Source organism: Apium graveolens, chromosome 6, assembly GCF_009905375.1.
Source record: "Apium graveolens cultivar Ventura chromosome 6, ASM990537v1, whole genome shotgun sequence".
Lineage (NCBI taxonomy): Eukaryota > Viridiplantae > Streptophyta > Magnoliopsida > Apiales > Apiaceae > Apium > Apium graveolens.
This window is the reverse complement of record NC_133652.1, coordinates 45,447,312-45,519,400: the sequence shown is the minus strand read 5'-3', so window position 1 is coordinate 45,519,400 and position 72,089 is coordinate 45,447,312. Positions and strand designations below refer to the sequence as shown.

General features: G+C 36.1%; 3 protein-coding genes and 1 long non-coding RNA gene across 6 annotated transcripts; 3 read left to right on the top strand and 1 right to left on the bottom strand.

Annotated features, from left to right (window-relative positions):
* The first annotated feature begins 24,104 nt into the window (after positions 1-24,104).
* LOC141664054 (uncharacterized) lies at positions 24,105-27,422 on the top strand. The gene is made up of 3 exons (XM_074469914.1): positions 24,105-24,348; positions 24,510-24,776; positions 26,608-27,422. Exons 1-3 carry the CDS (start codon positions 24,210-24,212, stop codon positions 27,159-27,161), a joined length of 960 nt encoding a protein of 319 aa, XP_074326015.1. The 5' UTR covers positions 24,105-24,209; the 3' UTR covers positions 27,162-27,422.
* Positions 27,423-28,620: 1,198 nt separating this feature from the next.
* LOC141668162 (uncharacterized) lies at positions 28,621-30,890 on the bottom strand. Its single transcript, XM_074474878.1, has 2 exons — positions 29,918-30,890; positions 28,621-29,788 (listed from the first exon to the last, which is right to left on the bottom strand). Exons 1-2 carry the CDS (start codon positions 30,723-30,725, stop codon positions 29,664-29,666), a joined length of 933 nt encoding a protein of 310 aa, XP_074330979.1. The 5' UTR covers positions 30,726-30,890; the 3' UTR covers positions 28,621-29,663.
* A 4,025-nt stretch (positions 30,891-34,915) lies between these two features.
* LOC141664974 (secreted RxLR effector protein 161-like) lies at positions 34,916-35,524 on the top strand. Its single transcript, XM_074470931.1, has one exon. It carries the CDS (start codon positions 34,916-34,918, stop codon positions 35,522-35,524), a length of 609 nt encoding a protein of 202 aa, XP_074327032.1.
* Positions 35,525-36,006: 482 nt separating this feature from the next.
* On the top strand, positions 36,007-37,937 carry LOC141663590 (uncharacterized). 3 transcript variants are annotated; one of them, XR_012551568.1, is made up of 5 exons: positions 36,007-36,162; positions 36,305-36,444; positions 36,576-36,664; positions 36,819-36,876; positions 37,642-37,937. It is a non-coding gene; the product is annotated as an uncharacterized LOC141663590 (long non-coding RNA). The 3 variants fall into 3 exon arrangements; XR_012551569.1 differs by having other exon boundaries at positions 36,050-36,227; XR_012551567.1 differs by having other exon boundaries at positions 36,055-36,444.
* The last annotated feature ends 34,152 nt before the right edge of the window (positions 37,938-72,089 follow it).

Here is a 72,089-nt window from a genome sequence, read left to right as displayed (position 1 = left end):
GGGTGACAACTTCCAAAACAACAATAATGAAGATGAAGAAACCTAGTAATGGTACCAAATAAAGTTATTACTGTACAGAAACCTCCAGAATCACCAAAGAAGAACAAAATATCAACAAATGAAGTTTCGGCAAATATCAGTAAAGCAGGACAAAGCTTCAATCTATTTTTCTACTAGAACAGAGTTTTCACATTCTAGTATAGGTTTTAGTGTATGATATCTAGCTTCTGTTTATCTTTGAATACAATGAAGGCTCTAATGGGGTAATTGATGTTATGGTTGGTGGATTTTGTTGGTTTTAAGATAATGTCTTATTTATGGGCATGCTAAATTACAAACAGTTCCTTGCATTTTTTTTTGTAAAAGAGTTGCAATATGTCTTTATATTGTTGCAAATAATCAGTGTAAAATGTTGTAAAATACACTAAAAACGTTGCAAAAAACACTAAAAACGTTGCATCAATACCCCACATGTGGGCCCCATTGTGGGGCCCATAATTATTGAACTGATAGCCCAAACCCTATTGTAACAGTTTTAAAGACCCATTGCAACCCCATTGGTGTTGCAGTAGCTCGTTTTTGTAACGAATAACCAAGGGTTGCAATAGGGTGTCACCGGGGTTGCAAAAAACTCTTTGGCAACGCCTAAAATTGCAACCCCGAAAAAGAGTCGCCATAGCCTTTTTTTGGCCTTTAGCAACGCTTTTTTGGCCTTTAGTAACAGTTTCTTGGGATTGCGGAATCCAGTTTTTGGCGTAGTGTAAGAAAGACTGCTAAATAACCCCACTCTACGCGATCATAACCCTTGATCATGTCAACTTTTAGAGCTATCCATCATTTCTTACCTCTGGATTTCCTCTTCATAAAGTGCATCAACTCGTGAGCAATCATGATATTATCAGTAACGAGACGACCAGGGATGAAAGCACTTTGAGTATCCGAGATGATTGAGTTCATGATTTTTTTAAGATGATTTGCTAGTACTTTTGAAATCACCTTGTAAAGAACATTGTAAAGGAAAATTGGCCTTAAGTTTGTCACGAGCTGAGGATTACGTTTCATAGGAATCAGGGCAATATTGGTAGAGATGTGCTGAGTATCAATGGTAACAGTTCTAAAGAATCCTCGAACTATATTCACCACATCGGTACTTAACACTTTCCAAAATTTCTGGCCAAACCCCGGTGTCATACCATCTGGACCTGGACTTTTTTCCGGGTGCATATAAAAAAAAGCAGCTTTCACTTTATTTTCCTCAATAGCAGATAACAATATGTCATTTTGATCACTCGTGACCCTCGTACCGATACCTTGAATAACTTCACTCCAATCAGTTTGGGAAGCCTTGAAAAGATTTATAAAATAATCCGAAATGACATTTTCTAAACATGAACTCCAATCCACAACTTGGCCCTTATCATTTCTAATGCTTCGAATTTGACTAAGAGATCTTCTATTCTTCATTGCACAATAAAAGTACTTACTATTTTGGTCCTCCTCTTTCAGCCATAATTTCTTTGCTCTTTGACGCCAAAAGACTTCTTGCTGCGTATATATTTCAGATAGATGTTTTTGCTCCTCTTTTAATCTGTCAACTGAAGTGCCATTTTCTGATGGAAACCTATCTTCATAAGAACGACTTCTTAAAAACCCCACTCTACATGATCATAAGCCTTGCTCATGTCAACTTTTAGAGCCATCCATCCTTTTTTACCTCTGGATTTCCACTTCATAAAGTGCATCAACTCGTGAGCAATCATGATATTATCAGTAATGAGACGACCAGGGATGAAAACACTTTGAGTATCTGAGATGATCGAGTACATGATTTTCTTAAGACGATAGTACTTTTGAAATCACCTTGTAAAGAACATTGCAAAGGGAAATTGGCTTTAAGTCTGTCACGGACTGAGGATTCCGTTTCTTTGGAATCAGGGCAATATTGGTAGAGATGAGCTAAGAATAAATGGTAACAGTTTTAAAGAATCCTTGAACTATATTCACCACATATACACTTAACACTTTCCAAAATTTCTAGTAAAACCCCGGTGTCATACCGTCTGGACCTGGAGTTTTGTCCAGGTGCATATGAAAAAGAGCGGCTTTCACTTCATTTTCCTCAATAGGAGATAACAACAAGTCATTTTGATCACTCATAACCCTCGTATCGATGCCTTGAATAACTTCACTCCAATCAGTTTGGGAAGCCTTGAAAAGATTTATAAAATAATCTGAAATTACATTTTCTAAACCTGAACTCCAATCCATAACTTAGACCTTATCATTTCTAATGCTTCGAATTTGATTAAGATATCTTCTATTCTTCATGGCACAGTGAAAGTACTTACTATTTTGGTCCCCCTCCTTCAGCCACATTTGCTTTGCTCTTTGACGCCAAAAGACTTCTTGCTGCATATATATTTCAGATAGTTATTTTTGCTCCTCTTTTAAATTGTCAACTGAAGTGTTATCTCGATGGCCTTTCAAAATTTTTATATGCTTTTTGCACTGCTGAATCCGTTTTTTGAAACTACCAGTGATTTTACGACCCCAACTTGATAAGATTTCTGAACACTATGCAAGTTTCTCATAGAAAGATCAGCTAGTAGCACATAGGATAAATATGTCATATACATATCAACAATTTTCTGATGGAAACCCATCTTCATAAGAACGGCTGCTAAAAACCCACTCTACGTGATCATAAGCCTTGCTCATGTCAACTTTTAGAGCCATCCATCCTTTTCTACTTATGGATTTCCTCTTCATAAAGTGCATCAACTCGCGAGCAACCATGATATTATCAGTAATGAGATGACCAGGGATGAAAGCACTTTGAGTATCCGAGATGAACGAGTTCATGATTTTATTAAGACGATTTGCTAGTACTTTTGAAATCACTGTTACATATTGAATTCTCAATGATCGGAAGAAGCTCAGGATCTGGCTGTTCGGGTGTCATCAGGATCTGATGTACCGTCAGGATTTGGCATGTCATCAGTATTTGAATGTCATCAGTATTTGAAGACAGTCAGCATTAGAGGATTTGTTCTGTTCCTTATAATGTGGATCAGATATATATTACGTCTGAGTTATAGGACTTTATATATTTACTTTAAGATATGTATCAGTTTTATTTAGTTTTTGATAATGCATATCTTAGATTAATTTGTTGTAGCTGTGTAGTATATAAACATAGTTTAGGTCATCACTTAGTGTATCACACTCGAGGATCATTCGACTTAGAAGCTCTCAAGAACATCAGTATTTCTTGAGAGGATTTTGTAACAGTTTTTATCAGATATGTAAAAAGTTGTTATATTTTGTTACTTGTTTGAAACATTTATACAATTATATCCAACCCCCCTTAAATAATTATATCTTTACTGGGCAACAATTGGTATCAGAGTTCACTGATAAATTTACAATCAGAAATGATCTAAACATATCTCTCAACAAGTATGAAAGCATTAAAATTCCCATTCTGAAAAGGCTGAATATCCAACATGGAAGGTGAAGATGCTCATGAATTTGGAAGCTACAGATCCAGATTATCTCAATGTAATCAATGATGGACCCTTCATGCCAACAAAACTGGTGCCTGCAACTCCCACTGTTGCTGAACATTATCAGCTGAAGGAGAAGACTGAGTGGACACCAGAAGAGAAAGTAGTTGTGCTGAAAGATGCAAAGGTAAGAAACATTTTGCATAACAGTCTTGATTCTGTGATGTCAAACAGGGTTATAGCCTACAAGACTGCCAAAGAGATCTGGGATGCTCTTGAAACTCAATTTCAAGGAACCATGGCCATCAAGAAGAACATAAGGGATGTTCTAATTCAAGAATATGAACACTTTGAGGCCAAGCCTGATGAAATTCTCCCTAAAATCTATGACAGATTTCTGACCTTGCTCAACAATCTGTCTTTGGTGGGGAAGGTGTATGATCGAGAGGATTCAAACACCAAGTTTTTGAGAGCTTTGAGTGAAAAATGGGAGACTCCGACTTCAATCATACGACATCAGTACGATCTGAAAGTAATTACTCTGGATGAAGTCTATGTCATGCTGAGAACTCATGATTTGGAGGTTCAACAAAGGAGAGAGATGAAAAGCAACAAAGGGAAATCTGTTTCTTTGAAAGTAAATGATAAAGCTTCAAAAGAAAAGTTTGTTGGAGCTGTACGAAAGAAGAACAATTTTCCAGAATCAGATACTGATGATTCATCATCAAATCCTGATGATGATACTGATTCTGACACTGATGAGAACATGACAGATTATGATGTCATGCAAATGGCCGCATTGCTGGTTAAGGGCTTCAGGAGAATGCAATTCAGGAAGTCTATGAACAACAGAAGCTTCAGGAAGAAGTTCACTGAAGGTGAACGAAATTCAACTGGAAGAAAAGATGAAAAGGACTCTAGAGCTGGGAAGGTAGACAGGACAAAGATCAAATGCTACAACTGTGATGAACTTGGTCACTTTGCCACAGAGTGCAAGAAAACAAAGCATGACAAAGGGAAAAGCAAAGCCCTGATCACATCAAGCAAGAATTGGGTGAAATCCTTCAATTCTGAAGATGAAGACACATGCTATGCACTGATGGCCAGTCTTGATGATCCTGCTGCTTCTGAGCCTAAAGTACAAACTCATTTCTTATCTTTTGATAATGAAAACATATCTGAATTGAAATCTATTCTTAAATATTTGCATGGTAATTTTAAGAATAAGACTCTAGAAAATGATAGACTTATGACTGAAATTGAGATCCTGAAGTCTAGGAATGAACAGTTAGAGTATGACTTAATAAATCAGATAAATTTGAAGAAAGAATGTGAGAGAGCTAAACATTCAGTTAAGATTCTTGAGGCTAGATACAGTATGTTAGAAAATGATCTAGAAAATGAGAGAAAAACTCTTAAAGCCTAGACTGTTTCAGGAAAAAAGGTTCATGAGATAATCTCAAAGAAAACCTGGAAAGAATGCCTAGGCTATAAAGATGAAGTTAAGGATGTTGACACTGAAAATAAAATCACTCTTAAAACTCCTGTTAAGTTTATCTCTTCAGAAACTGATGAACCCAAATCCACTTTTGAAAAGGGTTCAACATCAGTATCACAAGAAAAACTGGTAAGTGATAACACTCTAAGAAAGGAAAGCAAGGAAACCATTATGTCTGTTAAGAAAGAAAAGAACATAGGACTTTTGTCAGCAAGACAATTGAAAAAAAAATATTTGAGGCTACTGATAAACCTCAAGCAAAAAGTCCTAAAAGAAATAGGAATGGTAAGCAAGGCATTTCTAAGGATTCAAATTACAAGGTTGTTCCCAATGCTCCTAGAAAAACTTGTTTTAACTGTGGAAATACTAATCATCTTGCTATTGATTGCAGGAGGAATAAGAAAAAGAGAACTGCTATTCCTGAGTCTGATGTTAGGGGTAGATCAATATTTTATAAACCATAAAATCCTTGTTTTCATTGTGGTAGTAGTTGGCATTCGATTTATACTTATAGTTCTTATCACAAGTTGTATCACAATTACTATGAACCTTTGCCTAAGTTTAAGAAAGTTGCTTGTATGCTTAATACTGTTGGTTTTACTAAATTTGCTTCTGACAAGATAAATCCTGACAAAGGAAAAACTGTCAAAAGTACTCCTGACACACAAAGGCTTAAGTTGTCCAAAAAGAGGGCCCAACAAGTGCGGGTCCTTAAAAATCCTTCTAATTAATTATTCTTCTAATTGTAGGGTAACAAGAAAAATACACTTATCTTGGATATTGGATGTTCAGGACACATGACTGGAAATAAATCCCTGCTGTCAAAATTTGAGAAGAAGGCTAGCCCAGATGTATCTTATGGAGATGGAAATGTAGGACATACTCTGGGATATGGAAACTTGATAATTGGAAAGGTAGCAATAGAGAATGTAGCTCTAGTGGATGGACTGAAGCATAATCTTCTAAGCATCAGTCAAATCACTAACAGAGGTTATCCTGTGGTATTCTATGACTCACACTGTGAAGTTGTTCATAATAAGTCAAAGAAAATTGTCTTGATAGGATACAGACATGGTAACATTCATGAAGCAAGGCTACATGAAAGTCTTGAAAAGGAAGCTACTTGCCTTATCTCTAAGGCATCAGTAGATGAGAGCTGGAACTGGCATAAGAAGCTCTCACATCTCAACTTCAATTCAATCAATAAACTTGCCAAGAAGGAGCTTGTAAGAGGATTGCCAAACATTCTATACTCAAGTGATGGACTTTGTGATGCTTGCCAAAAGTCTAAACAAAGAAGAGTATCTTTTAAAATCAAAACAGAATTCTCTATCTCGAAGCCATATCACATGCTGCACCTAGACCTTTTTGGACCAGTGAACATAATGTCCATCAACAAGAAAAGGTACACACTTGTAATTGCTGATAATTTCACTAGATATACATGTTTTTATTTTCTACACAGGAAGGATGAAACTCCGGAAATTCTTCTAGACCACATAAGGCAAATTGAAAATGGATCTACTCACAAAGTGAAAATCCTGAGAAGTGATAATGGTACTGAATTCAAGAACTCAAAGATGGAGGAATTCTGCAAGTACAAAGGAATAGAGCAACAATTCTCAGCTCCTGGTACACTTCAGCAAAATGGTGTTATTGAGAGGAAGAACAGAACCTTGATTAAAGCTGGCAGAACTCTGCTAGAAGAAGCAAAACTACCCACTTACTTTTGGGCCGAAGCAGTAAACACAACATGTTATACTCAGAATATCACTCTGATAAATAGACATGGTGTTACTCCTTATCAAATGCTAAAAGAAAAGAAGCCCAGTCTCAAACATCTTCATGCATTTGGATGTAAGTGCTTTGTTTTGAGAACTCATACTGATCAGCTTGGAAAGTTTGAATCAAAGGCTGATGAAGGAATCTTTGTTGGATACTCACCATCAAAAGCATACAGAGTGTTCAATCTGAGAACATACACTGTAGTAGTCTCCATAAATGTATCTTTTGATGATAAGAAGATTCCTGGTTTTAAAGAAGACACTCATGAAAGCTTAATCTTTGCAAATGAAAATGCATTGTTGGAATCTAAATCAAACTCTAATGAACTGTCAAATCCTGATGATCCAAATCCTGATACTCCTTCAGATTCTGAAGATAATCACTGTACCAATGATCCTGCACATGTTGAGGGGGAGCAACGACAAGGTTCAGCTGATGGTACTAACACTGAAGAATCATCTCAAGATTTGTCTCAATCTAATCTCTTAAAATCCAATGATGATTCAACATCAGATGAACATGAGTCAAGTCCCAATATCTCATCACGAGATAACACAACAGATTCAGGGGGAGCCTCAAATGCATTTGAAGAGGCATACAATTTGGGGGAGCATCTAGCTCCAGAAGAACACTTCCAAGTGCCAGAAAATGGACTAAGGATCATACTCCTGATCTGATCATTGGAAATCCTGATGATGGTGTAAAGACAAGAAGTGCAACTCAGAATGAATGTTTATATCATAATCTACTTTCAAAAGAAGAACCAAAGAAAGTAGAAGATGCACTTAAGGATGCAGACTGGGTCATGGCTATGCAAGAAGAATTGAATGAATTTGAAAGAAATAAAGTGTGGAAGCTGGTGCCTAGACCTAAGAATAGGTCGATTGTGGGCACATAATGGGTCTTTAGAAATAAGACTGATTCTGATGGAACTATCATCAGAAACAAGACAAGATTGGTGGCAAAAGGTTATTCCCAAAATGAAGGTATTGACTATGATGAGACATTTGCTCCTGTTTCTAGGTTGGAAGCAATCAGAATCTTCTTGGCATATGCTGCTCATAAGAAGTTCACGGTCTTCCAGATGGATGTCAAGAGTGCATTTCTCAATGGAGAACTTGAAAAAGAAGTCTATATTAAACAACCACCAGGATTTGAGGATACTAAACATCCTAACTATATTTACAGACTTGATAAAGCACTCTATGGACTGAAGCAAGCACCTAGAGCATGGTATGAAACCCTTGCTCAGAATCTACTTGAAAGTGGATTCAAAAGAGGTACAATAGATAAAACCCTATTTTATCTGAATAAAGGTAAAGATTTGCTTTTAGTCCAAATTTATGTGGATGATATCATTTTTGGATCAACTAATCAAACACTGTGTGATAAGTTTTCAAAGTTGATGCAATCAAGATATCAAATGAGTATGATGGGAGAGATGAGCTACTTCCTAGGCTTGCAGATTAAACAGACTGATAATGGAATCTATATCAATCAGTCCAAGTACACAAGAAATCTAATGAAGAGGTTTAATATGCAAGAAAGTGCAAGTGCAAGTAATCCTATGGAAACTGCTACAAAACTTGATCCAAATGAAGGTACAACAGTTGATGTCACATCTTACAGAGATATGATTGGTTCTCTGTTATACTTAACTGCTAGCAGGCCAGACATTATGTTTGCCACTTGTTTGTGTACAAGATTTCAGGTAAATCCAAGGGAGCCACATCTTATTGCAGTAAAGAGAATTTTCAGATACCTCAAGGGTACTATTTCACTTGGACTTTGGTATGCAAGGGAAGTTGATTTTGCATTATATGGATATTCAGATGCTGATTTTTCTAGATGCAAAATAGACAGGAAGAGTACATCAGGAAGCTGTCAGTTCTTGGGAGGCAGATTAGTCTCATGGTTCAGCAAGAAGCAGAAATCTATTTCTACTTCAACTGCTGAGGCTGAATATATTGCAGCTGGAAGTTACTGTGCTCAGTTGTTATGGATGAGAAATCAGCTCATGGAATATGGATTATCATTCTCAAAACTTCCTATATATTATGATAATCAAAGTGCTATTGTTATGACAGAAAATCCGGTGCAACACTCTCTTACAAAGCACATCAGTATCAGATATCACTTCATAAGAGAGCATGTCATGGAAGGAACCAAAGAGCTTCATTTTGTTCCTACTGATCAGCAGCTGGCTGATATCTTCATATAACCATTACCTGAAGCAACATTTACAAAGCTTGTGAATGAACTTGGTATGGTTAATTGGGATAAGTAAATTTTTATTTCAATTTATATTTGATCAAATCCTGATGTATATTGATCAAATCCTGATATGTCCTAAATGCTGTATTTTTAGATATTAAGCCAGAAATATTTGATGTATTCTATTTTATATGCATGATAAATTAAGTGAATTTATTTGATAATTGTGCATGTCCGAATAAATATATCACTGTCATCATTATACATCAGTCTAGGGAGACGCGCCTTAAAAAGAAATCTTTTGGTTAATTTATTAAGTTAACTCTACACTTAATCATTAATCAGTCCTCTAGTCCCTTGATATTTCTTTGGCTATTTAACCATCATTTCATCTCAGTCATATCATCATCTATTCTCACACAAAACTATTTTTTCTCTCTCTCTCTCTCTCTCTTATTTCTCCCTATTTTCTTCCTTCATAAAAATGGTTCTTGTAAACATGTTTATGAACTATGAAAACTTCAACGTCGGGTTTAGTTGTGATGACTGGGAGCGGGAATGGCACGTCACTGCCATTCCCGATGAGATATGGAACTTGGTTCCACAAGAGATTCATACAAATCTCTTGTTCTTTGAGATGGACTATCAACTCCATCTTGATCGCTTGGAAGAAGAATGGAGAGAGGCTCTTCTTCAGCAAGAACGGATCATCCGTCTTGCAGTGCTAGTTGTCAACAATAGGAGGAACTAATCGATAGCCTTCTTTCTTAGACCAAGGTTGTTGATGTTCACCATCTTAGACTAGGATTATCTTGTTATCTTTTGCATGTAATCTACAAATTTCATGAAATGTATTCTTTTGATATATTAATGAAATTTCTTTTGATTGCAAGATTTAGTCTTTGCCTATCTCGTATTATTTGCATATGAATGTTCTTGTTGAAGCCTGTTAATCCTTACTTCATCTACTTGAATTATATTTCTTGATGATTATTTTGATTAAAATTATGGTTGCTAATAATTTGTGATGTTTTGACAAACAAATCTTGAATTTGAATCGACATATCCTGAGCTAGTCAAATCTTGACAGAAGAAAGGTCTCAAATCCTGACGATAGGTCAGCACATTCTAATTCAGATTATTAGTGTTAATCAATCTCTGAGTAAGTTTTACTGTTGTAATTAAGTGTCTCACTTAATTAATGATTAATGGTGGATTATCATACAAACAAATTTCTATGGTTGTGTCTTGATATAACTGTCTGTATTTTGTATTTACTTCCGCAATTTACTCCACCATCAAACTCAATTACTCAGTAATTGTTTCCTGTTCGAAGTCAAATTCGCTAAGTTGCCTCCTTCATACGAGTGTGTTATACCTATTTCTGAATAGTGAAGCTATAAAACCAGAAGAATTCTGTGACACAATTCATCATACACATAGTTTCACTGTGCACATCTCACACTTACTCTCTCTCACGAGCTATTCACATCATGACAACGTCTGAAGTTTCACCACTCTTTAGTCAAACCACAATCATTCATGGAAATACATTTGGCACTAACAATTACTTAGCTCTACTTACACATCAGCAGCTACCATCATCTTTTAATGATATTCAGGATTTTCTTCTTCTATGTCCAATTGGGTATGCTCCCACAAATCATGTTAAGGTGTCATATAGGGATATCATGCAGGTCTGGAACACAGTTGTGGTAAATTCAACACATACTGGCTTTTTCTTTGAGTATAAGGACCAAAGATATGAAGTTGATGCTAACATTCTGCTTCAAGCCTTGAGATTGCCTGCTCTTGATGGTGCTCCTGATACTCATACCAATGAGCAGCTGTTTGATATGCTAAGGACTTTAGGTTATCAAAGAGAAATCACAACCATTGGAAAACTAGTCAGAACTAAACTAAAAAGAGAGTTTAATTTTTTCTTTGACTGCATCAGTAGGTGTTTCTTGAATAAGACAACAAACTTTGATGCTCTTCCATCCACTTCCCTGAGAATTGGGTACTCTCTTCTTAACTCTGGTAATTTTGATTATGGTAATACTATATTACAGTTCATAATTGCTAGGAGAGCAGATGTTTCAGGAGTAATAGGGTATACTGGATTTTTACAACTGATTTTCAATTATCTATGCCCTAATGCTATTTTTGATGATGATGAATTACTCCCTGTTTTTTAAATTTATGAAAAAGCAATCACTGATCATATTAAAAGGGATGAAAAGAACAAATTTTCAGGATCACCCTTTCTTCCTAGAGAATTCAGGCAATTTCTGTTAAGAAATAGACCTACTCCTACATAAGTGTCTGCAAATCCTGATGTTGGCACCTCTGTCACAGTTCCTGATGCTAAGACTCAGGAAATCACCCATCTTGTTTCTAACCCGAGCATTTCTTCTTCCAAACAGCAAACACAACAAGCCTCAAAATTAGCCTCCTCTGCTGTCTCTCAAAAGATATCAGTTGTAACAAAAAAAAGGCTGTTTAAGAAATCTGTCACATCTGGACAGAAAGCTAAACAAGTCTCACTGAGTGAGAGTGAGAAGAAGGAAGACTGCTTTCCAATCAAGAAAAGAAGACTAATCATACAAGAAGATTCTGAATCAGATGGTCAGATGCCAATAGGGTCCCTGTCAAAAATCAAGAAGTCCATTGATCAAAATCCTGATGAATTGATTGACACTACTGGAACCAAGGAGCCAACTACTGATGCTAGTGCTCTGCTTGACAAGCTTCCAGTAATTGAAGCAACTGCTGAACACAAGAAAACTGCAAAGAGCCAGTTGAAAAGAAAAAGTGAAGAATTAGTTGGATATATTAGAAAGAAGAAGAAGACTCAGTCTCTTGACAAGGATGTTAGTACACAGGAACCTAGGTCTCAAAGGGATTTAGCAACTGCAACACATCCAGTCACATAAGAACTATCTTCTCAAAGGGAAGATGTAGACATTGAGGCTGCACATATCATTATTAATATTGCTCAGAGTAATCTTCTTGTTGAGTCTGTTCAACTACTCCAGGAAAAACAAACTCATCAGGAGATACTGTCATAGGTGGATGCAATTATTAATGATCCTATTTTTGAGAAGAGTACACAAGAACCTTCACCAAGCATTGCTGAAGCAGCTCATATGTCTCAGACTCTACAAGAATCATCAGTTCAAAGTACTGATGATGGTCTTTCATATTCTCTTGACAGATCAAATCCTGATGTTGCAACAGCTCCTACTGAGAATCATCCTTCAACTGCACTAGCTACAATTGATGATCCATTACTAGTTGCTAGTTTGAAAAAGCATCCTGATGTGTTGTTTGTTCCTCCACTTTCATCACTTCCACTTGAGGAATCACTTTCAGGTATTGCTAACTTCTTATATATTCTCATGTTTGTATGATTATAAATAGTCTCTTATTTGAGGTTACCTCTATTTATATGATAAGCATATAACTCTTTTCATCCATCTCTTATTTCTTTGCTATATGTGTGATTGAGCCTTTCTGTGAGACTGTATGAAAATATCAAATTTAAAAAAAAAAGAGAAAAATATTTTGAGTGGCAGTCTCCTGTACTGGCAAAAGCAGAGGTAGTTTTGAGACAAGAATCTTATAAGTTTTTCTTTACTTATAAAGTTTCTTCTGTGAGAATAATGTTACTCTTAAAAGTAATATGTGGTGTGAGAAGTGATGAGATCACTTGAAAAGAACAGAGAGATTTAGGTGTTACCATGTTTCCGTTTCAGGATCCCATCAGCCACAGACATCTCTTTCAAAGAATCTGGATAAAGGCAAGGCAATTCTGCCTGGTTCTGCAAATACTTCTGATGGCTTGTCTGATTCTGATAATGAAAGTTATGCAGATGATTCTGATACAGCTCAGCTTAAAACTGCGATTGATGCATCTAAGAAGTCCAATATTGGTTCTTCTTCGCACTTCACTGAAAATCCTTCTTATTACAATCCTGATACTGAGTATTTTAGATAGATAGAATGGGATTATAAATGGAGACTTGTAAATACTTCTATCTCGTTTGCTGTTGGCCTGCAACACATTCATCGTGCCTATGATGAAATCTAAAATCCTGATCTGAAGTTGCATCTTAAGGCCTCAACCATTTCTGTTAAAGGAATTCATTATGAACTTGATGAAATGAAGAAGTCTCATGCTGGTGTCAAAGAGAAAATTGATGGATTTTTGCTTCACACACCTAACTCAGCTGAAATCAAAAGTGTGAAAAATACCATCAAAGATGTTAAATCTCAAGACAACATGGCGTCTAGATTTTCCTCTTTAGAAGACAAGGTTTCTTCTATAGGTGACAAAATGGATGCTCTGTTTTCTCTTCTTGCAAATACTGATGCCAAAAAGGGGGAGAAGATAATTGCTACAAAATGTACACCAAATTATATCCAGACAAAAGATAAAGATATTGATGATGATGGTGATAAGAATAATCCAGTTACAGATGTTCAAAATGCTTCTACTGCTCAACAAACTCAACATTCCAAGAAGAATGATTCTTCAGGACAAAGGAAGTCTATTGGTGCTTATAAAGCCAAGCACAAGACTACTGCTGGTGCTTCTGAGGATGATGACATTATAATCTCTAATTTAGCAGATGCTAAAGGGTTGTTCTTTCCTTATAGGCATAAGGAAACAGGTGAAGAGATTATCTTGTATTACAAAGACAAGAAGTTTGAGCAAAAGAATGCTCGGAGCGCTCTTGGGTATATAACTGAAGAATTTCATGATCTAACACCTGAAGAAGCAGTTATGCAACAAAAGGAGCTTTTGGCTCAAATTGAAGCTGAAGCTAACACTTCTAAGGGAAGAAGAAAAAGAGGTGGTAGATCTGGAAGAGCAAGAGGAAGAGGAAGAGGAGGAAGAACTTTTAAATCAAGTCAAGTGACTGCATTCAACTCTATTTTTCTGAATTTTCTATTCATAGAAGGTTATGTTCCTGTACAAGGAAATGAGGAAGATAAAGAAGTTCAGAATCCAGAAGAGTTGATTATACCAAGAAAGAAAAGATCATCCACTGACATTGATCAAGCTGATACAACAAATCAGAATGTAACTCCTGATGCAGATATAAATCCTGAAGTAAAAGCAGATCCTGATGCTATGAACCTGATAACTGATTTTGACTCTGATGAAACGGTGATCGAAGCATTAAATGATTCAACTCTTACTCTGGTAGTCACTCCTCATACTTCAGAGGTTGATGAAAAAGAAAAGGTTGATAGGAGGATAGATGATCAAGCATGCAAAGAATATTTGCAGAGAGTCTTAAAATCAAAGGGAGAGCTATGGAATAAAACAAAAGGGAAGATTAAAGATCTGTCTACAAGTTATGCTTCTCTCAGCAAGAAGGATAGAAGATGGAAAGATATTTATACATTTGACTATCATAAAGGGTTCAAGCATGTTGAATTTATGTCAGGAGGGTTAAGAGATTCTATTCCAGAACAGAAAGATGTTGATGAGTCCATCAAGAAACTTTCTTGGGTGGTATACAATAAAAAACTGAAACTTATCAAATCTCGAACCAAAAGAGGCATTGGTCATTCCTATATGGAGATTTTAGAATCTGATCTGTTAGATACAGATACTCTGACATAAAATCTTGGTGAAAGAATTTCTCTTTCACATCTTGAGAAAGTTGAAGCTGTGAAGATTGTTCATAGAAAGATAAATGATAATGATGTCAGAGAAGAGATTCTGTACTTTTTCAGGGATGGTAAAGTAAAAAGCTTTACATTGCAGTAACTCTTAATGGAGACTGTGATAGAATTGAAATACATTCACTATCTTCTTAGAGTTAAGAACAGTGTCACCAGAAACTGGTCTTCTATGATACTTGAAGTCATCAGAAGAAGAGTTATGATAAAAGATGTTAAATACATTGGTGATTATGTTCTTGAGTACAGAACTTATACTGGTCAAGAAATGCAGATGAAAAAGGGAGCTGCAGTGCTACAAGTTTTTCTCAACAGTCCTCAGTTATCCTTCAGTCCTGATCATGAAGATGTCAGTTTAAGCTACATGTTGATTGGTGATCTTGAGATAAGCAAAAGCTCAATTTTTAAGTTGAGATCAGCCATCTATCAGCTTGGAGAAGACACTGAAGAGAAGAGAGAGTTGAAGAAAAAACTTGTTAAAGTCCTACGAGACGAGGAAGAAAGATTGAAAAACTTTCTGGGAACAACTGTCAGTTATCTGAAGATACTGAAGTAAGCTTTACTCCTTGTACATTTTGTAGATTGGTTTTGGCATCATTGAGAATGGAATTTATGCTTCATTGCATTAAGCATAGATTGGGGAGATTGTTACATATTGAATTCTCAATGATCGGAAGAAGCTCAGGATCTGGCTGTTCGGGTGTCATCAGGATCTGATGTACCGTCAGGATTTGGCATGTCATCAGTATTTGAATATCATCAGTATTTGAAGACAGTCAACATTAGAGGATTTGTTCTGTTCCTTATAATGTGGAGCAGATATCTGTTACGTCTGAGTTATAGGACTTTATCTGTTTAGTTTAAGATATGTATCAGTTTCAGTTAGTTTTTGATAATGCATATCTTAGATTAATTTGTTGTAGCTGTGTAGTATATAAACACAGTTTAGGTCATCACTTAGTGTATCACACTCGAGGATCATTCGACTTAGCAGCTCTCAAGAACATCAGTATTTCTTGAGAGGATTTTGTAACAGTTTTTATCAGATATATAAAAAGCTGTTATATTTTGTTACTTGTTCGAAATATTTATACAATTGTATCCAACCCCCTTAAACAATTGTATCTTTACTGGGCAACAACCACCTAGTAAAGAATATTACAAACGAAAATTGGCTTTAAGTCTGCCACGAACTGAGGATTCTGTTTCTTAGGAATCAGGGTAATATTAGTAAAGATGAGCTGAGAATAAATGGTAACAGTTTCAAAGAATCCTCGAACTCTATTCACCACATATGCACTTAACACTTTCCAAAATTTCTGGTAAAACCCCGGCGTCATACCTTCTGGACCTGGACTTTTGTCTGGGTGCATATGAAAAAAGTGGTTTTCACTTCATTTTCCTCAATAGAAGATAACAGCATGTCATTTTGATCACTCTTAACCCTCGTACCGATGCCTTGAATAACTTCACTTCAATCAGTTTGGGAAGCCTTAAAAAGATTTACAAAATAATCTGAAATGACATTTTCCAAACCTGAACTCCAGTCTACAACTTGGCCCTCATCATTCCTAATGCTACAAACTTGAGTAAGAGATCTTCTATTCTTCATGGCACAGTGAAAGTACTTACTATTTTGGTCTCCCTCCTTCAACCACATTTGTTTTGCTCTTTGACGCCAAAAGACTTCTTACTGCAGATATATTTCATATAGTTGTTTTTGCTCCTCTTTTAATCTGTCAACTCAAGTGCTATCTCGACGGCCTTTCAACATTTTTATGTGATTTTTGCACTGTTGAAACCATTTTTTGAAACTACCAGTGATTTCACGACCCCAACTTGATAAGATTTATGAACACTCCGTAAGTGTCTCATAGAAAGAAATGCTAGTAGCACATAGGATTCACATGCCATATACATATCAACAATTTTTTGATGGAACCCCATTTTCATAAGAACGGATGCTAAAAAACCCCACTCTACGCGATCATAAGCCTTGCTTATGTCAACTCTTAGAGTCATCCATCCTTTTTTACCTCTGGATTTCCTCTTCATAAAGTGCATCAACTCGTGAGCAATCATGATATTATCAGTAATGAAATGACCAGGGATGAAAGCACTTTGAGTATTTGAGATGATCGAGTTCATGATTTTCTTAAGATGATTTGCTAGTACTTTTAAAATCAACTTGTAAAGAACATTGCAAAGGCAAATTGGCCTTAAGTCTGTCACGAACTGAGGATTCTGTTTCTTAGGAATCAGGGCAATATTGGTAGAGATGAGCTGAGAATAAATGGTAACAGTTTTAAAAAATCATCGAACTATATTCACCACATATGCACTTATCACTTTCCAAAATTTCTGGTAAACCCCAGCGTCATATCGTCTGGACCTGGATTTTTGTCCGGGGTGCATATGAAAAAGAGTGGCTTTCACTTCATTTTCCTCAATAGTAGATAACAGCATGTCATTTTGATCACTCGTAACCCTCGTACCGATGCCTTGAATAACTTCACTCCAATCAGTTTGGGAAGCCTTGAAAGATTTATAAAATAATCTGAAATGAAATTTTCCAAACCTGAACCCCAATATACAACTTGGTCCTCATCATTCCTAACGCTTCGAATTTGATTAAGAGATCTTCTAGTCTTCATGGCACAGTGAAAGTACTTACTGTTTTGGTCCCCCTCCTTCAGCCATATTTGCTTTGCTTTTTGACGCCAAAAGACTTCTTGTTGCATATATAATTCTAATAGCTGTTTTTGCTCCTCTTTTAATCTGTCAACTGAAGTTTTATCTCGACGGCCTTTCAACATTTTTATGTGCTTTTTGCACTGCTGAATTTGTTTTTTGAAACTACCAGTGATTTCATGACCCCAACTTGATAAGATTTCTGAACACTCCGCAAGTTTCTCATAGAATGATCTTCTATTAGCATTGTTCCACACTTCCTCTACAATTTTCTGGAACATAGGCTCTCTCGGCCATGCATTTTCAAAACAAAAAAGTTTAATCTGGATCATAATTTTAGTTTTATGAAGTTCCAACATAATTGGACAATGATCAGATGTGGATACCTTGAGATTTGACAATTTAGCGTCCGGAAAAATATTTGAGAATCCAGGGGAAACTAAAGCTCGATCCAACCTCACTTCGATCCACTGTGATGTTCCTTTATTTCTCTCCCAAGTGAATGGATAACCAGCCAGGTTCATGTCTTATAAGTTGCAATATTCTAAAACATCTCTAAAACCTTTTATTAATCTCTCCGGATAAGGTCTGCCTCCTTGCTTATCAGATTATGACACAACATTATTGAAATCACCTATTCAACATCATGAAAGGGTGTTAACATTAGACAATCTGCGTAGAAGATTCCAGGTTTCCTCACGTTTATTACGGCCAGGTTCACCGTAGACCCCTGTTAATCTGAAATTATCACCTTCTTCGTTTCGGACACAACATTATGAGAGATGTTTATCCCTACATTTCCTCCCTTTCTAATAGCTTTCACATTTTCAGGAGTGATTTTTGGATCTAGATTGACATCTTTTTTCTCTCTATGGCTGTTGTGTTTCTCCGTTTCCTTGTTGCAACCACCGCTTTCTATTCTAGTACGTAACCATTTCGCCCTTATCAGCTTGACTTGATTTCTGAGAGGGGCTCGCATCCATGGACCGTATGGTTTGGTAATATCAGCTTCATTATCATCAAATAACTTGCTACAAAACTTCTCTGAATGACCAATAATGCCACAAATAAAACAGAATGTAGGCACATTCTCATACTTGAAATTCACCCAGAACCAATTATCACCAGTCATCTTGAACTTCATTCTGCTTTTAAGCGGATTGCTTAGATTAACAGAGACTCGGATTCGCATGTATTCCCACCATATGCCAACAAAGTTATTCGGACAAGTATCAATAAAGTGGCCAATATAGTTTCCAATACCCTGTAAAAATCTTGGAAGTCATGAAACCTACCTTTAAATCATGCACATGTACCCATAGGTCCATAAAATTCAACTCCACGTACCTTGGATTATCTCCTTCCTTAAGACGGGTCATAAAAAGTGATGGTCTATTGAAATACGATGAACATCCCCCCATCACACGTTTTACATCTAACTCATGATAAAACTGAAATAAATATAGATTTGTATCCAACTCTTTCATGTATACTCCTTTGCCTGGCTTCCATAGAGCTGTCATGGTGTGCTGCATCGCAAGAAAATCTACTCTCCTTTCTGAAATAAACTTGCCCACCACACATAGTTTTGGATCAAAATTTTGTGTTTACAAGCCTTCCTCAAGCTCCTCGACATTTCCTATTTCGATTCCTCCTTCCTTTTCATCCTCCAATGCAATAGCATTTATACCATGCACCAGATTATTTACTGAATTCATGAGAATGACTGTGATTGACACAAGACAAACAGACGAATAAAAGACTTATGATTCAACAAACCATGTTAGATGACAAGACTTCAACCACAATAAATATTATCTTTAGATTTGGATCTAGGAGGTTAATTATAAATGTCGATGTAGTAGTTTTGTTGCAATCTAAGTTATTAATATATATTATTACAAATTTATTCTTTACGTGATTTGGAGTGATAAAAATGGTGTTTGGAATAGAGAGAAAGAGGATAAAGAGAACTATGATCATGACAAGGACGATGACGGCAAAGCGAATGAGTAATTGTAAATTTAGTTAACAGTTGTCTATCAACATTTTGATTAAGCACTTGTTTAAGTAATTAGTAGTTGTTTTTTGTGAACATTTAAGTAAGTCGTTTTGAATACCATGATAATGTAATTGGTTTAAGAGGATATTATATTTTATCAATTTAATTTTTTATTTTTATTGATTGAATTAAAATATTTTTTTAATATTTTTTAGCAGTAATTGATGTTATATAGTTTAATTACATTATATTAAATTATTTCAGTTTGTATGTAAAATACAAATAAAACGTGAATTAAATTTTTAAATACGATAAGTCTAAATCAACTTTACAAATATATTGTTACACTAAAATCAATTGATATCATTCATTTACGGACCTAAAAAATTGACCACTATCAAAGCAAAATCAATTATCTCATAAATTTGACCGCATTCATCAAAGAACCAGTTGATATAGGATTACCCGGGTTTAAAACATTCAAATAACCAGTGGTTATAATCTCTATTACGGATGGGTTTAATTTAGCGAATCAATTTTGAATGTCAGTTTACGAGGACCCCAATGATAATGTTGAATAGAGATATTAAATGACTACCCGTCACTTGTCAGTGACACCTGATCATATTAGGTCTATCACATTTGCAAGACACAACCACTTTGTCACATATGAATTTGACCATCAACGACAATTTAACACCATTTTTCTAGATTTTGACTATACTATATTTAACTTAACCAACAATTCTAGTCGAATTTAGTGAGTTTGACTGCTCTCGTATCAAAATCGCTGCTTATTTAGTCCATTTCGACTATGTTTTTTTATAGTACTTGTATTCCATTACATAAATTATATGATAACGATAAAATTATTATTTTAAAGTTTTAGTGATCATATTAATATAATCTTAACCTTTATAACAATTATTAGGTTTAGTTAAAAAATTTAATATATTAACTGACTACGGAGAGAAGAGGGTGGGAAAAAAATCAATAATGAATTTTATGTATTTTCTGTTAGACGGCAACAAAATTTATTTTTGAGAAGATATTAGGAACAAATAGTTATAATCAAATAATTTGTTGAAATTTTTACTCATTGACTCTACACTAAAATTAATTTTTTTAAAAAAAGCTTCGAGCATCTCCAATTATCCAACCCCTTAACTAAAAAATTTATTTAACATACCATAATTATAATTACAGATATTATCTAAAAATAATATGCTCTCCAATGATACAAAATATTAGCTAAAATTTTAGATAATCCGGTGAAATTGGTCATATTTGTTGAACCTCTGAAGACCTGTAGCAATATATCAAATCATTTGGTTAACATGTAAAAATAAAGCATTTTATTTATAACAAACAAAAATAATATTAACATACTATTTTTAAAATATAGATAACCATTATTGCCAACTCCGTCGAAGTACAATCTCCTACAGGTTCAATAAAATTTTTAGATAATCAGTATTTCAATTATTAAGTCAATCATTATAGCCAATAAACATTGGAGATACTCTTACAATACTACCCCCGGCCCCCAATAAACGCCCCTTTAATCTTTTGCATGTAGTTTAAGGTTAATAAAAATGATAGTTTAAAAAGGGTGCTGATAAAATATCACAACCGTTTATAAATTATATTTCAATTTTTTTTTCCTGAATAAAAGTAAAAATATTATATTTTAATTCGAAAAAGAAAGTTTAAAAATAATATGTAGAGCTATGACTTTTATATGACAGAAAATACATGAAATAAATTAAAAGAACGTTTATTCTTAGACGGAGAATATATAAATACGAAATACCAAATAATTTATTTAAATTGGAAGTTGTTATTATGGACATTTTTCTTTGAATTAGAAGGCAAAACATAGTTGTGTGATTTTATTAGGTAAAAATTGATTTTGTTACTTCTAAAATTAAGGTAAACTAGCATGATAACCCGGGTAAAGTACGGGTCACATTAAATTTCATTTTTTATTTCTTCAAATGCGGTGATAAAGTCGATCCATTTTTCGTAAAAATCCACTTCACAAGTCTTAATTCAGTCATTGGTAGCGGTTAATCGGCATTTATCGACCTTAAAAGGTGGATTATTCAGTCAGTAACATATATTGGCAAATCTAAAATAACTATCGATTAGTATTTTATTTTTATATATAAAAGATTGTAAATTCTTATAATCACCCATGTATATATATTTTAAGAAGTTGTCGATATTATCATTACAGGGTAATAAAACGTATTTTAAATATTATTGTACGAGTATTGTTGATTAAGTGTACATCTCATCAACTAAGTTTACATGAAATTAGTCATAAATTTTATTTTGTAATTTCAGTCACACCCCTACAATATATGAAAAAATTATTAGATCATTATAATATTTTTGAAACATTGTATTTTTGTATTTAAGTTAGATTTGTAAAATAATAATTTTATGCCTAGTTGAGTGCAAAATTCGAGATTATAAATTTCATAATGCAATCTTTTCATGACAATCCCATACAACTTTTTAGTTGGTTAAAAGAAGTTTTGTTATGTATTAAACATGTTGAAAGTACAAGGAGAATAATTTTCATAAGTCTCACATTTTTAACTAATTTAAATCTTAATTACGATATTTTCAATAGATCTATAATCACTTTTATCAATCTTTCGACCTTATATTTACTCCAACTTATTTCAAAGGTCCCATACCTCCTCATTTCGGTCACTCTTGGTCTAGGTACTACCACCTTATTATATTTTAAATTCGCTCATCTTCATATATGTATATTATATTTCTTTTGACTGCCTCTATTTCAACTTTAATAACTTCAAAGTTGCATATCATTACTTACGCATACCATATCTCATTCATATCTGATAATATTTCACTAAACTTCTCATATTAGATCGCTTTTAAAGCGTGGTGATCATATTCATAACTGGGATGGTGAATACAATGACGATATATGTGATGGTATATAAGACGATCTACACTTAAAATTCATGGTATTCCATCTAATCAGATTATTTTGTTTGAATTTTAGGATATGAAAGTTTTTTGTATTTGCTTTTGATTATCAACTTTGATAATGAATCTAAATTAGAAAAATGATATATAAATTACTTATAATTTTATTTTAAGAATTCTTTTCTAACCTAGTAATATGTTTAACGAATGCCAATTAAAATATTCGATCTAATGTATATATAATTTATGTAAAACAAAATATGGATAATAATTAAAAAAATATGATATTTGTGTAAATTATTCTTCATATAATTTGAATTTTAATCATTACATATTCATATTATTTATATAATGTGTATATATATATTAAATTACCGAAATGAGATTATTTTAAAGTTAATATAATAGGTGAGTTATTTAGAAAAATAGTTAATGATTTTGAGAAACGTATCAAATATTGTATTGGTACACAATAATTGTAGATGTGACATTTAGTTATTTAGTTCACGAGGTCATGGGTTCAACTCTAATTCAATGCATTTTTTGACATTAATATGATATGATTAAAGGGCATATAAGTAATTTACTAAATAGTCCATATGTAATAAATATAATATGATATGATTAAAGGGCATATAAATAATTTACTAAATAGGCTCAAAACCCATGTTCATATATATAATAAATATAATAGATCATAGACTAGTCATTTTTTTTGTTATTTCATTAACAAAATAATTTAAAAGTATCGCAAAAATCATCAAAATTAATTAATTTATTTATTCATGATAATAAAATGAGCAATAGTAAAAACAGAACAATATCATGCAAAATTGACCCCATATATTGGTCAGTGGGGGTAAACAACGGGTCAGAACCGGACCGAACCGGACCGGAATCGAAAGAACCGAGAACTGAAATAAGAATATTTTAAGAACCGAACCGGACCCGTTTATATGAAAGAACCGAATCGGAACCGAACCGTAAATTTCGGTTCGGTTCGGTTCTTAACCGAAAGAACCGGATTTATTTTTTATTTCATATTTATTTATTTTTCATATTATTTTATATTCTTACTTTTTAAATTTTGACTAGTTTTGATTATTTATTAAGGATAACTTAGTAAAAGAAATTTTTTGTTAATGGTGGATCATTTTGAATTCGATTACTTTGTAATATTTAAGAAGAAAAATATTTATAAAATTATTGAAAACTCCATAAATATTTAAAAAAAACGAGTAATACAATAAAAATCATATTTTTCTTAAAATTCATTAAAGTATTATAAATAAGAAAACATATTACGTAATATATATATACGTATATTTATAAATATTTTTGTATTTATTCATTTTTATACGATTCAGTTCAGTTCTTACGGTTTTAGTATGTTAAGAACCGAACCGAACTAAGAACCGAAATTTCTAGAAAAAAAGAACCGAATCGGATCCGAATTAGTTAAGAACCAAACAGAAACCGCAATTTTTGATCGGTTCGGTTCGGTTCTCGGTTCCGAATCGGGAAATGCTCACTCCTACTGGTCAGAGAAAAAACACATAACGTTATGATGGTTAAACCCGACCATATATAATAACCGACCACTATATTTAGTCGGTTTTAAGGCTTTAATCGACCGTTTTTGCTTAAAACCGTCCATTTATGTCGGTCAGTTTTGTCCTGTTTTACGGTAGTGTGACATCTGGATATGGTAACAATCTTGAGCTAAAAATAAATTAGCAAACCCTGTGGCTGACTGGCTGTTTACAAGATTTAACCAAACCCCTGTATAAAAAATAACATCTTAATTAATTGTTATATAGCATCATCTTATAGATCAAGGGTTGGATTGATGGATTCATCAATGGATACTGATTCAGAAACAGTGATGGTTATTAATAAGAATGAAGCTGAGGGTTTCGACAAGCCCAAACGCGAACGTCACTGGAAAACCCCTTCTCAAGTGGATGCTTTGGAGGCAGCCTTCACTGGTATTTGCATGTCATATATATTGTATATTTAATTATTTATTTATTTTGGCGGTTTTACGATTTATAATTTTGAGTGTATATGTAGATTTGATTCATGTTTAGGATTTCTGTTATGTTGTTGTATTTTTTAATTGGTCCATTATGATTGGTGGTTTGGACAGCTGCGATGTACCCGAGTTTGGCTGAAATGGATGAACTTGCGGAGAAAATAGGGTTGTCAGAGAGCCAAGTACGGATGTGGTTTTACCACAGAAGAATGAAGAATAAGAAGGAAGGTTCAAGAAAGAAGTCTTCAACAGTTTCGAAGAAAAAGAGGAGGATGATCACTTATTCGAGTAATGATGAATCAGAATCGGATACAGAGTCGGACGATGATCAGCTTGGCAGAGTTTCTCCTGGTGAATTTGGACAGCCTTCAAATGCAACAGGTATGTTTTATTGGTGTATCTGCAACCACATACTCAGAGTTTTTTTGGAATATATTTAAAATAATCGATGTATGTTGTATGTAGAAACCCTAAGAGTGTCTCTACTCCTATGATATATTGAGGAATTAAGGAGAGGTTTGCATTCATCTCACCTAGTGGCGAAACTAGAAAATGATGTTTGGATGGACGAACTTAGGGCAATTAAAAAAAATTAAAATAATATTTTAATATATGTTTGTTTGCATTATTTTTTTTTCTTTTGCTAAATTGTTTGCATTAATATTGATCAATTCACCTTTTTCCAGTGGTCTGCTTATAGTTATTTGAAAATTGACATAACGTAAAGCTTATCCTACATTTTTCTCTGAACTCTGTAAGTGAAACCGTGATAACATATGTATAGCATCTGTATATACTTCCACAACCAATTCACACTAAACTTTTGAAGATCAAAATAAATTGTATTAGTAGAAATGAATAAGAGTATATAATATTTAGTGGAAAGTTGGCTGGTCAAAAAGTTGCAAAGAAAGCAAATTTCTCAGGACACACCCATGAGGAGTTGGGTGGGCGGATGACCACCCATCCGCCTGTGGTTCTGCCCTGATCTCACCTACTCTTCCTAAAGCTAGCATGGATATCCTCGATATTTTTTAAATTTATTTTTATATACAATTTATTAGATTACCTATCAGTTATCACTCATTCCATGATTTATCTGTAAGTGCAGTTGGCTGTGAAGTTCGCTGTCCCCAAATAAATAATTATGGTTGTTCTTTGTATAATTTGTAAGAGGAGGCGCAGAATAACTTGCAGGAAGTTTTAATTTTTATCATAATAATGTGTTCAATAATGTTATCCTAGTGGTCTGACTATCCTCACATATCTTGTACCATAAGATATATATTTATTAATATAAATGTCATAATATGATTATTTTTTTTGAAATGAATAATATTGGAAGGTTTGTTTGTAAACAGTAAAAGGAACTGGAACAAAATTTATAACTTTTATAACCTAAAATTTAACTCTAATAAGATCTTCGAATAGTGGCCATCAGTTTTGCCAGGTCTCTTAATTCATCCGCAATTTGTAGGATACCTTAAATGGAAAACACTACTGTTCTATACAATACAATAACAATGCTGCCCGGTTGAACATATATGTAGGACTATAATGAGTACTTCCACAATTAGCAATCCATATGTATTGTATATTATTAGATAAATGCTTCACTTTCTTAAAGGTATCTTGCATGTTTGTTATATTCAAAATTAAATGGTTTAAGCAAGCATTAAGAATTGTATAATCTCTTTGATGGGTTTAATTGGACCTGGTTGTGCCTGTAAAATTGTAGCACCATTCTTATCTTTTCATCGTGTATTTGATGAAAATTTCTAATGAGAACACGTATAGATGAAGGGAATGTAAGTAGGTAATCAGAGGCTAGAAATACCCCGATCTGCTCCTAATTACTTAAAAAACGTTGTCATGGTTTTTTTATTCATTATTGCATTATGACATGCGGGATCTTTCATTACAAAAACAGACTACAGTATAGATACTTTTAATTGGATAGAGTCTTTTCCACATGAAAAATGTATAGAAGAAAGAAGATGCATCCTTAATTTTTTACTTCAGCATGATTTAAACTGTTCCATTTTTGTTCTTTTGTGTTTACCAGAATACCGAATATGTCAGTCCATCATTGTCAAATATGTTGTTGCGACTTGAAATGCCCCTCTTCCTTGTTGAGGATTTTTCCTTCTAACTGGATCTGTTGTTGCTATGCTCTCTGTTTAACATTTTTTTATCGTTTATTTTTCGACAGCGTTGACTGATCATTGGGGAGGTTCTGGTACTTCTGATGGTAGGATAGGCAAAAGCTCTAAGCTTAAAAATATCAAATTGGAATATACCCCTCCTGAAGAGGCTCAAAGTCCGCATTCTCAAAGTTTGATGAAGTCTACTTGCCTTGAATCACACTTCTTTGCTCACTCCCGAAGAGCGAGTGAGGAGAACGAGACATCGAAGAAGAGCCTCAGCAACCTCGAGGCCGAGCTTGACGATGTGCAGAAGAAAGTACAGAGTGCTAAGAAAGAGGTTAAAGATCTTAAGAGCAAGTTGGAGAAAGATGATTTGATTGCTTCTTGGAGATCTGAGGTCACTTCCCTTAAAGCAGAACTTGCTGCTGCAAAGGTAGAAAAAAATTCTGCAGCTGAACGCTTTAAAGAGAAGATTAAAGCGAAGAACCAAGAGATCGAAGACCTTCGTCGGCAACTAGCGACTGAGCGTGCACGGCATAAGGAAGAGAAAGAGGAGGCATATGCTCGATTTGGCAAGGATGTCGTTGCCTTGATTGGGAAGTTCAAAGCTGCAGCCTGAAAATATGCAGAGGAGGTTGGGAGGTAACCGAGCCAATTGCTGATGAGTAGTCACACATTACATTTTTCTCTTTGCACCACAATTGTGATGGCTTGTTTTAACTGTTTCTATCTTTGCTGCAGTATCGTAAATTCATGATAATTGTAATTGTTTCAAGGCAGCTCTCATTACTTTCGTCAGTGGTCGTGAACTTGTTGGTGTTTATTATCACAAGTATATAAAGTATATCATAACGTTGCTGAAAAATCGGAATTAGTATTATTGTTCTGAGTGCTGTCTCTTTTCCCATGCAAGTAACTTGAAAAGTGAGGCAACCAAAGGACCAAACACCCTATATAATTTTGCTTTATTCTGGTTACTGCTGAATATTACTAGTCTGAGCTCTTGGATTTATTTTAGACTATTCAAACATATGAAAGTAAAAACCTTTTACCAATATATTTTTGGCTGTAAATTATTGGTCAAGTATTGCAATATTACTCAGCACAACAGCACAAAGTTAAAAAAATCTAGTTGCAGGAACATGCGGATCCAGAGAGCCTTATGTGTTCATTAGATAGTTGCGTAAAATAAGTGTTTGCACGAGGATGTAGGATGTGCGTGTGTACAATTATCTCCAGAAAGGGTCAATTTTTCGTTTGTGATACAATTTTATGTCATGCTTTAAAGAGTTATTATTAACCTATCACCAAAAATATTTGTAACAGAGTACATTCTCACAGTATTAGTACCACTCTTGTAATATAACCCAATTATACTCGCAGTCGCAGTACCCAGTCTTGTAATATAACCCAATTATCTCGCATTTTTGGTGTTTTACATTATGAAAAGCTATCTCTGAAATGGAGTAGTATCCGTTGTTATAGTATCGAGTTGTGCGCCAGTGGTAAAGTGCTAGTTGCACTTATGAGACTGTCTTTCTTTTCCCAATCAAAGTCTGGATTGGTTTAGTGTTCCGTAGGTTCCAAAAGGTGGCGCCACGCCAAAGAGAATGGAGAGACAGCCTTGTCTGATGTGATGACATTCGTACGTGTTCCTTGTGCCAATTTTAATATCCAGGTTAGTGTCTAACAGATTTGTAATTATCACTTCTTCTACCGTCAACTAAGAATTTTGATAACAAAGTAGTAACCTTCAAGTATTTACTTGTGTGCTGTGATCTGTGAATACTCTCACAAGCCAAACATATTTACCATTTAAATTTTTATTTAATATACTTAAGAATTTAAATTTCAAGTAACTAGTATTACTTTTTACTCCTAAACTAAAATTCAGGCTTTGAACTTTGTCACTTTGGTGAAACTTGTTGTACAAACAGATCATATTATTAACAATTTAAGAGCTTCATGCTGTAATGATTTTAATTATAAATCTATATAACATGTACACAAATTATGATTAGATAATTCAACAGCACATGGCTAATAACACCTAATGTACAGTTATAAGCATCAAATTATTGTACTTCAAGGCGTTGTTTATTAGCAAACTATACAAAGGTACATAACATTTGTCACTCGGATTCAGAAATTAACTTCTAGATCATTTCTAAATGACCTTACACTTGATTTTTCGAAAGGATAAGTGGCATTGTCGGACATTCTTGGCTTTCTAGCATATGTACAACATGCTTCATTGAAGGTCTGTCTACGGGATGCCATCCTATGCACCATAATCCAACGATTGTTTGTTTTTTTTGCTATGTTTGAATCTTCTTCTTTCTCTATTGAATTGCTACTTCTCCACCTTCCTCCAAACAATGAAATATCCATTCAGGAAAGTAAGTTTCCGTGCTGTTTTCCCCTGTGTTATTGTTCCTTGCTCCCACCATTTCAAGCAATAACATTCCAAAACTGTAAACATCTGATTTTGATGACACATTCCCGAAATTCCTAGAAAATACTTCCGGTGCAATGTAGCCAATGGTCCCCTTAGCCATAGTCGCTCTGGTCCTTGGAACACAACTTGGCCAACCCAAAATCAGATATTTTGGGATTGAAATTCTGGTCCAAGATAATATTATGAGGTTTGATATCAAAATGAAGGATTTGCTGAGCGCATCCTAAGTGAAGATATTCAATTCCTTTAGCTATGCCTAGAGCAATTTCTTGCATCTTCTCCCAGCCAAGGAAATTGTTCTGATGAATTTTGCCTCTGTATGTGAACTTTTCTAGAGAATGATTAGGTTGGAACTCGTAAACTAGAGCTCGATTGCAGCCATCAGCACAATACCCCACCAAGCGAACCACATTTACATGATAGATTCTCCCTATAGTTCCCACTTTATTGATAAAATCATCCCCATTACCTTTCGGATCGCTATTTAGGATCTTAACTGCTACAACAATTTCACTGCTGATTTGACCTTTATAGACTGATCAATAACCTCCTTGTCCTAATTTATCAACAAAGTTACTAGTGATTTTTTTGATATCAGCATATGAGTATCTTGTTGGTTTCATCGCTTGGTAATCCGCCAGAAACATTTTAATTTTCAGTTGATTACATTTTTTTGTGTCTATATGATCTATTTAAATAATAAAGTGATACTACAAGGACAAGCACAATTAGAGTAGCACCTGCAACAATATTTGCAATAGGCTCAACTGATTCCTCGTGTTGTCGATCTGTAATATAATGGAGTAGCATGTTGGTTAGCTCCTCATTATTTACAAGTACATAGGAATACTGTGATTGCAAAATGTTGTAGCATGCATCACAATGTTTAGAGTGTATCAGAGATATAATGAACGTACCTTTAGAGAAACATTCAGTACTGAGATCACCTGTTTCGATCTTACTGCTAGTACTATTCTTTCTCAGCTTACAGTACTCTCTCTTGGCTTCACATTTCCCACAATTTGGATTTGACCAATTGATGATAAACCTAATGTATGCCTCAAGAATTTTATATGGAAGAGAAGAATCAAACACCTTGGTGCAGGAGGTTATGGATGGTCGAGTATTAGGGCGTCTTACATCCTCCAGACAGTAGACTGGGAAACATTGTCCACTAATGGATGTAAGAAATAAAGGGACCAATCCATAGAAAAAATAATTATCTTTAATTCCTGACGAACAACTGACAAATGTGGCATTAGTGAATATATAGTGATCTGCTTCTGTTTGCTCTGGGTACATACAAAGACGGAATTTACCAAAGTGAGGAGGTGAAGATGGGGATGAAGTTGACAGGCAAACAAGTTTAAGACTGTTGGTTAGCTGTTGACTAACAAATACTCTCTCTTGAGATGAGTAGTTGATCGATTCAACTGACATATTTGTCGAAAGGAAGAGCTGGGTTCCTTGGACGGATGTGTTTGCAAGGTATTGGAACTGCATCAAAGTCTTTCCTCTGTGAGAAGAAACTCCAAAACCAGGATAGCCACAGTGTGCAGGCTGCTTGTCTTCGAGCCAAAATAGGAACCGGATATCTGGGCCGTGATGGGAGCATCTTGTGTTCCAGCACTCCTCACCGGAATCTTCTGCTTTTGCTGCTACAACTCCTCTTATTGCAAGCACTAGCATAATTACGGAAAGATCAACTAGTACCTGGAAACCCATTGATTAGCTAACTGAAATTTATTCAACATGTATGGCATTCAATGTTGCACCCAACTTATCATAAACTGGGGTATGTATCAAGGCATGCCCTGATTGAATACCAGATTTTGTAACATAATTTAAAATCCTACTTGAATACCATAAAATTCTGATACATTTTTAAAATCACAGTTGAATACACCTGAATTTTATGAATGAAAAAAAATTCTTTAAAATCCAAGTTCAATACATCCCGAATTTTTCTTTGGTTTGACTACAAAGATTCGTACAGCATTTAGGAACTTGTTAAATTGGCTTGCGTAAATGAATTTACTACTTGAAAATATATTTTTGAAAGATCTGTACTTTGAATAGAATAGACGAATCTAATACCTTTTTTTCTCTGTACCAAACCGCATATTAAGCTAAGAACAAGAGTATGGGTAGAAGGAGTTTGCAATCTGTAATCAAAGTATGTTGGCATTGGTAATCTTAAACTTGTATTTTGTATTTATTGCATTGATTGTAATCTTGCATTGGAGATTTGGTTCGTATTGATAGAAAGATTTTAGGATCATGAAGAATAAATCAATAGAGAAATTATAGGAATCAGTCAGTCCATTATCCAATATTGATTGTCTAGGTTTTGCTTTCAAGTTTTATCTATATATTGTACTGCTCCTTACGAATAAAATTATGTCTTTGGACGTGCATTGGTGGTACTTATTTTCAAAGCTTAACAAAGACAAAGATGAGTTATTTTGATTACAAGAATTGGCACCAGAGCCTCGGTACTTTGTAACCACGACACAAACTGCAAATGGACATGGGAAAGGACAAGGGAGGATCAATTGACCTAACTTATCCAATGTTGGCCAGGAGCAACTACACGGTTTGGGCTTTAAAAATGAAGGTTTTTATGTAAGCTCAAGGGGTATGGATTGCTGTAGAGACAAGTGACATGAAGGCAGCAACATTTATAAAATTGACAAGATTTTCTTGGCCATGATCTACCAAGGCATACCAGAAGACATGCTTTTATTTATTGCTGAGAGAAAAACAACCAAAGAAGCGTGAGAAGCAATCAAAATCATGTGTCAAGGAGCTGACCGGGTAAAGAAGGCCAGGGTTCAGACGTTGAAAGCGGAGTTTGAGTCATTGCGTATGGATGACAACGAACAACTGGATGAATTTTACATGAAACTGAATGGGCTCGTATCAACCATTCGAGCCTTGGGTGAAGAGGTAGAGGAATCCTATGTTGTGAAGAAAATACTTCGTGTTTTGCCTTCTAGATTCTTGTAAATTGCTTCGATAATCGAACAATTTGGAAATTTAGAAACGATGTCAGTTGAAGAAACCATTGGATCCCTCCAGGCTCATGAAGAGAGACTAAATGGCCAAAAGGAAGTTGTTGGAGGTAAGCTATTGTTGACAGAGGAGGAGTTGTTTAAAAGGGAGAAAAACGAAGGCAAACTTTTGCTCACCAGGGAGGAATGGCTGAAACGTACAAACAAAGATAATACAGAAGGACAAACTAGTGTTAAAGGTCGAGGAGGACGGGATAAGAGCAGGGTAAAATGCTATAACTGTATCCTTCTTGGATATTATGCAGCAGAGTGCAGGAGACCCAGACGTGCGAGAGAACAAAAGCATGAAGCAAATATTGCTGAAATGGAGGATGAAGAACCAGCACTACTATTGGCAAATTACGTGAAAGAAGAAGATAACTTGATGTTGTTGAACGAACATAAAATTACACCCAAACTTGTCAAAGAAGGGGGTGAAAAGAAGACTCTTGAATCAAACCTTTGGTACTTAGACAATGGAGCAAGTAATCATATGACGGGTCAAAAGTCAAAGTTTAAAGAACTGGATGAGAGTATCACTGGACAAGTCAGATTTGGTGACGGATCAACGGTTAAGATTGAAGGCAAAGGAAATGTGAACTTCAAATGCAAGAACGGAGAGGAGCGTGTACTACTCGATGTATATTTTATTCCAACTCTTTGCAGTAACATTATTAGCTTGGGACACTTTCGGAGGAAGCAAATTAAGTTGTGATTGTTGGAGAATACTTAAGATTTTTTGATAAGCAAGAAAAACTGTTAATGAAAGTGAAAAGATCACAAAACAGGTTATATAAGTTGATCATTGAAACTCCTTCCTCTGCTTGTTTACTGTCTAAAATCGAGGATCTAACTTGGCTTCGGCACAGTCGTCTTGGACATGTAAATTTTCAGGCTATGGCCCTGATGTCTAACAATCAAATGGCCCGTGGTATTCTAAAGTTTATTCCGCCAAAGAACATTTGTCATGGGTGTATAATGGCAAAGCAGACGCGAAAGCTGTTCCCAGACAAGGCAAACTACAGTGCAAGTAAAGTGTTGGGGTTAGTCCACGGGGACATTTGTGGTCCAATATCTCCGGAAAGACATTATGGAAACAAGTATTTTCTTTTGCTGGTAGATGACTATAGTCGAATCATGTGGGTCTACTTCCTTAAAAGCAAAGATGAAGCTCTAAGTGCGTTCAAGATTTTTCGGGCAAAGGTTGAAGATGGACCAAAAAAATGAGTAAAGGTGTTCAGGACTAACAGAGGCGAAGAATTTTGCTCGATTGCTTTTAACTCATACTGTGAACATGAGGGAATTGTTAGGCACTTCACAGCCCCTTACATGCCTCAACAAAACGGCGTGGTAGAGAGGCGAAATCGAACCGTATTGGAAATGGCGAGAAGTTATTTAAAGGAAATGGATGTGCCATCGATTTTTTGGGGCGAAGCAGTTAGACATTCTGTTTATGTCTTAAATATACTTCCAACTCGGGCACTGTTAGGACAGACCCCATATGAAGCATGGACTGGGAAAACACCACATGTTGGACATATTCGTATATTTGGTTGTTTGGCTCATGTAAAGGTACCTGGTAATCAGGTGAAAAAACTTGATGATTGTAGTAAAAGCATGCTGAATCTCGGAAAGGAGCCAGGTACTAAGGCGTACCGCTTGTACGATCCAGAAAGCAAACGAGTATGTGTTAGCAGTTATGTCATCTTCGATGAGAGTAAAGCGTGGTCGTGGAATAATCCGTACGAAAGTGAAGAAAATAAAGTTGGTTTCTTTGTGGTTCCTAATCCTCATTATTCAGTGGCTGAATACAACTCGAATGAAGCAACAAATGAAAGCCCGGGTATCCTAGGTAGCCCAGCCTCTCCTCAAATACAATCTTCGAGTAATGATCAGGAGGTGACTCCACAGACTCATTCCATTATGTCAAGGCAAAATGATTCTGAAAATTACGATGACAGTCACACACCAAAGAAGTTCAGGACTCTTAGCGACATATATCATGAAATCGAAGAAATGGAATTTGAAGATGGTTTGCTGTTTGCAGGGGTTGATGAACCAGTGTCATATAAACATGCAGCTAAAGAACGAGAATGGAAGTTGGCCATGGACAGAGAAATTGAGTCGATTGAAAAAAATGACACTTGGACATTGACTGAGTTACCTCATGGGAAAAAGGTTATTGGAGTGAAGTGGATTTTCAAACTAAAAAGGGATGAAAATGGAAACATTGTAAACACAAGGCTAGACTCGTAGAGAAAGGGTATTTGCAGGAACAAGGAGTTGATTATGAAGAAATATTCGCTCCTGTCACACGTCTTGAGACGGTCAGATTACTACTGGCCCTGGCGGCAAAAAACCAATGGGAAGTTCACCACTTAGATGTCAAAACCACATTTCTAAACGGGAAAATTAGTGAAGAGGTGTATGTAGCACAACCTGAAGGGTTTATAAATAAAGGACAAGAGAATTTAGTCTACAAATTATTCAAGGCACTATATGGTCTTCGTCAAGCGCCTCGTGCCTGGTATGGCTAAACTTAACAAGTGTCTCGAAAACCTTGGATTTGTGCGTTGTCCATATGAACATGCAGTTTTTACAAAACGAATAGGGAAGGAAGCCTTGATCGTTGGAGTATATGTGGACGATCTGTTGATCACTGGCACCACATTAGCATTGATCGAGGAGTTCAAAAGGGAAATGAGCAGTAAATTTGAGATGAGTAATCTTGGGAAGTTGTCTTACTATTTAGGAATTGAAGTAAAGCAGGGAAGGGGCTATGTCGATCTGAAGCAATCCAGATATGCACAGAAGTTACTCGAGCGAGCGGGAATGGTTGAATGAAACTCAACAAAATATCCCATGGATCCGAAAGAAATCATGACCAAGGACGAAGGAGGAAGGAGTGTGGATGCAACTGAGTTCAAAAGTCTGGTAGGAGGACTACGATATCTAGTACACACAAGGTCCGATATTGCGTATGTTGTGGAAATAGTGAGCAGATTTATGGAGCGACCAACAACTATGCACATGAACGCTGTTAAGAGGATCCTTCGTTATATAAAGGGAACATTACAGTTCGGTTTGACATACACACAGAAAAGTGGCAACAACATTTTAACTGGATTCTCAGATAGCGACCTGGCTGGTCACCTCGAGGACAGAAGGAGCACAAATGGGTTTGTATTTTACTTAAACAAGAATCTGATTACGTGGGTCTCTCAAAAGCAGAGGTGCATTGCTTTATCCTCATGTGAGGCTGAATTCATGGCAGCCACAACAGCTGCATGCCAAGGAATTTGGTTGCGAAATCTATTGAATCAAGTGACCGAAGAAGACATTGGACCAATGGTAATCTTTATTGACAATAAGTCGGCTATTGATTTGGCCAAAAATCCAGTCTTCCACGGAAGGAGTAAGCACATCGATATACGTTATCATTTCATACGGGAGTGTGTGGAGCGAGGATAAATAATTTTAAAACACGTGAGCAGTGAGCTTCAACACACAGATATCCTGACTAAAGCACTCACCATTGTCAAGTTCGAAAGGATGCGTGTAAAAGATATGGTGGAACAAGTTTAAGATTACGGGGGTGATTGTTGGCATTAGTAATCTTAAACTTGTATTTTGATATTAATCTATTTATTGCATTGGAGATTTGGTTTGCATTGATAGAAAGATTTTAGGATCATGAAGAATAAATCAGTAGAGAAATTATAGGAATCAGTCAGTCCATTATCCCATGATTGTCTAGGTTTTGCTTTCAAGTTTTATCTATGTATATTATAAAAGCTGAATAAAAGCTGAATCCTATCTTATGACAATTTTACCTTTGATGCCCTCCATTATCTTCTTTATTACTGCAAATATCAATTATAGGGGACTCCACCTTACTACCCTTTTACGTCCTAAATGAACAGTAAAATCACACTCCCTGATATGTTGTATTCTGATTCTTTTTTTAATGAGATTACTTGCTCCTCTGCTTTTGGTCTTGAAATCCGTGTGGTTTATAAGTTTTTAATATCTACAGCATTTGCTACATGCCCCCCCACGTGGGCACTTGATATGAAGTTTCACTAACTTCCACTTTTGCATTTCTTATGGTTTGTTTGTTCTTCTTGCTGGAGGATTGTCTAATATATTATGCGTGTTTTATACATCTCCACAGGCACAAACGTGAACTTATGATTTGATGTTTTACTAACTTCTATTTCTTGATTCAACTTTAATTCAAATTCTCTGCAGCTATAGTTTTCTTCTTCCCAACCTGTCCGTAAAGCTCATTCAGGAAGGACTGCATCTGATCTTCACTTGGCGACGTTAGTTTCTATTATACCGACATATATTGATGCATCTAATGAACAGTTGATGGAGCTCTATATCTGGTTTGTATTTCCCTTTTCATATTAGTAACTTTTGTTATTTGTATTGATAATCTGTCTGGTTGTGTGAGAGGAATGTTTTGTTTTATATTTATGGAACGCTCCAATGGATGGCGTGTGCTTTATTGTTTCAGATGAGATGTATCAACAATTTTGAGGAGGAATAAATTTGTTATCTGATTGAATAGGGACGATCTTTTATGTTATTGAGATGCACAATCAGGTCAGGTCATTTTTTCTTCTTATCATGAGTCGTTTCTTGAAAGTCGCTCTTTTCTTCCAATTTTTTTTTGATATTATCCAAACTTACTTTTCGCAGTCCAAATGTTCGATGATTCTAAAGAATTTTGTTTTGATTTTTGGTTATTTTCTTTCAGAATGATGTAGAAGGGGAGATTAGAAAGTGGAAGAAGATCTCTAGCTCTATCTCATAAGGTATAGGTCATTCCAACTAATTCTCACTGGTTTTGTGATATTTCATTATTTAAAAATTTACAGAGATACGTTCTACCAAGTGTTTGACCAGTTGCCTTTGAGAAGTGTTGGTGACAAAATTGTCCATTTTATATGGATGAGTATTCATAAGACTTCATGTATGTTTTTCAGAATTTAATTTATCTTTGGTTATTGCATTTGGTAATTGATTTAGAGGGAGATTATTACCTGTATGTTTACATATATATGGTTTTTGGGAGATAGGATTGCCTCCTTTTACATACTATTGAGGAGTAATGTTTTTGGAGGTAAAGTTTGCAACTCACATGATTATTTGTTACAACAAATGTAATAAGTTGGTAGTTAGCTCCACATTTTTTCTAGAATGTCTTTGTAGATCAACTGTCTTCACATATTTGCAAGGAGTATAGTAAGGTATTAAGTTGCCTTTGATTATCTATTACTGTAAAAACTTAATACCAGTAATATTTTTTGGGTTTACCCAATAAAGAAAAATAAAGAGTAAAGACGATCCATTAAGGATTCACGCAATGATCTGTTTAGAACATCTAAGCCATGTGGTCTACATCTCTGTTTCCTTTAATTTATTTACAGTAATAAAGATTTATAGATTATGTACAACATTGCAAGATTATATTTGTTGATAATGCATATAAATGACCTCAAGTTGAATATTCCATAATAGGTTAAATCTTTAAAGTTATTTTGGTAATTAGAACCGTAAATGCAACTTACATTTTGTAGGTATGGAGCTTCATGTAAATAAATAAGGGGCTGTGATGGCGACGATTCACCCTGGGGACTATTGCTGTTGCACAACGGTTGCTGATACTTGGTGAATGAATGTATTTGCATTATCTTCTTCCTCTTTTAGTTTTGCTAAGCTAATGCATTTGCATTTGTTAATATGTTGCTGCTACATTTTGCACCATAACAGTATTTTGACGAATTTGTGTACTATAAGCAGTAAGCACATATTGAAGGAAGGAAAATGTTGACACCTTGACATTTTCTTCTCTATAAATCAATTCATTTATATATTTTTGTGTTTTCTAAGTTCACAGCCCCTTATTACTTTTAGGTTATGTTCTAAAAGTCACAGATTTTATCAATTAATTATCCTGGTTAATCGTTTTAATATGTTTTGCAGATTCAATTTTATAATCAGATTAATCAATGCACTTTTTTCTTAAATTAATATACTTAGTTTAATAAATAATCATTGTTGTATTTTATTAAGCACATCTGATTAATATTTCGATTATCCAATTAGTCATCGGAAGGCTACTATATCATAAATGTCGATTTTTGCTTTTAGAACAATGGTTTTAGGGATTATTTAATACTCCCTCCACCTTATGGTAAATTGGTAAATGTAGTTTTTCAAATTTTTAGATTAAACTAAAAATATGTTTTTAGTAAACACATATAGCTGAAAGATGAGAAGCTCCACTTAGATATATTAAAAAATACAGGGTATAAGTTGATATTTTATTAGATTTTTTGGTTTGGAAAAAGGTCTTATTAAAATTTTAGAGCCTGTTTGGATTTAAATTAGTTTTTGACGTGTTTGTGCACATATAAATTGTTCAGTTTAAATCTAAACGTTAGGAAAAATAAATAATTGCTCTATTAATAATCTACTATTCAAGCTTATTTACAATTTTTTTTCTGTTTTATTCAATTCTCTTTTTCTGTTTTATTTGTGTACCACCGACAACCAAATATACAGTATAGATACAGATCAGATATGATGGCCTTTCTTCAAAAGATTATATAGATAACATTCTATTATAGAATTTCATCAAAATGGTTGCTAATGTAGAATAATTATTATATTTAAATATAATAAACTGTTTAATAATTAAAATTTGAAAAAATAATTGATTTTAAATTTTATTTTACTATGAAATAATTTTGCACAAATGTGATTTTAACCACTTTAAATTATTTTATCAAATTTCAATAATTTTTTAAATAAAAAAATTGTGCAACTTCGCTTTTAATTTGATAATTAAATTTTGTAACTGTATATGATGAAAATTTAAATAAATTATGTATTCCCTTGATGGATGGCCACCCTAGATATGATTATTAAAAAAAGTATTGTTATATTTAAATCTTTAAATAATACAAAGCTACATTATATGGAAATCAAGATATCGCGTCGAGAAGTGCTCACAATAAAAAATAAAAAATTGAGCTCTTCCCACATACAAGAAGACATTATCATTGATTTTAAAATGCTATGATACTTATGATTACTTAATTTTCATTTCATTTTTTTTTAATTATCATACGTAACCCGCATCCGCTACTCGCACTGGGTAAACTCGTTTAAGTGACAGGCTGTCAGGCTCTCACTCAGGAGACATAATCATAAATTCTCCTTCCGTGAGATTCGAACGTGACCAAAAAGATAATTATCCCCTGTTTAACAAACTGAGACAACGCTTGTGGGCTTCATTTCATTCTTATAAATGGTTGAATTATCTATTATAACTTAAGATAATATATTATGCTTATTGGTTTTGAACATGATAATGACACATATCTTAAAATATAATACATATAGTTAAAACCAAAATATTTTTATTTTTTACATTAAAAACATAAATATTTTTTATAATGACAATTACGGTTATTTATAGTTAAAAAAAGAATATTAAAGACAATACACATTTTGAACGATCGCAAATCTAATATAACCGAAAAAAATCAATATAACATTTAAAATTATTGTTGCTTTTTTGAAACTCAAATTATGAACACAATACAAATGTATTCTGATTGAGATCTAATAAAAAGTCGAGGATAATTTGTTTCTTAAATCTTCCTAGACATATAAGCATTTCAATATATATGCCTAACAAACTTCATTTATAACTATCTCAAACAGTATGACCTATTTTATTTACGATAATAATGATAATTTAAATTGTATGTGGTGCAATGCTAACTTAATACATAATAAAATTAGAAGAAGTAGTCTTAATCAATTCTTTACTATCTTTCTTGATTTCATTATAATGGTCATCGTCATACAAAATAAATTTTCAATTAAAAGAAATTTGGTTCAAAGTCGAGATATCGTCGATGTAGAGAAATCTTCGTAAAAAATTAAGCTCTTAATTATAAGAGGAGATATTGCACTGATTTTATAAATTATAATGCTCATACATTTTTCTTTGATTTTTAGAAATGATTGAATAATATATTATAGTTAAAGATTTTGCTTTGTTTTTGGAGGAGATAATGATTTTGATTTACATTCCTTCAAAATTGGAATTGAAATGTTTTTTTTTACATATTTCATTAGATACATTTTTGAATAATAACTATGATTAAATTTAATCAGTTACCTTCAAAAAAAGAAAATGATATACCGATTATTTCACTAACCTTGATGTAATATACCAAACAACATTATAAAAAAAATTACATCTTATACATAGAACAATAACAAAAAATATTCAACATTTAACGCAATAAAGACAATTTTGAAAAATATGTAAAAATTATAATAAATAATGAAAATATAAAATAAATGGCTATCGAACAATATCACATTTTTATAAAGAATATAATTGTATCAAAATTAAATTTAGAAAAAAATATGATATAAAATAAAATAAAATAAGAGAGACTGACGATGCCGAAAAAATATACCGAAAAAATCTCTAACATATTGTCCCAAAATATATAAAAGAATTACATATCCGGTAATACAATCACTAACATTTCAAATTATTATTTTTAATTAATTTTATTTCTTTGATCAAAGTAAAAAATATAATTTAAATAATTACAAAAAATCTTATATATGATATAAAACATAAAAGCAAAAATTTGGCAAGTAACGCGGACAAATATCCTAGTATATATATATATATTGTACTGCTCCTTATGAATAAAATTGTCTTTGGGCGTGCATTTGTGGTTCTTATTTTCAGAGCTTAACAAAGACAAAGGTGAGTTATTTTGATTACAAGAAAGTATCCACAAAACTCTCTGCAACATTCATATTCATCTTAACAGTAGTATGTATTTTAAGCCTATCTGGTTGCACAACTGCCTCTCCTTCTTGCGGTAATATCTTAAACATAAGCTGTGCTTTTATACTGAAAGGTGAATGATAGGGTATAAGAGACCCGGGTAAGGACCAACCTGGATCTATGGAATACCGGGCTCAATCGATGCACCGAGACCCCCCTCTCCCAGTACAATCAAATGGAGAGACCAGACTCAGGCCCTTCCCATGACCCGGATCCGGATCCAACCCGGAACCCGGACCTAATGCCTACCCGGATCCGGATCAGGACTCAAGCCACCATGAGGGGGGTTCCTAGCAAACACATGCACATCCCACAACCCGCCAAGTAAGGGTACGCGGGCACGTGACTTTGACAGCTATCAACAACCAACACACCAGACAAGCACGGCGCGTGTCAGAGGCCATTAGGACAATCTGAAGGTGGTCCTCCCCTGGACACGTGTAAGCAATCCCCCCAAGGCAGGCGTCCTCCGCTCCCAAAATCCAACGGCCCAGATTTAGAGGTAACTACCCCTAAACCCTACCTTGGGGCTATATATACCCCCAAGGCTAAAGGGTTTAGGGGTTGGAAAAGATTCACTCTTGCACACTCACACACTCTCATACACTCAAAAACACACAGCAGCCATCACATATACACATCCACACACAAACACACAGCAGCCTCAAAATTACATAAACATATATACCCTCATCTTCTCCAAAGCCTGTTCTTATTCTCACACCGGCGGCGCCGTGGGAGCCAAACCCCCCTTCCGGTGTCGTTTTGCAGGCGCCCAACCAGCAGCTACACCTCATCCACGCATAGAAGGTCCAGGAACGCCGTCGGACGGAGCCGCCCGCTCACCGGAGTTATCATTTGGCGCTAGAAGGAGGGGGCTCCATCCTTGGGTCTCGGTGCCCCTGGATTCATCTTCATCAGCAAACTCTTGAGAGAGTCCACTTTCAAACCTGTAAGAACATAAACAACCAAACCCTTTCTTGAATATGAGTTTTCATTTTAGCCACGTTTATATGAGCTTCTTGCTTTAGGCCGTGTTTGTGTGAGCCCGCTCTTGTTTGTTAAGTTTTAGTTGTTTAGGGTTTGATAATCTTGGTAATCTCGAAGCCTGGGGTTTAATAGTCTTGGTGATTTAAAACCCAGAACTGTTTTAGCTTGCATATTTTCTTTTGTGTTCAAGAGCCTGCTGTTCTTGTTTGGTATTATTGTTAGCAAAACCCAGAAAGTTTGCTTGCTGTTATTCTGGAAATTTTTTGTAACATTCGAAAAAGCAACCTCAGATCCACATTTGTAGCCTCAAATCTTGGTCAGTTGTTTGTACAATTGTGGTAATGGCAAGAGCAGGAAAAAGTACAGCTGGTAGGCTCTCCGCCAGTACCCACATTCAGGATCAAGACCCCTCTCAAGTTCAAGAACCTGGGGGAGACAGGGAGACCTTCCAGGAGCAACCACTGACACAGCATACCCCAATCAGGGATGCTAGAAATATCATAGAGCTAAATCAGTACAAGTACACCAATGTTCCAGTTGTAGAGGAGCATATGGCTAACTTAACAAGCCATGAACTTGCTGAAGCAATCAGGCTCTACAGAGATGAGCAAGCCCGGGCTCAGATGGAATTTGAACAAGATGATGAGCAAGAAGAGTCCGGGGACTCTCAGCAATCCAGGAGATCTGTCTTCGACCGAATTGGGGCTAAGGCAAAAAAGAATCAAAAAGAGCCTAGTAAGAAGGAGACAGAAGCTACCAGAAAGAAAAAGTTAGAAGAAATCAGAGAAAAGATAAGAAAAGAAGAGGAGGAAAAGCTGGAGCAAAAAATTCAGAAAAGAATGCAGATGGAGGAGGAGAGGCTCCTAGCTAAAATAAAAGGAAAAAGAACTCGGAGGGACCCTACCCCCGAACTCATTTCCGATGACGAAGAGGAGGGTCAGAAAGACCTCAAGGAAATGATCTACGAGCTCCAGAGAAAAATGGAGAAAGAATCCGGGGTGGAAGTTGGGGAGACCCTCACGCCCTTCAGCCACTCCCTAGAAGCCATCCCCCGACAGAAAAATCTCAAACACTACAACTTCGATTCTTTCAATGGGCTGGGGGATCCGGAAGAGCACCTCAACTACTTCGAACAGATAGCTCAGATATACTATTATAATGACTTGACGAAATCCAGATTCTTCGTCTCGACCCTCAAAGGGGGGGCTCAAAGATGGTTCAGCAGAATCCCATCAAAAAGCATCCACTCCTGGAAAGAATTCAGAGAAGCCTTCCTTAGAAGATTCAGAGCCAATAAAACACATGAAATACACATGTGCCACCTGGAGACAATCCGCCAGTATGATAACGAAGTACTCTCAGCCTACATGCGGAGGTTCCAGGAAGCCATCAACAAAGTTTCGAATCTCGATGAAAGGGAGGCTCTAAGCATATTTCGAAGAAACCTGGATCCAGAACACAACGAGAGATATATTGTGGAATTGATAAACAAGGAACCCCAAAGCCTGGCCGCTGCTTATTCTATGGCAGCCCGGTTCATAAAAGAAACGGATGTTCTTCAGGCAATGAGAACGACTCGGAATGGAGGAAACAGGAACAAATCTTCTAATGACCGACCGAAAGGGGATTACCATCAGGAGAAAAAGTTCAAACAAAGCAACCAAACCCAGCAAACAAATGTTGTACAAAATACCCCAATATTCCAAAGATTGGGCCCTAAAACAGAGTCCAAAAGCGATCCCGGTCCCCCTAGGCAGCAAAGGGAGCCTAGGCAAGAGCCAGAGTGGACACAACTAAACAGGACCCGGGAAGAGATACTGAAGGAGATCAAGAGAAAGCCATTCTACTATCCTCCAAAGCCAATGCAGACTCCCCCAGAGAGCAGGCCTTACAACAGGCAGTGCGACTATCATGAAACCCATGGGCACAAGACTGAGAATTGTCTCTCTTTAAAATACTTCATTGAAGATCAAGTCAAGAAAGGCAACCTGAATCAATACATCTCAAGGGAGAAAAATCAGAGAGAGGAAAGGCAAAGAAAAGGTAAGAATGTGGTAAATGTGGTCCTGGGAGGCTCACACTCTCCCCCTAGGAGCCCGGGCTCAGGAGATGAGGTATTCTCAATTCAATCCTACTCGGAGATGATGATCTCATTCAGCAGCAAGGATTATGAAGGGGTCAACCCAAATCACAACGAAGCCTTGGTGGTAACACTTGATATCTTTGACAACGAAGTGAGAATGATGCTGATTGATAATGGATCTTCAGTAAACATACTCTTCAAGCATACTGTGGACCGGATGAAGCTAGGGAGCGTGCGCTCAAATGAATGCCGAGAGGACCCTCTGTATGGGTTCGGGAATAACTTGGTCCCGATCCAAGGAACTTTGTACTTGCCAGTGATATTTGGATCGGCCCCAAACCAAGTTACCCATGTGATTAAGTTCTACGTGATCAATACTCCCTCATCTTATAACGGCATAATCGGGCGCTCAGCCTTGACCAGGATCCAAACAATCACCTCCATATCACATTTGAAAATCAAGTTCCTAACCCCAACCGGGGTAGGAGAAATCAAGGGAGACTATGAGGTAGCTGAAAAATGTTATAGCCAGGCTCTGGTAATGGCTGAGACCCATCAAGACAACAAGAAAAAGGCTGTCGTGCTCCGGAAACAACAAAGTATTAAGAAACATCGCCAACAATCAAGGGATGATGGGAGAAAAGAAGTTCAGGTCATAGAGACCCTCTCAGATCCAAAAGCAACCAAACAAGGCTCAGAAGAGCAAAAAAGCAACCAAGTCACAGAAGGGATTGAATTGGGCCTAGGCATTGACCAAACCAACCCTACTGTGCAAGCAACCAACCCAGAAATGACTGAAGAAAGAAACAATAAAGAGATGACAGCCCAGACTCAGATTTATATGAAAAAGAACACAGAGGCTCGGATCCAGAAGATGGTATCAGATACGGATCAATCCAAGATAGAGGCCGCTGTTGAAACAGAAACAATTCTGATCAGTACAAGTGATCCTTCAAAAAAGATAAAGATAGGATCCGGGCTCGAGGCTAATTTCAGAAAAGACCTGGTGTCACTACTCCAAGGGTACTCTGATATATTCGCTTGGACCCCGAAAGAAATGCCCGGGTTGGATGAATCCATAGCGATGCAAAGCTTGGACATCAACCCAGAGAGGAAGCCAGTCAAGCAAAAGAGAAGAAATTTTGCCCCAGAAAGGCAGAAAGCAATCGATGAAGAAATTGAGAAACTACTGAAAGCTGGAATAATATGCGAAGTCAAGTACCCAGAATGGCTGGCAAATGTAGTGATGGTGAAAAAAGCAAACGGAAAGTGGAGAATGTGTATCGATTACACAGACTTGAACAGTGCATGCCCCAAAGACCCCTACCCCTTGCCAAATATTGATCAATTGATTGATGCAACCTCTGGGCATGTGATGCTAAGTTTCATGGACGCCTACTCGGGGTACAACCAGATCAAGATGAATCCCAGAGATATTCTAAAGACAGCCTTCATCACCCACAGGGCGGTCTATGCCTATGTAATGCTGCCGTTCGGATTGACTAATGCGGGAACAACATATCAAAGGGCAATGAACAAAATCTTCAAGGACCAGATTGGAAGGAACCTGGAATCCTATGTGGATGACATGATTGCAAATTCCACAAGCATCCCCGGGCACATAGGAGACCTGAGAGAATGCTTCGAAAACTTGAGAAAATACTCTCTCAGACTCAATCCAGAAAAATGTATATTCGGAGTAGGGGCAGGAAAATTCCTCGGATTCATGATAAGCAACCGAGGGATTGAGGCCAACCCAGAAAAGATAAAGGCAATCTAAGAGATGAAGGCCCCCAGAACACAGAAAGATGTGCAGAAGCTAGCAGGATCACTAGCAGCACTCAGAAGATTCATCTCCAAGCTAGCTGAGAGATGCCTACCCTTTTTTGACCTGTTAAAAGGAGCAACCAATAAGAAAGAAGTTAATTGGAGCCCGGAATGCCAAAGCGCATTTGAAAAAATCAAAAGGTACCTTTCTCAACCCCCTGTGTTAACAAAAGCTCAACCCGGGGAACCCCTATCCCTTTACCTGTCAGCAGGGGCCCTGGCAGTTGGAGCAGCCTTGATCAGGGAAGAGAATGGCAAATAACAACCAGTTTATTATGTGAGCCAAGTGCTAAAAGATGCAGAGACCCGGTACCCGAGGCTAGAAAAGTTTGCTTTTGCCTTAGTCACAGCATCCAGGAAACTCAGACACTACTTCCAGGGAAGGGAGATACGAGTTGTAACAAATCAACCATTAAGGAAGATAATACACAAGCCAGATGTCTCAGGGAGGTTGGTAAATTGGGCAGTTGAGCTAAGTCAGTTCAACCTAAGTTTCATTCCTAGAACAGCAATCAAAGCCCAGGCTCTAGCTGATTTCATCATAGAATGCAATTTCTCAGAAGAAGAGCCCGTGCCCATGTGCATTGACCCTGAGAGAAACACAGATCAAGAAACAGAAGCCTGGGCTCTCAAAGTTGATGGTTCTTCAACCAATGAAAGATCGGGAGCCGGGCTCATCCTAAAGAGCCCAGAAGGGTTCACAATCCAAACAGCGATCTCCTTTGCATTCTCAGCAACAAACAACCAAGCAGAGTACGAGGCCTTGATTGCAGGATTGAAGCTAGCAAGAACACTCAGGATCCAGAATCTCAAAATCTACAGCGACTCCCAGATCATCGTAAAGCAAACAATGGCGAGTACATAGCCAAGAATCCAGTTCTAGCCAAGTACCAGGCTCTGGTCCAAAGCTACCTCGCCTTGATACCAAGAATACAAGTCATCCAAATCTGCAGAGAGGAAAATTCAGAAGCCGATACACTATCTAAGCTTGTTCAAAATTCATCAGACCTGGATTGCTCCGTCTACTTCGAAGAATTGCAGAAACCAAGCACAGATTCTGAGGAAGTCATGGAAATAGACAACAGTCCAAATTGGATGACCCCATTCATTAACTACTTGGAGAAGGGAGAGCTCCCGGAGGATAAAGGGAAGGCACAAAGGTTAAAGGCAAAAGCTTTAAAATTCTTCATGGAAGAGGGAATACTCTATCGCTGGACCTTCTCCTCCCCAATCCTCAAGTGTATAGGCCCAGGAGAGGCACAGTACTGCCTCATGGAAGTTAACGAAGGAATCTGCAAGGACCACATGTCCGCAAAAGCACTAGCTCACAAAATCATAAGGCAGGGGTACTACTTGCCTACTATCCATCAGGATTCAATAGACTTTGTGAAAAAATGCAAGGAATGCCAACTCTTCAGCAATGTGACACGGATGAGCCCAGTCCTACCTTCTTCAGTCTTGTCACCAATCCCATTTGCTGTATGGGGCATTGATATCATGGGACCCTTTCCCAGGGCCAGAGGAGACCTCAGGTACTTACTAGTCTCAATTGATTATATGACAAAATGGGTAGAGGCAAAGACAATGAGAACAATAAACCAACAAGACTGCATCAAGTTCATGGACAACATATTGATGAGGTTTGGGATCCCGAGGGTACTGGTCTCAGATAATGGTCCACAGTTCGTTGGTTCAGAATTCGAATCCTACCTTCAAGAAAGGGGCATCCGGCACAAGAAGTCATCAGTAGCCTACCCTCAAGGAAACGGCCAAGTTGAAGTAACAAACCGAATACTTCTCAGGGGGATAGAGAAGAGACTCAGGGAAAGCAAAACCAAATGGCCAGAAGAATTGCCTAATGTACTTTGGGCATACAGAACAAGCCCCAGAACAAGCACAGGAGAAACCCCCTTCAAGCTGGCTTATGGAACTGAAGCCATGCTACCAATTGAAGTAGGATCCCCCTCCCATCGAGCAATCAACTTTGATGAGATAGCAAATGAGGAGGGGCTCAGAACGAATATTGAGCTAATTGATGAAGTCCGAGACCAGGCAGTGGCAAGAATGGAAAAATATAAGCAGAAAACAAGAGAGCACTTCAGCAAGAAGTCCCGGGTCAAAAACTTTCAAGTTGGAGACCTGGTACTTCGAGACACGGAAGCTTCAGACCCCACCAACACTGGAAAGCTAATGCCAAAGTGGGAAGGCCCATACAAAGTCAAGGAAGTTCTAAGGCCAGGAACATACAAGCTCATGAACATGGATGAGTCTGAAGTACCGAATACATGGCATGGACTCAGGCTCAGAAAGTTTTACCAGTAGAAAAAGCAACCAAAAGAAACCAGAACTTGTAGCCTATGGCAAGCAACCAATCTATGATCCTATATCTTGTATGAAAAAATTTGCAAATCAATGAAAAGAGTTTTCCTTTCCTAGAAAGTTATTACTTTTAAATTACCAGTTATGGAAGCAAAAAACAACCCGGGCATGTTCTCATACCCGGGTTAGAAGCAAACAACAAAAGCTACCACTATTTGCTTAGAAAAATTCTAAGTAAATGGAGCAATCACCAATCCGGGTTAGACATACCCGGATTGAAAGCAAATTTAAAAGCAAAAAACAACCCGGATTAGCATTCAAATCCGGGTTACAAACAACCATTATGTACTTGCATTTTCCAAGTACATAAAGCAAAAAAGCAAACATCAACCCGGGTGGGTCTTATACCCGGATTGAAAGCAAATTTAAAAGCAAAAAACAGCCCGGATTAGCATTCAAATCCGGGTTGCAAACAACCATTATGTACTTATATTTTCCAAGTACATAAAGCAAAAAAAAACAAACATCAACCCGGGTAGGTTTATACCCGGATTGAAAGCAAATTTAAAAGCAAAAAACAGCCCGGATTAACATTCAAATCCGAGTTGCAAGCAACCACTATGTACTCACATTTTCCAAGTACATAAAGCAAAAAAGTAAGCGTCAACCCGGACACAGTTCCATACCCGGACCATCCCTGATATGAACCCAATCCGGATTTAGGGCCATAACCAGGTGCCGGATTGCTAAAAAAAAAACACAGATCGAAGAAAAGCAAATATTTTCTACAACGAAATAAGAGTTTAAAACACAATCCGGATTGCCATCAACCCGGAACAAATCCAAATATTACACAAGGTCCTAATCAAAGTACGACAAATGGGAAATCCTAGAAAATGAAATTACATGGGCTGTGCCCGAGAAGCTTAGCAAAGCTGGTCCGGATCTAGAGGAAGCTGGGGCTCGGACCATCATAGGGTTCCGGTTCCCCTTGACCCTGCTCAACTGCAGCCTTTGCAGCAAGGAACTCCTGAATAAAGCTCTCCCAGGAAGCCAAGGGGTCAGTCTTGATATGGCACTCGGCAACGACCCAGGACCTGCGCACCTCGGGGACCCCGGCCTGAGCGACCTCAAAGTCATAAACATCACTAGCCTTGAACTCAGCAATGATAGCCTCCTTGTTCAGATTTTCTTTAGCAGCAAGCTCGGCCTTGAGCCCCTCCACTTACTTGGCCAGCCCCTCAGCCCGGGTCTCCGAATCCTTCAGCTTCTCGTTCAACCCGGCCTCCACCACACGGAACCCCTCCCGGGCCTCCTCCAGCTCACCCCTCAGGGAATCGGAAAGCATCTTCTCAGCTTTAGTCCGGTTGTTAGCCTCCTTGAGCTCAGTGAAAGCAACATCGGAGCAAATGGATATTGCACTCCCAAGCTGAGAAACAAAAAAAAAGAAAAAAAACAAACACATGCTATTAGCAAAGCACAAAGTAAATTAGGGGGTATAATCCGGAACTAAGAGCATAAAAATTCAGAAATTACCTGCCCCCATTGACCTGTGACCCTCTTCAAGGCAGCAGTCATATTGTAGCCCTCAACCTCCTCTCAATCTTCTTCGGAAGGGATATTGGACATGAACCCGACTAGGTCGATTAGAGTTTTGGTGCCTATCTTCACGGCCTCTCCGTCGGGCCCTCGGCCTTCCGAATCACATATAACCCGGTTGGAAACCACAGTTTTGCCCCGGGGTGGCTTGTTCGGAACAGATTTTCTTTTCTTACTAGAGGGGCCATCACCGCCCGGAATCTCCTGAACCTCGGGCTCAAACTCGTGGCCCGGATCCGGGATGTTCCGAGGGACGGAGGACTCGGTCCCTCCCTCAATATCTGTGGAGCCAGATCCGGGACCAGGGGCTCCCTTACTTGTCTTAAAGGCCAGCCCGGGGGTGTTGAAAGCAGCAGCATATGCAGAAGAAGACATGATTTTCAGGAAATTGCGGTTGAAATGAGGCAGACCTGCGGAAATGAAACAAAGGGAGATTAAATACCGGATTGAAACTTATGCAAACGGAAAACCAAACTGGACTTTGATCCGGATCATCGAGCTGGATGAAAGAGATTCGGATCAGAAGCAAATTATATTCTAACAGATTAAAAGCAAACTGGACCTTGATCCTGATCATCAAGCTGGGTGAAGGAGATCCGGATCAAAGGCGAAAAACTTATGCATACAAGTTACAATCAAACTGGACCTTGATCCGGATCATCAAGTTGAGCAAAAGAGATCCGGATCGAAGGCAAGCATCTAATCCACAATCAGAAAGAAAAAAGGAAAACTTACAGCCTAGATTAAAAAGCAGCTTATGGTTCATAAATGTGTCCCGAGTCGGCTGGAACTCGAGAGATTCACAGAAACATCTAATTTGGGTAACAGCCCGGCCTTCGAGCACAGCCGGGTTAAAATTAGTTTGAACCCCCTCAGTAGTAAAGTAAGGGAGATAGGCCAAGTCATATCCCTTCAAAAGGATTATCTCCCCATTCCAGTACTTCAAAGAAGACTTGTGCATTATGGGCTTAGCTCTACCCGGGCCGTAACCACACTCCGAGGCCCGGAACCTGATCTCATAAAAAGGTTTCTGACTCGATTTGGACAGATAAAAAATCTGATGAAAAAGCTTCAAGGTGGGCAAGAATCCGGATTTGTTGCAGCAAGCGATGAACCATGTCATCGACTTTATCCCATTCGGGGTGATTTGCATCAGGGATATTCTGTACACGTGCTTACAGAGGTGTTTGATAAATATATGGCACCGGGGGCTCCACCCGGATCTGAGATGTTCCATCCAGACCGGGACAAAACCATCTTCTGGCCGATGATAGATCCTCTCATGGGGTTCTGGCCATCTCCACTCAATATCTGGAGTCAACTGGAAAGCAGCCCGGACCGCCTCATTCATCTCACCCGGATCAGCCTCAGAAAACGAGTCCTTCAACTGTTAGTGATCCTGGCTTATAGGGAACACAGCGAACATCCTCTCAAGAGCTTCCTGGTTATATACCCCAGGGTGACCGTCAGGCTATCTATCATATCTAACCCGGCTATAATAGACCTCGTTTTCGATCTCGGTCGGCTTCTCAACAAAGTGATACTTGACATCTATCCAGTACCCCTCGGGCGTGAAGGGAACTGAGCCCCCATGCATTTTCTTATACCTGAACTTTGAGATTATCTCAACGGAAATAGAAGCTTTCTTAGCCATCACTACCCGGATCTGTTCTCTACCAGATGAATCCGGGTCACTTTCCTCTCCAGAAAAGTCTGGGTAGCAGTTATAGACTTTTCTAGCCCGCTCCTTGATCCGGACCATATACCTATTAAAATGAAGGTCAGTCAGCCTGGTCCCTACATATTTTAATTGTTTCGCTAAGAGGTCCGGATCAAGTGTGTTATGTTAGTATGAGCATAACCTAATGATCCGGACCACCAATGCAAGTCCAACCCGGAAAAACATCAACGATCCGGATCATGTTAACTACAAATAAATAGCAAAACAACCATGGACCCGGACCTTTGTGGCAAATACTCAGATCCAGATCCATAGCAACCAAAAACTTAAAATTACCCATACCCGGATCAAAAACAACCAAAAACAGCTTAAAAAACCTAAGTCATACAATCCTACCCATAAACCTCCCCCAAATCCGGATCCTATACCCTCGACCCGGATCAAAATCAAAACCCTCACCCAAAAACAACAACTTTGGGAATCAAAAACCAAAAAACACAACTTTTACATATACACACAATTATATTCTCTCAAGAACACGAAGAACAATCAGAGAAAACCCAGAAAAATCGAGCCCAAAAACTCAAAATCAAACCAAAACACAAGGAAAACCTATAGATCTAAGCATAAACACATGAAACAAGCACCAACAAGCAACAAAAACGAAGCCAAAAATCATGGTTTCTACTACTTATGTGCGGATGAAAAAGCAAAATCAAGGCATACAAAAACTCGGAGGAAATAAAAACAAAATCGAAAAGAAAAACAGAGGAATAAAGCAAAAAAGCAAGTGAAGATCTTACAAGTTAATGGAGGATTAATGGCAAGACCGGCGAGACACGACGGAAGAATCAACCACAAACACGGTGATTTGCAGAAAAGCGAGAGAGAGAAGAGAAAAACAAAGGACTGTTGAGTTTCTTTTGAGAAATGGAAGAGGGGAGGCAGCCTTTTATAGGCCCAGGAAAGAGTAACACCCTGCCACGTGGCGTCCAAACACTGGTTCACCCAACAGTTACAAAAAAAATATATACACATTAAACCGCGTTAAACCCCTTCATCATTAGGGGCCTATTTTCAAGGAACGTAACTGCCAAATTTTCAAATTATTGGGGGGAATTGAGCAGAAACGTTACAAATTCCAAAAAATTCACAGGACCTAAAGCTTCCTACCCGGATCATATAAGCCTACACAGGAACATATCAATTCGGATTGGTATTCACTACACCAGATCCGGATTGGGGGGCAATCAAGAGCAGAAATTTCTCTAAAGCGTCTACTTTACCTTAATCCGGATTGGCATCTACTACACCAGATCCGGATTGGGGGGCAATCAAGAGCAGAAATTTTCTAAAGCAACTACTATACCTTAATCCGGATTGGTATACATTACACCAGATCCGGATTGGGGGGCAACCAGGAGCAGAAATTTTTCTGAAGCAACTATTCTACCTTAATCCGGATTGGTATACATTACACCAGATCCGGATTGGGGGGCAACCAGGAGCAGAAATTTTTCTGAAGCAACTATTCTACCTTAATCCGGATTGGTATACATTACACCAGATCCGGATTGGGGGGCAACCAGGAGCAGAAATTTTTCTGAAGCAACTATTCTACCTTAATCCGGATTGGTATACATTACACCAGATCCGGATTGGGGGGCAACCAGGAGCAGAAATTTTTCTGAAGCAACTATTCTACCTTAATCCGGATTGGTATACATTACACCAGATCCGGATTGGGGGGCAACCAGGAGCAGAAATTTTTCTGAAGCAACCATCCTACCTTAGTCCGGATTGGTATACATTACACCAGATCCGAATTGGGGGGCAACCAGGAGCAGAGTTTTTTCTTAAGCCAAACATGCAACCCTACTCTACTCCCTCATCCAGAAAATCTGCATAAGGGAGTGGGGGGCAAATGATAGGGTATAAGAGACCCGGGTAAGGACTAACCTGGATCTATGGAATACCGGGCTCAATCGATGCACCGAGACCCCCCCCCTCTCCCAGTACAATCAAATGGAGAGACCGGACCCAGGCCCTTCCCATGACCCGGATCCGGATCCAACCCGGAACCCGGACCTAATGCCTACCCGGATCCGGATCAGGACTCAAGCCACCATGAGGGGGGTTCCTAGCAAACACATGCACATCCCACAACCCCCAAAGCAAGGGTACGCGGGCACGTGACTTTGACAGCTATCAACAACCAACACACCAGACAAGCACGGCGCGTGTCAGAGGCCGTTAGGACACTCTGAAGGTGGTCCTCCCCTGGACACGTGTAAGCAATCCCCCCAAGACAGGCGTCCTCCGCTCCCAAAATCCAACGGCCCAGATTTAGAGGTAACTACCCCTAAACCCTACCTTGGGGCTATATATACCCCCAAGGCTGAAGGGTTTAGGGGTTGGAAAAGATTCACTCTTGCACACTCACACACTCTCATACACTCAAAAACACACAGCAGCCATCACATATACACATCCACACACCAACACACAGCAGCCTCAAAATTACATAAACATATATACCCTCATCTTCTCCAAAGCATGTTCTTATTCTCACACCGGAGGCGCCGTGGGAGCCAAACCCCCCTTCCGGTGTTGTTTTGCAGGCGCCCAACCAGCAGCTACACCTCATCCACGCATAGAAGGTCCAGGAACGCCGTCGGACGGAGCCGCCCGCTCACCGGAGTTATCAGTGAAAATAAAAAAATGTGATGCTTCTTTCAGCTATGAGCTATCCTGAATTGATAATCGTACTGTTGTAAATTTGCTTCCAGATATACACTATTATGTTGAGGATATCAATAATCAGGATCTTTCGATTAGGATTGTTGATCCAGGCCTTCAAAAGGAAAATTATTCATCTCTTCCGTCTCATTTTATCTCAGAGGGTGACTTAATAATATCATTCTTGTACGGGGATATACATTTAGGGGAATTAAATCAGTCCATTACAATGATAGAATGTTCCTCTCCTGTAATTTCCACTCGATACATCAACATTTCTTACCAAAATTATTATATTCTTTCTTATTCTGTATTGGGAAAGTTTTATGTTTATTCTTATGCTTATGTAGTGGTTGGATCTACAGATATATTAGAACTGGAGATCAATCGTAGGATTAGGAACTTGATTTGGGTCTCACGCCGGTCGCTTTTTTAGTAAAGTTTTCTCTAATATTTCTGACATTCACAATGCAATGGTTAACAGATTTGAACTTCCTTGGCGTTACTTCTACTGCTCAAAGTGTGACGCGGGCGACAATTGTAATACTACTGCTCTGGATCATGATCGTGGGATTTGCGAATCCTATAGGTCATGAGACCTAAGTAATCCAAGTTCATACCATCTCTCTATTTCTTGTGAGTAAAAAACTTGGCATTATTACTTAGGTAGCATTTAAGTTCTCTTTTTAGTCGTCTTTCGAGTTATTCTTAATGTCAACTAGATACTTACCAAATTATAAAAATTGAGAGAAAATTCAAGAGAAAATACAGACTAAGAGAAAATTCAAGTTTTGTATGAACCATTGCATTTCTAATAAACTATCTGGTTAGTGGTAACTAAGGTATGTCTATATAAAAGAATATGAAATAGAATGGTTTTTTCACAGCAATACGGCCTTCACTTTGCACACTTTATTGCAAATTTATGTGTATTAAGATAACATTTTTTCCCTTTCTTTAGAAAAATTAGGTAAAATAGTAGGAATAATTTTCGCAACAAGATTGTCATTAGGATTACCATTTTTGCTAGTTTTGGTGGCTTATTAAGCTAGGAGAAGGTATTTATCAATGTATGACATCATTGAGGATTTTCTTCACACTCCAAATAACTTGATGCATATAAAGTATACATACTCAAATATTAGGAAGATCACCAATAATTTAAAGATAAACCGGGTAAAGGAGGCTTTGACACTGTATATAAAGGAAAGCTTCGTAGTGGTCATCTTGTGGCAATAAAGGTATTGGGCAGGTCTAAGGATACTGGGAAAGAATTCATTAACGAAGTTGCTACAAGTGGAAGGATTCATCCTGTCAATGTAGTGGAACTTGTTGGCTTCTGTTTCGCAGGTCCAAAACGTGCCCTGATTTATGAGTTTATGCCTAACGGATCCTTAGAGAAATACATTTTCCTTAAAGAAGGAACAGAAGGGGAATTTTTTTCCCTGAGCTGGGAAAAGATGTTTGAAAATTCATATAAGGTGGCAACTAGAATTGACTACTTACATCGAGGTTGCGACATGCAAATTTTACATTTTGACATCAAGCCTCACAACATTCCTTTTGATAAAGATTTTAATCCAAGCATTTCTGATTTTGGGCTAGCAAAACTATATGCACTAATGATAGCATTGTAACTCTCACTGCAGCAAGAGGAACAATGGGCTGCATGGCTTCAGAGATGTTTTACAAAAATATCGGTGGAATCACATACAAAACAGATGTTTATAGTTTTGGAATATTACTCATGAAAATGGTTGGCCAAAGGAAAAATTCTAATCAATCTGTGGATAATGTTAACCAATATCAGTTTCTTTTGTGGGTATATGACCGATTGATTTAAGGAAAAGAGCTTGAGATGGAAGATGCTACTGAGGAAGAAAGGAAGATAGTAAAGAAAACGATTATAGTAGCATTATGGTGTATACAAATGATGCCAAGTGACCGACCTTCAACGAACAAAATTATTGAAATGCTAGAAGGAGAAATTGAATACTTGATAATTCCTCCTAAGCCTTTTGTTTATGCACTACAAGAAGATCCAAGTCCAAGTGAGTTAAACAACTTAACTAGCTTTTCCTAGAATTTACTGGAAGCTGAGAAATGAATGTTCCCCTCAAGTTCGATTTGTCATTCTATAAATAACTCTCTTTGCTTTGTATAATATCCTACAAAATTGCCATTAAAGCATGGAGTGCTTCTTTGCATGTATTTGAATAATACCATTCATTAATTCAATTGAAATATTTGTTTGAGAATTTCAGATTTTATTAATATTTTTTTGGGCGGGAGAGAGTTTGGAAATACAAATTAGTACTCCTAAATATCATTTTTCTTTAGCATCTTTTTTACTTTGGATACGGAAAGAAAGCAAAGAAAAAATTCCTCTTTGATGTATGATTAGTTTGTCAAAGTGCCCATTTTTCACAATCCTCAAAAACTCAAAGATCCTAACATTTATGATCTTTCCTAGACACACAATTTGCACTTTCAACTTCCAATAATATGTAAAAAATAAAGACAAAAATAACCATATGCAAGAAGGAATACCATGACACATTTGAGACTGAAATGAAGAGGAAGTTTGTGACTGTGTGAGGCAGCATGACCAGAACTGCAGAATGCGACTTCTGAAAGTAAGGGTAGGAGAAGTGTCTTGTTTCTGACTTCGGTGTGTATGCAGTTCAAATCGGATTGATTTTAGGGTAGAAGTCGAATTAAACCGCGAAGAGAGATTTTAGAAAGTTGTCATCTGCGGTTAACCGCATCAATTGCGGTTGCGAATTTGTGGTTATTGCGGATCGGTTTACGGTTCAACCATTAATTTTAAAATCAATAATAATTTTCAAAAAAAAATTGAAATATTAATAAATTCAAGTTTAAGTTACGTGATAAATTTACATTCAAAAATAAAATACAAACAAATGCTCCGTATAAAGCAAGAATATTAAAAATATACAAAAATATGGAGTTGAGAGGAGAAAAAGAAAAGGATAAAAATAAAATTACATGTTGATTATATTTTCCATTTATTTTGATTAGATATCTTATAATGATTGTGAATCTTATGAACGAAATTTTAACATTAACCTAAGATTAGTTAATAAATGTATAGACTTATTAATTTACACGATGTCAACTACATTTTTAAAAATATATTTTATTATATATATATATTGTGAGTTACGGTTGCGATTGTGATTTTCAAAAATTTAAAATCGCATCCAAATCGCGAATGAGTGGTTTTTAAAATTTAAATTCACAACCAACCCGCGTTTCGCGATTATCCGCAAAATGAGATTCGGTTGCGAACGGTTGAACGGTTGAATGCAGTTAAGCGGTTCGTTGTACACCCCTATTTCTGACCATGCATGTTATGATACAGAGTGAAAAATGCAAAGGATTGGGTGTTTTCTGACCTATAAAAGTTGTTCTGAGAAAAGACATCAAGCAATCTAAATTTAGTGCCCCGTGTGAGGCACGGGTCATATTCTAGAGTTTTTTTTATGCATAATGCAATTATAATATTCTTAGTTATTTTCTTATTTGTAAATGTTTTACAATGTCTAACATATATCAAATAAAAGTTGATTGTTTATCAATGTGTATTATTTTCATACAAGACATTATCAAATTAGACAACGTTTCTAATATAGCACATTAAGCAAAATATATATATTCTTGTTTGTGTTGTATAATTTGTATTTAATAAATGAACATAAACAGGGTAGTTAGTGTACGTTTAAAACGAAACGATTAAACTTAATCTGTAGAATGTCATTAGTATATTTGCGAAGAAAAAGCTAAAAATTAACATATATGTTGAATACAAAATTGACTAAAAATTTTGAATTTTATTTAAATAAACTATATGTACTGGTCTATATTAAAACTGAGTTCACTACTAACTTACGATTAACTTACTCAATTTAAAAAGATAAAAAATGCATAATTAAAGTCAGCATGACTTGAAATCATAATATACAATAATGTAAAATTTATATTACTGTTAATATAAAAGTTGATTTCAATGAAAAATGTTAGTTTTTGAAATTCAACGTATGTATGGAAAAATGTTAACTTTTTATTTATACTATTGTTCACAAAGTAAGATTAAGTTATATGTATGTGTCTAAGCATGTAGATTATCTTATGTTACACTTCTTAGTAAATTATGATGGTTTCAATTATTATTTTTTTATCGTAGGTAACTTGCAGTCGTTACCCTTCGGGTGCGCACTGGGTAAACCCTACGGGCTCACACAATAGCCTGCAAACCACGTAAACCAAGGTAAACCAAGGTAAACAGCATTTAAGCGACATGCTCTCACTCAGAAGGAATAATCATAAATTCTTCTCTCGTGTGATTCGAACTTGTGACCAAGAGGATAGTTATCCCCTCTTTAACCAACCCTTGCGGGCGGTTTCAATTATTTATATTCTAAATATCTTATTTATGTACTATTAACATTTATTAAGGCAATTGATTACTTAAATAATATGCATTTATAATTATTCAAAAATTAAAATTATGTAATAAATAAATTGCAATAATTTATATATGGTATTCACATTATCACTGACAAACAATCCATATCTATTTTTTACGCAATTGTGTATCAATCATGGTCACAACATAAAAATAAATTACATATTGTAAATACTTATAATTGATATTCATGATTTTTTTTCAATAATTCGAACAAAAAATTATAATTATATCATTATTTAAACTATTTTTAAGTTTCTTTCATTATGATTCTAATATTTCTTCATATAATAATTTGATAATATTGTATACCATTCTCCTAAAATTAAATAATTTTCAATTCGATAATTTTTTATAAATATCAGTTGAACTGGTTAATTCTTTCAAATTATTGAATAATATATATTTATCTTTAAATAGTATAAAATGCATTGAATGAAATGCTATAATATAGTATAAATATAACTTATATTTGAATAATTTAAAATGTTAAAATAATTTAAAATATTTGTACAATATTATCTTAAATCTTGATCAATGAACATTACCTATCTAAAATAATTTTTTTTTAATTTAGTTTTTTTAAAATGAAAAATAAAAAATAAATCAATTTAATACATCATCGTAGTTTTAACAAATCTCGTGAGATCTCATATCAAATTTTGAATATTTTTTAAAATCAGGACAAGTCCCAAAAATAATAATGCGCTACTAGTGAAATTAGTAATTTTAATACAAATAATCAATTGACTTTATCCTATAAAGACCTCAAACACATTAATTTATATTAACATGAGATATTAAAAAAAATCACATTATTGGTAAGATATTCTCGTCGGGCTTGTAATTTAAACTTACTAAACGTAGAATGTGACGATGTTTTTGGCCAAGTCATGTAGTCAAATTTCGAGTATTTTTTGAAAGTGTTATATCTAACCGCAAGCGCACGGTGTCTATTGCTAGTACAAGGTGGCAAGTGCAGGTCGTATCCACAAGAAGACTAAGTTTTAAGAATTTCAATTTAACTGTTATTAATTATTTCCGAGAGAAGAACGAATGTTGAAGGTTTTTAACTAGCTTGCTAATGCAAATTAAATATGTTTTTAAATCAATTAACTAAATGTCTAGGGCGATGCAGGTTCACCATGTTTACACCAAGCTAATCATAAAAGTATAGAAATCCAGGGGTCAAGTAATTAAAGTAAAAGTTAATCTTTTCCAAACATTAACACTTTCAGAAATCCAGTGATGCTCTCGCTCTCACTTTCAATTATCATATGTGTGCCTCTAGTGAGTAAAATCTCCCGATCTATTACCCCTAATGCATACAGATAATCTATGATATTGGCCAATTACATAGATTAAGTATTAAAACATATCGACTAGAATTATTTTTTGCCCATTAAACTACTAATCAGATTAAAGCATATTCATGGTGCAAACATGGCTTCCCTTTACGCCCTAGAATTAAACTACTCACTCATGCTAGATGTAAAAATAATAAAAACAATGATGAACGCCATGTAAAACAGATACTAATAAAAACAAGAGAATAAGGAATACCTTGAACTTTATACTAATGGAGAATAATGAATCAAAGCTAAAACAAGTGTATCCAATGAAAAAGATGAAGAAAACCCCTAGTTCTCTATAATAGTACGTATGTAAGTATATATGTTATTAGCTAATAATAAAATCTGAAGTATAGTCTAATAATAAAAGTATTTTATTATTCTAATAAAATTACAAGTGAGAGTTCTAGACCGAGTAGGATTCTGTAATTAAAATTCGTAGCTGCCTGTTCACTGCAGTTTCTGGGTTTCTCCGGTTGGATTCTCCTACTGGACCATCTCCGAATTAAAGAGAATTCCGTGGGCTTCACGTGGATTGTAAGATCGTTAAAATCGGACTTCTGGATCTCTAGATATGACCCAAACAATATTTGCAGCCCGAGTAGTCCAATATTACGAATTTTCTTCTATTTTCACTCCAAAATAGGACTTTTTGCTCCAAATCCTTCCAAGTCTAGAATTTCCTTGTAACCTACAATAAAACATCAAAACCTATTAAATAAATATCCAAATCAGTGCAATACATAATTAATATGAGAATAAAATCATATAAAATATATATAAAAATATATTATATCAAACATCCCCACACTAAGCATTAGCACGTCCTCGGGAAAATAAGTGAAATAAAAACTAAGTCCTAACTAGCTAACATCGTTTTCGTAGATGGCACAATTGCACTGAGCGAATGCAACAAGCCGTTAAACCCTTAGGCAGCCCTAGTAGGACGAGTTTTGTCTCGTGAGGGCCTGTAGAAGATGTACCCACAAAATCGAATATTTTCAATCACCAAGTCTCTCAAACATGCAACATATCATGGTAATCCACACATTGTAAACCTCAATCACATGACAACCTGAAAGTGTCTGAAAAGTACAAGTACTCTCACTTAAGCATCAATTAACACAAAATAATCCAAGTATGCACACAATGTCTTGATAGACAAAAATATCATGAAATAGACATCAAAGTCGCAATCAGTAAGTGAGCACGCTATGGATGGAAATCACACATAATTATCAACTCACACAAGTGTATAGGTGTAAGTGTTTCACTCAAGTTCAATCAATGTACATGTGCTACCATATGCCTGGTTGTCCACTGAATCTCCACTACTTCGTATACATGCATACATGAATCAAAAGGTCTTTGATAAGGTTGTAACGAGGCTTAGGTACAGGTAGGATATCAAGAAAATGGCTGACAAGTGGCTAACTTGATAAACCAGTAGAGCATACTGTTCACTTTTAATTAAAACACTCAACATGAAAATTAGATCATGTAAAAGATGATAAGTCTCTCACAAGCATGAAATTTCAAAGCACATATAACCCATGTACTTTCCCCACTTTCATATTGTAACAAGCAATGATCATAAACTTGATCTTGTTCTTTTTTTTTTCAAATTCAAGTAATTCACCAGTAACAAAGGGCAGTGAAAAATCACCAAGAATGAACTTAATACCAGCACATCCATGGATCGTCCCTTTCAGATGACATTGCAATTGCCGCCCAATGATCTCAAAGGAGTACTTGATATTTCTTTTCTTTTTTCTTTTTTTTTTCAAGATCAAGTAGTTATTTTATGTTTATTCCCACTGAAATGTACCACATTAACAAAAGAAAACCCCACACTTAAGATTCACCTACCCTGAAGTTGAATCAATTTGCTCTACTAGTAAATCAAGACATGAATAAATAAGTAGGCTCAAGAAATTTAGATTGGTGATATATGAAATGAATAGGATATAAGCTCAAGTGGGTTCACTAAGGATATATTTCTCATGGTTACTGTTTAGGTAAATGAGGTTTATCCTAGTGCCTTTCTCATTTTCATGCACACAAATATCATGTAGTCTTAAAACGATTTAAAACAAGTACTAGAGCAACATGCAAATGATGAACATCACACAACAACGAAATCGATTGATAAAGAATGCATCAATCATAAATTAAACTCAAATCCTCACAAGGCAAAAGCATGCTCAACTCACTGAAATTAACTAAGAAGTATCTCAAGTTTTCAAATTTTCGCAAGCACACACAAGGAATTATAAAGCATCAAATGATTTCCACGGATATGACACTCAGAATTAATCATGCAAAATTAATCTACACAATGGGTACTCATCCATGCTAGCATGCTCTTGAGACAAGACAATTATATACAAAATGTTTCTTTTTTTGAACTTTTTTTTTTAATTTTATAATATATGATTTTTTTGGATTTTTTTAAAATAAAATATTATTGAGAACACATCCCCACACTAAAGTGGTTCATTGTCCTCAATGAACAAATATGAAAAAGAAAAGAAGAAGAAAAAAAACTACTAAAAAAAACTATATTATAGTACAATATTATAATAATATAATAATAACTAACACAATTATAAAAAAATACAAAAAGAAAATAATAATAATAATAATAATAATAATAATAATAATAATAATAATAAATATACAAAGAAAGTAAGAAATACTCCCCTGGTGCTTGGCACGAAGTCCTGGTTGAAAAAGAGTTAAGAAAAGTTACTTCCTTTGTTTAAATTCCAGGACTGAGATTCATTGATAAGGAAGTTTGTGCCCCTATTAACATAAGAGGTGATGTAGCACAGATGGTTGACATATGCAAGTAGAAAACTTGCAAGCACAAGGTCAGGGGTTCAATTCCCCTTCCCACCATTTCTTAACATTTTTGCAAATTCAGAAGCCAACCAAGCAGTTGATGTGGCGGCACATGGATCTGACTAGACGCAGACTTGGCAAGAAGATGGAGGCTGATTTGGAAACTATGTGGAAAGAATGATTTTATTGTGTGATAGTATGAATGGTAGCATTAAAATGGTTGCAAGTGATTTGGTTGGTTTTGTGCTAGTGTTTGGTTCGAATTTGTGTAAATAAAAAGGAGAGGGGTAGTTGTTTGCTTAAGGTATTTAAGGTTTAAGAATCAAAGAGTCTTTTGTCTTGATTAAATGGTTTTAGTTCGAAATTTTACTTCTTAAAAAGGGATTTTTGATTTTGATTTAAGTTTATAAAGGGTTTTGATTTGAGGATTTAAACTTGTTTCGGTTTTGTTTGAAAAAGGTTTTAAAGGATGAATTTTGGCTTGAACTAAAGATTATAAATGATCCCTATACTTGCATGTCAATTTGTGGTGTTGCATGTGATGTTTCTTGAGGAATTCGAATGGTATAAGTCGAATTTATAGAAAATTAAGATGGATTATGTTCTTAAAATGTTGCTTATGTGTTTCCATGAATTATAATGATGAATTGGAGTTAGATTTGAATGAAATAAGGATTGCATGTTAAGATATGAGGTTTTATTTGACAAGATTAGAGTCTAAAAGAATCATTGGATCTCTTGTTTGTGTTATGTGATAAAGCCGAATGGTTTATGGTTGTAAAAGTAATTGATTTGAATCCAATATCTTACCAAGTGAATGCATGTGAGATTTCTAAGAATTATGTGGTTTGTTTATTTGTTTTCATTCGAATTAAGTGATGTAAAAGGGGGGGGGGGGTTGAGTCGTCTTGATATAAGATTATGTATTGATATGATAACTCGAGTATAGAGTTTGAAGTACAAGGATTAGATGTTATATGTCGTATTTGTATCGCAATACGTGATCCAAAGTCTATTTGGTTAAAGTATACGAGTTATGATATAAACGTGTTGTGTGATTATAATTGAGTATATATATACTCTTAGGGTATTGCGATAAAGGGAATTGTTAAATGTTCTGGGAACGTCGAGTGGGAATCTGATTAAGGTTTTGATTTTTGAATTGTAGATTCGGAGCGTGAGGACATTCGGGCTAGGAAAGGGAAAGATATACTAGGTGGCAGTAGTTCAACTTCTGTGAAATAGGAAAGCGAATTCAGGCAAGTAACTCTACTTACTTGTGTAAGTTGTTATAGAGAGGATATTGTTCATGCCATGTAGAGTATTGAACTTTTATAGCGATGTACCCATGTTATTGATTCTTCAGATACCCTATCACTGTCCTTATGAACTTGTTATTGATAAAATTATTGTTCAAACCCTTTGGTAACTTTTTCTTATCCTGATCACCTGTTAATACCTTGAATTCTCGTAAACCCTATAAGAACCTTTGCGAACCCCTTGTGTAATGATCATTTATTCCTTTGTTTACCTTATTCCCTAATGATCCTTAAAACGGTTTTTGATTCCCTAACTTGAATACCTTATTATCATTTAATCAAGATCCTTAGTATTGAACTTTGCTTATCTTTGGTTTATTCACTTCCTTTGAATTCTTGAAATTTGAACTTAAGAATGAGTTTCGACTTGAAAGAGTCTGAATGATTTCATATTCTTGGTAATGATAAAATGAGTTTAATAAAACCCTTCTTTTCCGACACAAGGTTTTCCAAACGAATTCGTGATGCATTGGATTGAGACGTAAGAGACTCGTGGGACTAGTCCAGTCATGTTAAGAGGCTAGCGGGGCTAGTCCAGTTTAAGGCTGAAATTATGTCATAGGTACCTTAAAGACCGGATGGAGGTCGGTACGGGCTGATCACCCATATTATTATGAATTGAAAGTTAAAGTAGTCCAATCAAGGGTTCCATAATTATTGAAATTTTATTCTGTGAATGATTCTTTGAAAATGAAAGGGTATATAATGTTTTGAAAAGAGTTGATTGTGATATTGATTAGCTTACAGCTTGTGAACCCTGATTTTTTATTCTGTTATCAATCATATAATTGATTCCCAATGATGAAAAGATTATCGCTTTCCTTTTTGAAAGATCATTTGTGATCCTGTTAATGATTTGTGATGAATGTCGGCTTTCACCCTATCTCGAACCTTGTTTCCTGAAAGCCCAAATCTTTTCTTCTTAACCCTTTCATAGCCCAAAAGACAGAAATCTGCCACCTAGAGATGTTAAAGTAGAATGACCTGAAAACAGTAATGGTATATTGTGGATTTTGTATCGTAGAACTGTTTATAGTTACTTGCTGAGTTTTATACTCATATGTCTTGTTTTGATCTAACCATAGTAGTTAAGCAAGAGGATGGCCAGGCTTAGGCGCACTGCTCGTAAGAGCGTACCTGGTGGTCCCTACCGTGTTGAGGGCTTCCGGTTGCCAGAGCAGGTAGAACATGTTATGTGTGAGCAAGCGCTTAGCCAGAAAAGTTGTAAAGATACAATGGGTTATCTGTCGGTTCCATGTCGGAATCGATTATGTAAATTTGGTTTTAATTTGGGTTGTAAGTTATATCTTATGGTTGGTAGTCGTAATCTTGTCTCAAACTTTATCCTGTTTGATCCTGTTAGTAGCTAATCAGGGTTTATGCTTATTTAATTCTTGGTTTAAAGGTGTGTGGGTCCTTGTTAGATATATTTGATAATGTCATGTCTAATGTATTTCATGCTTAGTTTTCAGATCTTAACTGACAGGAAATATCAGTACTTACTGAAATCAGCACTTATTGGAAGTCAGAACTTAAGGATATCAGTACTTAAATTATCAGGAGATAATTATCAGAAGATGGATATCAGAACTTAAGTACGGGAGGATGAACAGTTAAGGAAAGGCTGATTGAAAGGAAAGAAGATCAAGACTAAATAAAGAAGAGATATGCATTGAGAAGAATTCTATGAAGAATAGAATAATTGGAAGAAAAGATATCCGATTGATATATTTTAGGAAGCAGAATTATATTCCATATCAATTAGAACTTATCTTGTAACTGTGTAGTATATAAACACAGGCATAGGGTTTACACTATGTGTGTTATCATTATCGAGAATAATATTCATTGTAACCCTAGCAGCTCTCGTTATAATTTGTTCATCACTGAGAGAGAACAGTTCCATATTGTAACAGAGTTTATTGTGTTAAATAAAATATGTTTTCTGTTACTTGAGTTCTTTAATTCGATTTGATTGTGCTAAGCACTGTATTCAACCCCCTTCTACAGTGTGTGTGACCTAACAAGTTGTATCAGAGCAGATCTGTTAACACACAAACAGTTTAAGATCCAAAAACAATCATGTCTGAAGCAGAAACTCCAACCAAGCCCACCAAAACTGAAGAACCTCCAAAGACTCAAATCCATAGTCGATATGAGGCTATTAGAGTTCCCATACTGAAACCATCTGAATATCCCATATGGAAGGTGAGGATGACAATGTTTCTGGAAGCTACAGATCCAGAATATCTTGACAAAATCAATGAAGGACCTCACAAGCCAACCAAACTCGCTGTTGCAGTTGCAGTTGCAGGTGAAGCAGCAAAGTATGTACCAAAGGAGAAGAGTGATTACACTGCTGAAGATATCGCATCAATTGCTAAGGATGCTAAGGTACGACACTTGCTGCATAGTGCCATTGATAATGTAACGTCAAACAGGGTAATTAACTGCAAGACTGCAAAGGAGATATGGGATGCCTTGAAGACAAGATGCCAGGGAACTGATTCGATTAAGAAGAACAGGAAGACAATACTCACTCAAGAGTATGGACACTTTGACTCAAAGCCTAATGAGTCATTGACTGATTTATATGACAGATTTGTCAAACTCTTGAATGATTTTTCACTAGTTATTAAGGAGAATGATCTTGAAGATTCAAACCTTAAATTCCTGTTAGCTCTTCCTGAAAGTTGGGATTTGAAGGCCGAAATTATAAGAGACAACTATAATCTTGAAGAAACAACTCTTGATGAAATTTACGGGATGCTCAAGACTCATAAACTTGAGATGGAACAAAGAAGCAAGAGGAAAGGAGGAAAGTCAAGGACAATTGCTCTTAAGGCTGAGGAAGAATGTCCCAAAGCACCTACTTCAAAGAAAGGCAAGGGAAAAGCACTCATCATAAAATCTGATACTGAGTCATCAAGTTCTGATAGTGATGATGACTCAGAAACTGAAAGCTTGCCTGAGATGGATGCTGATGAAGAGATGATGAAGCTGTGTGCTCTTACGGTGAAAGGAATCACAAGGATAGCATACAGAAAATTCAGGAAGGGAAAGAAGTCTTCCAGAAGAGGTGCAAGTTCTGATAAGAAGAGTTTCAGAAAATCTGAAGGCAAAGGAGGAAAGTCTAACAGAGGAGATTACTCAAATGTTAAATGCTACAACTGTGGTGAGTGTAATAACCCCAATTTTTGGAAAATTTTTGAAACCCTTATGAATAGTGTTTTTGCTGAATGAGAAAACTTTTCATGCCACACTATGTAGGGGTTCTGATATGGATATTCTGAGATTTTATTAGTACTTTATATGGGATATAAGTGTATGTAAAGATCGTCAGAATCCAAATCCGAACACTTTGATTTTTCCCGGAAATCCACTAGATACGGAGAGAATTGAGTATAAGGTAATAGGATAAAAAGGATTTAAATTAAAGGATTATAGGAGAGGATCATAAAAGGAATATAATATATTGAGAAAGGTTAAGGGAACCTAAGTAATAAGATCCCGGGTATGATCCCTCAAACGATAAACGAAAACGAAAGTTAAGCGAACCGTATAACAGATCAGCGGTCATTAGGCAAACAATTAGGAAGTTAAGCAAAGGGATTAGAGGAAGTGATGTCACCCAACCAATGAGAAGAGGACAAGGAAGGGAGGATGACATAGCAATGTGATGTAAGCTTGACATAGGGAAGGAGGAGGTGTGGTTGGTTTATAACCACACAAATATAAGGTTATTAAGGTAATTAACCAAAAACAAAACAAAAAGCAACCAAGCTAAGCCAAACAAATCAAAAAACACAAAATCATTTCATTCTCATCATCTTGCTCTCGGCTTTTCATCTTTTTCAAGGGCAAGAATTTCAAAAATCAAGTTCCAAGCATTGTTAAATCACAAGGTAATTATCTAAGCTTCCTTGTACATAGATATGGTTATGCTATAAGTTTAAGCTCCTAATTCCTTCACAATCTCTTCCAATAAATCAAGGAAGAAGATGGTGAATAGTAACCTTCAAGAAATAACTTTAGTTTTCTTGAATTTTTATGAAAGATATCTTTTAGGCATTCAAAGCTCTTGGGTTGTGTTAGGAAGCTTCAAGGAGGTATAAACAACTTTCACCTTTAACTTATAGTTTGAACTTTGAGTTTTGATGAGTTCATGGATGGATTAATGTATATATAGAAATATCCATGTATGTATAGCAAGATCCATGTATGTTAGATAGTTTGGTTGGATTTGTGGTGATTTTGGATATGAATCTTGGTTAATGGTTAATGAATCTTAAGTTATGGTTAGTAGATCATGTTTGTGGTTGAATAAGTTGGAAAACCTTGAGATTATGGACTGACTTTGCCTTGATATAAGTTGTGTTTGAGGTATTGATGATGGTTGGGTGGTTTGTAGTGAATTGGTAAAGAATTGGAGTGGTATAAATATTGGTAAGTGTGTTAGGCAGTTGGTAAGACACTCGCGAAGGAATCGCTTTAAAACTCGTAAAGGTTAAATTATTAAAAATGGTGGAGCCGAGGGTACCCGAGTGACTTAAGCGAATCAGTGAGCGCAAAACGAGCGTTAGAGTCTAAGTTAGTTAAAGTATAGATTTACAAGTGACTTTGGTTTAATTCCAACTTACTTGTTGCTTATAGGTTACCAGACTCGTCCCGAGCCATTCGTAACCCCCAGTCGCTCAGGCAAGTTTTCTACCCGTTATACTGTTGCTGTGATGTAAATATATGTATATGCATTATCTTGTGATATTGCATGATTGTTATTAGCAAATTTTGCGATATATTGGAGCATGCTAATATGGTATATATGCATGTATGTTTCGTAATCTGGTTATCTATCTGTTGATTTCAATGCTTATAGTTGCATAATACCTATGCTAGAAATAAGCAAGTAGTTGCGTATACCCTTAGTATAGGGGATAAAAGGTGAACATATTTCTAAACCGGGAGTCGATGTTCCCGAGTATATTATATATATATATTTATTTATATGTATATATATGGATATAGTTTTTAAAACTATTAATCGAATAAGGTTTATTCGATAACTTTAACTTTATTTTATTTATCTGAATATTATTTGAATATTCATTCGAGGGCTTATGACTCTTTTATATTATTTATTGAATATTATTTGAATATTCATTCGAAGGCTTATGACTCAGTTTATATTATTTAATGAATATTATTTGAATATTCATTTGAGGATCTATGACTCCGATTATTTGCTGAAATATATTCTTTATTTTATTAAAGAATAAGGTGTTAATAATCAAACATATTTTCGATTATTCAAATAAAGATAATACTTTCATATAAGTATATCTTTGGTTATTTAATACTCGTTTCAAGTATAAGTTTTAATACTTCTACTTCAATTATTTTTATAAAGATTATTCTTATGGGAATATTATTTAAATAATAATATTCAGTCATTTTCTAAATATTCTGGGGACTGATTTACTTCATTAAATCAGCTTTACTCCAAACACTCTATAAAGTGTTTTCGAGTCTTCAAAATGATTTTTAAAAGTTAGAGCGGATCCCAAAACTCAATTTTATATTTAAGATCTTCCTTTTTAAGGGTATTTAAATACTCGCTTAAAACCTGAGGGATCCGGCTCTGTGGTGTATTTTATATTCGCAACAAGGTTGCAGTTTTGGTAAATGAATTGATTACTTACCCAACGTTCGGGAAGTAAGTCCATCTATTGAGTCGGCATAAGCAACATGGGCTCAGTGGGCGTCCATGATAGTGTAAGTGGCTCAGTGGGAGTCCATCAAATGCATAAGTGGCTGAGTGGCAGTCCAGCATAAGGTCCTAATTATGACCAGGGTGATGACCAGTGGGGAATTCGTCCATCTACTAGTAGAAAAGGTTACTTATGGGTATCTTTGCCTGATCAGCAAGATATCTGGTTTATGCCAAAGGTTTTCTTTTCCTTCCAAATTCATTGGATATTGCAACTCTGTTCATACTTTACATAACAGAGGTTCCAGGAAATGTTTTAGAGATATATATATGTGGATATATATATCGGAACTAAATAAAGTATCTCATAACTTTTTCATTCAATAATATTTCAAAGATTGAATCTATTCAAATCTTGTCTTGTAGTCTCATCTATGTGATGAACTTTTGAAACTGATTATAACTTGAACGGTGGTAGTTCAAGTAGTATTGGGAAAGATATAAGTATATTGGGCTATTTGGTAACCTCATCTTTTAAACTTATATCTAATTAATAATTGTCTTATGAATGACAAAGATTTTCAGAAAAAAAACGTTGAGACAAGGTTAGATATATGAGATCACCTTGCAACGATATTTTTTTATACAGTTATACACTGGGACTTTGTGTATATTATGCATGGAAGAGGACTTCCAATATTTTGAAAAGTATATATGTATATATACTGAATATTTTGCGACTTCATCGCATTAAGATATCAAACTTGGTTCATTTCTTTTGACCAAGACTTTCATGAGTATTATGAGTAGGCTCATATACTATTAATCATTATACATATTATTTTGGTGGGCTTGCTGCTCACCCTTGCTTTATTTCTTCATCACACAACAACAGTTAGGAAAGATGGCCAGACTCCAGCAGACCCAGCGCAAGCGCGTGGGAAGCGTCCCGCGTCTTCCCATTGATGTTGTAGCTGCTATAGCTGCAGAGGTAGATCTATTGTAGATCAGACCATCTACTTTTGAGAATCAATTATGTATAATTATAACTTGTGGCAGATAATAGCAATTAACTGTAAATTTATCAAGAAATCATTTTGGGTTGTAATAACTTTTAAATTGTGGATTCAAAGACTTGTACTTATTTAAATTTCATCTCTGAGACTATAACGGGTTGTGGTGTGTGTTAGTGTGGGGTCACAGCATAAGGTTAGTTGTTATTAATTAAGTGAAGTGATATTATGGAAAGAAAGACCGTGACGACCCGGATCCCCGACCCCGGATCTGGGGGTGTTACAGAAATGGTATCAGAGCTAAGCGTTATAAACCTCAGAGATGATGTGACGTTAAGATAATAAGTTCACTAAGATAATAAGAACTCTTGCCAAGTTCATAGTTGGACTACCTAACGTAGTACTGACAGTTAAAACCCTTATGGGAACCCTTATAAATATCGTGATAGTAGCGTAGTTCGTTATCGTATATGGTAGCGGGATTCCGAACCCTGAGGTTGAGGAGCAACAGCGCGATGATGTTTTATTACTAATTGGAGATCGGATTATGGATCCGATAGAGTGTCCTAATGCAGGACCGGATGATGTTGATATTGAGAATGTAGCAGTTGAGGATGTTGTCCTAGAAGGGATAGTTGCTGAGAAGGATCCCATGGAGGATCCTGACAAGAATGAATAAAGGACCACTGATGAATTGATGACCATGGTTAGGTCGACTACCAGAGGTAGGATTGGTCGGTCACTACCAGAGGTTCGTTCAAGTTTGTAAAGATAGTAGCCCCTTTAACGCGGCTTACTCATAAGACTGAGAAGTTCGAATAGGCAGAGAAATGCGAGAACAGCTTTTAAGAACTGAAGCAAAGGTTGGTGATGGCCCCTATGTTGGCGCTGCCAGAGGGAAAAAGGAGATTTTGTGATTTGTAAGTGACGCTTCACATAAGGAATTAGGGTGCTTCTTATATAGCACAACAAGATAATCGCGTCTGCGTCAAGACAATTAAGGGAATTTAAAATTCGATATCCCCACCCATGAGCTTGGGCTCGTGGCAATAGTTTTGCCCTAAAGATTGGAGGCACTACTTGTATGGAGAGAAGTGCGAGATTTACCTAAGCCATAAGTACTCTAGTACATTTTCCCGTAGAGAGAGCTCAACATACGCCCGAGGAGGCGGTTA

Coding starts and splice junctions, on each gene's coding strand:
- LOC141664054 (XM_074469914.1), top strand. CDS start 24,210: ATGGATTCATCAATGGATACTGATTCAGAAACAGTGATGGTTATTAAT. Junction 24,349..24,509: donor TTTGGAGGCAGCCTTCACTG/GTATTTGCATGT, acceptor TGGTTTGGACAG/CTGCGATGTACCCGAGTTTG. Junction 24,777..26,607: donor ACAGCCTTCAAATGCAACAG/GTATGTTTTATT, acceptor ATTTTTCGACAG/CGTTGACTGATCATTGGGGA.
- LOC141668162 (XM_074474878.1), bottom strand. CDS start 30,725: ATGGGTTTCCAGGTACTAGTTGATCTTTCCGTAATTATGCTAGTGCTT. Junction 29,789..29,917: donor TACTGAATGTTTCTCTAAAG/GTACGTTCATTA, acceptor ATTATATTACAG/ATCGACAACACGAGGAATCA.
- LOC141664974 (XM_074470931.1), top strand. CDS start 34,916: ATGGATCCGAAAGAAATCATGACCAAGGACGAAGGAGGAAGGAGTGTG.